Here is a 72,089-nt window from a genome sequence, read left to right on the forward strand (position 1 = left end):
TCTAAAACAACGATGATATGTTTCTCTTTACATTTATGGTGATGAAAAATCTTCTTTTCAGTCATCTTAGAAATGGCCCCTTAAGAGCCTTGTATTTAACTGGTTGGTCGGCATTCTCTCAGATCACCAACAGAAATTACCTACCCATCAAATCAAGTTTGACAATTACGAAATTCTATCAACCAAGAGTCAAGACTTCACAAAAAGGAAACTTTTATTTGATCAACAGAGATCAAGGATACTACATACCATCGGCCAATGAAGAATTAATCAAACTATAGACTCTATCAAAGCACCCTATCAACTTGTTGTTACAACTTAATCCCCCTTGTTTATTGGCTTCATCACCAGTCTCTATCGATGTTCCTAGTCCCCAACTGGCCTCTCCCAATTATGTATCAGTTGTTATTCAATTACATGCTGTTGTTAATGTTAATCTGCTGTTTGTCAAAACATACTATGTATATATACTTCTTATCATTTGGTTGTAGTCATTTTTAGCTTGATAACGGTGTAAGATTCTACATCGAAACGTCGCTCTATGCAATAAACAAGAAGTTATCATCCATAAAGTTGTATGTTTCAACCTTGTATTTGTTTGTAGGTTAACTCCACACTATATATTCCAGCTATATGGCAGCGGTCTGTAAACAATGGTGTCTCGACCAGATAATCCAGTGATCAACCGTATACACATCGATTTTCGCATCGGGATACGATGATATGTATCTCAAAGTCAGCGAGCCTGACCACCCGATCCCGTTAGTCGCCTCTTTCGACAAGCATGGGTTGCTGTAGACCAATTCGTACCCGCATTTTCACCGGTATGAAAACCTTGTAATTTGCGATTACGTTATTGAACGGTCGGTCGGTGACTTGGTTGACAGCATGTCAGCGTAAACTGAAGGTATGAGTCGTTGCTCATGATATCATCCACTGGTTTGTCTGCATTATTTACAGGTTGTCGTCTTTGAGCTGGAATATTGCTCTGTTAAACAACAAATAAACCAAGGTTGACCACGGGAGATGCAAACATCTCATGGTGTTATTGCATGTGTTTGTGAGAGTTGGGCAGGATACGCTTACCTTAATATCTCGTGTAATCATTTGTTGATAGTTTTTATTGGAGTGTTCTTGTTGCTGAGGTAAGGGTTTTGAAAACTCTAATACTTATTTATATTTTTCCACGCAGCACAAATTGTCTAATATTGTGTTTGAATTAGTTTTATCTGTTGCCGTAACAACAAGTTGTTTCTCATCTAAATTTGGGCTCATGTATACACACAGAAAGAAATGTCGCAACACCCCATATTTTTCATAGTTTCAATTTGGTTACCATTAGCCATAGCAAACGACCTCATCCGAACACAAATTTAACTTACTATCTGGATAAACTTACCCACGAGAAATAATTAAATGGCAAAAATGACGTATTTTGAAGTGTTGATAGCTATGGTGGTATGAGGTTAACAAATGCGGTCAGTATCATTTTGGCATACAAACCTTAAGAGATCACATAAGTACTATTAACATCCAAGCACAAGTCAATATCTGGTGTAGCCTCCACCAACTTCAGCAACATCCCTGACCCTCCTCACTGTATCTGACGTTGCTGTATTGCTTGCTCCAACACATCAAGATTTTCTACGAGAGGACCTTTTAGACGCATTCTGTAACCCATAATGTTCCAAACAAGCTCTATGGTATTCAGATCTGAACTCCTGGCGGGCCAAACTATAGCTTTTATCGCCTGTTGACCGAGGAAATCATCAACGGCACATGCATGATGTGGCTTAGTATTGTCGTCCATTGAGCCTATTGTGTTCAGAGGATGGTCATCGAAATGTGGCACAACAACCCCGTCTAGGAATACACCGCTGCCCATTCAGATTTTGTCTGACCATCACAATGTCAACTGAAAGGCACCCACACACCATCAATGAACCCCAGCCAAACGGTACTTCCTCCACGATATTCTGTTCTGCACGTGCAGAATTTCTGCAGCGCCAATCACAAGCTCGGTCACAAGTTACTCGTGCTGCTTTGTGCTCTGGGGATAACAAATGGCGGATGGGCTTGACACCCGGCCTATTTTAGGCGATTTGGACTCCTCTGTTCTGTTCAAACCTTTGACGTCTTGTAATTCTGAGGATTGTATCCTCCTTATGAGGAGGTCCTTCACGTTATTGTTTGCTGATATTATCTGGGCAATTGGCTGATAGTCCATGAATGACAACCAAGATCTCTTGCAATGTTCCTCAATGACATGCCAACATATTCCGCATACTTACAATTCCAGTTGCCAGTTGAGGAAGCCCCATATTTCATCAACAACAAAATCAATTAGTTTTCCAAGTTATCGAGCTGTAAGAGAGTTTACTGAAACTTGATATTTGTGAAATGACGGGTACACATATTGCATGTGCTGTTCGCCTTTGATCGTAGTACGTGCATATCTAAATCAATTTATTGTGCGCCGGAATGGTCAAAATAATCATACAAACATAATTATGATGTGAATATTTATTGCTATATGGCGGATAAGAAGTTGATGCGATGCTTTTTCCATGTGTATATATTAGAAATATTAGAACCTATTATAATTTCTTCAGGAAAAACTCAACAATAATATGGTTAACGACTACGCCAGAGAATAACCATTCCCAATTATCCGACGATTGCATTGCGCGTAAAAAGGGAAACAGTAATGAAAATTATATGGACCAACAAATGACACAATTTAATACTGATTACCATTAACATAAGTACTGTATCAATATACGTTTTGAATTTCCATACAGAACGATGATATTCAGCACAGTTTAAAACGATTACGAACAACTACATTCATATTTCATGAAACTTCAGACAACAATCAACTATAGCGAAAGCTTATGCCACATTGTGATTAAATTATCAATGCATTGATATCTCATTTTTATTCGCTGCTACCGTTTTTCAATAAAGCACTGACCGCCTCTGTGACCTGTGGACAGAGCGTCTGTCAGGAGAGCGGAAGGTCGGTGGTTCGAATCGAATCCCGGCAGCGTGAAACCAAAACGCGTTAAAAGGCTGTACGTGTTATTACCCTGCCTGGTGGTCGGTTTATTGGGTAAAATATGAAGTCATCAGCCCTGATTTAACCTAATTTCGCCTCACCTTCTTTATTGATATGTTCATAAACATTCATGCTGTCACGAGACACTTGTGTCCAGCTCTCTGTCAATAAAACACAAATCACATAGAACACTTTTCATGTTGCAAAAATAAAACACATCCCCGTGTGACAATGAACAAATCACACACTCGTTGCCTTTGTCAGAGAGGCATCTGGGGCTTTACATCCATATTCATCATGCATAGTCAAAAGTCATTTTGTTAAATATCATCTTATGGTTGTCCAACACGTGGATATCCATTTCAAGATGGACATGGCCTTGAGGCAAACTTAATATATGTGGATTGTGTCGATATATGATCAATTATTTTATTGTAATGAAAATATTTCAAGGAAACTCTAGTTTCTGTTTCAACTCTCTGACATTCTGAAAGGTTTTTGGCGTTTAATGAAATTCATTCAGGGTTATTACTCACATATGAAGGCGCACTTTCACGTGTGTATTGTGTGTGTTGGTGTGTGCGTTTGGGTGAGTGGCTGCTTTTACAGTATTAGCCTACCGAGATACCATTCCATAGTTCAACACAGCTGCCATACTCAGGCACATCACACTGAATCAGAAAGTCCTTGTTATATCACATAAGTTTCGAGCACCAGGCAGGGCCACCCTTCCTCCCTTTGCTTAGCCCCTTTATATACACCAAAGCATTACAAATGTCACGAAAGGAAACAGCAATATGAGACTTTATTACCATATGATATGAGAGTTATTTTCTACAGGATCATACAGTGCTTCAGCAAATACAATCTGAAATTTTACCATATGCTATAAGAATTATTTTCAAATGGATCATACAAAGTTTCAAAAATTGGAATCTGAAAGTTTACCATATGCTTTAAAAATATTTTCTGCAGGGTCATACAATGCTTCATTAATTGGAATATAAAATATTACCATATGCTATAAGAAATATTTTCTAGGGGATCATGCAAAGTTTTAGTACTTGGAATCTGAAATGTTACCAGTTGTTATGAGAAATATTTTCTACAGGGTCATACAACGCTTCAACAATTGGTATCTGAAATTTAACCATATGCTATAAGAAATATTTCTACAGGGTCATACAATGCTTCAACAATTGGAATCTGGAATGTTACCATACGCTAAGAGAATTATATTTTACATGATTGTACAATGCTTCAACAATTGGAATCTGAAATTTAACCATATGCTATAAGAAATATTTTCTACAGGGTCATACAACGCTTCAACAATTGGAATCTGAAATTTAACCATATGCTATAAGAAATATTTCTACAGGGTCATACAATGCTTCAACAATTGGAATCTGAAATATTAGAAATGCTATGAGAACTATTTTCAACGGGATCATAGAAGGGTTCAACAGTTGGAATCTGAGATTTTACCATATGTTATGGAAATTATTTCCAAATGGATCATCCGATGCTTCAGCACTTGGAATCTGAAATTTTACTTGAACTAAAACAGTGTGTAGGTGAAGAACAAACCATTCCATATTTGTATTCAAACGATGTCAAAGAATTTGCATTGAGTGATCGCCTGTTATTATCCAGAAAGCCTCTAGATGACAGCATATGGTACCAAGAGGGGATGGGGGATGTAGGTTGGACGGGCCATGCGCTAACGTGTGGGAGCCGTCTATGACACACTAATTTGTTTGGTCATTCCCTTTAACAATCCCTACGTCAAATAGACTCGCCCACTCTGGATTGTTCCCTGTGGGGATGTATAAATGGCCGAGTCCCTTACAACACTGCCAGCAGAACATTAGCATAGGCCAGGCTTGCACCTTTCACAACTTGAGAACTTTGCAAGAATTTCCAAAATGAGAACCGCGGTATTCTTGCTGGTTTTGGTGGCATTTGTGCTGCTTTGTCAGATGGTGTCATGTATGTCAGAGTCGGAAAAAGCAGCACTAAGTGGGGTGAGTACTGCAGAGTAACTTATCGATTCCTTTCATCTCATTCAACATTGTCCATTTGCACGGCGGGTTTCTTGTTTTAAAACATTATTCAGGATCATGCATGGTCATATTTGACTTGGAATCACGGAGAATATGCCTTCTTCGCTCAGCAATGATTGAAGCGAAGCTGTTACATTTATAAAAATCTCATTTAATGATTTTCGTTTTGAGAATTCGGTTTCGATTTTTGTGGTTTGACAAAAGACATAAAATTGTGTCTTAAACGGATCTGAGGACAAAATGTCAAAAGAAATATTTCATAAGTTAAGAGACCATTATGATAGCGGTAACATTAAAACCTATGAAAAATAGAGAAATCGATAAAGTGAAATAAATATTAATTCGTTATTTTATACATTGTAGTGATTGTTTGAACTACCTTTATGTGACGTACTCATAAGAAGAAACTTTATTATGACATGGTAATTTATTTCAAATACTATACATGAAATATCACAAGTGTCCTCATCGTGATAATGGTAAACACATTACCGACATGGAATGTATTTAATTCACGCATCGCCATACTGTAGCTCTGATGTTTGGTAGGAAGATATGTGTACAACTATTATTGTACATTTGATGTAGTGTTTTGACGTACATCTGTTTGGGTCATGTTTATTCAATTTATCGTCGTGTTATCGGGTGTTATATAGTCCGATATGGTATTAACCATTCGCCAAATATAAAAATATTCACATCATCATAATTTTGTCAGTTCCTAGATTAAATATTAATTTCGCGTTTTTATATTCTATTTAATTTCTAATGTGGTGATAATATCTTTGTTTTGAGTGATACTATCTGTAGGACAGAGTTGTTAGTGTGTTCATAGCCGTTTTGTGTCTTATTTGTGCAGTCTGAAGGTAAAATATATGTAATGACTCTAAGTTTTGGGTATTTCTTTAGAACGTAACTGTTTTGTAATAATTTGTAACTATTCTCTTAGATCTGTGACATAAAAGAGAAAATATTAAAAACTAACAATTATATTAGTAACCTTTCCGTGAGTTGTTGAGGTTTCATCCAGAAAGGAAAACGACCGTCATATTGCCATATTGCCACGAGGGTAATGTACTTTACGCACTTTATATCACGTGGTGAATCGACCTTTGACCTTACTTTAGTGGCCGGTCAGGTTTTGTAACTTGGATGACAGCTTGGTGTCGGACATCTACGACCTGGACTGTTGTTCATGTTATCGATCACCGGGTTCATGTCAATACTCGTAGGTATTGCTTAATACGACGTTTGACACAGCAAATAAACCATATTGTTTCATGAAAATTGTGTGAGTGTTGCGCTTCCGGAAGAACAGGTCAAGAACGTATACCCTTTTGGCGAGGACTTGGTGAATGTATTGATTTGCAGTCATCAATTCCTGTTACTTTCAGTACTGCCTTTCATGCCCTTTGGGATCTGTTGCGGCAGATAATCGGAACTGATTTTTCCAATGACGCTGACTTTCTGAATTGCTCCAGACGAAAGAACAGACTGATGATTAAGTCACTACCTCAGATGGTATATACTGTGACATAAATGGAGTTGAACGCTGTTACGATGAGACAGGGTGGTGGGGTGGCCTAGTGGTTAAAGTGTTCGCTCATCACACCGAAGGCCCGGGTTTGATTCCCAGCATGGGTACAATATGTGAAGCCCATTTCTGGTGCCCCCCGACGTGATTTTGCTGGAATATTGCTAAAAGCGGCGTAAAACCCAACTCACTCACACACAAGTCACACGTCTTTCACATGCAACACATTGGTTTTCTACATCATTAGTTTGAAGCCCCGTCGTCATTCTGAAATTGTGTTCAAAGGAATGTTTACCCCTTTCAATTTACGCATCCAATACATGGTGCATGCATATGGGCACAACATCTGTCATTTCGATTTTACTTTATGAACTTTAATAACAGTATTTTACAGTTTTAAGTCATTTTGACCATCTTATAATGTCGACTCTTTGAAAAAAGACATTATTGACGAGGTAATTATTAGTAATTGTATTTGACAGGAACAACCCAAATCCATTTCAACTGTCTCAAGGACGGGACGGCTATGACACAAGAATTACCACTTAAAGGCAGCACCAGACAGAACTGTTTCGATCTGTCAGAGTCTGCAGACAGCGATTTCGTTTGTCTTGCTTAAACACGGGACCGCTCGACAGGCTGTGATGGAAATAACACGTACTTTATGCCAAACCCACTACCTGTTGTTACATTTTAAACATGCATTGCGTGCAATGGTTTATAGGAATACTCCATTTTAGAATATTTAGTGTGGTTTCTGACTGTGGACTCCGGCTCTGTTGACGTTACTCATGAGGTGGGGCCATGGGATAGCCCGTCACGCCAAAGACCAGGTTCGATTCCCCACATGGGTACAATGTGTGAAGCCCATTTCTGGTGTCCCCCGTCGTGATATTACTGGAATATTGCTAAAAGCGGCGTAAAAACCAAACTCACTCACGTATGAGGTAACCAGTGTGTCTAGATAGAGAGGGCGATAAAGATGGTTGTACATGTCAGTGATAATATTTATGGCATCTCAGTTAATATGTCGAACAGTAGTTTCATATTTTTAGTGATAGAGACAATGGTATGTATTGTATTTGACGTGTCAGACGTGACATTAACGGAATCGCAGTATGTGGAAGTCAACTGAAGTTTCAATTATTTCGAGAGAAAGAGACAATGGTATGTATTGTATTTGACGTGTCAGACATGACATTAACGGAATCGCAGTATGTGGAAGTCAACTGAAGTTTCAATTATTTCGAGAGAGAGAGACAATGGTATGTATTGTACCTGACGTGTCAGACATGACATTAACGGAATCGCAGTATGTCGAAGTCAACTGAAGTTTCAATTATTTCGAGAGAGAGAGACAATGGTATGTATTGTATCTGACGTGTCAGACATGACATTAACGGAATCGCAGAGACAATGGTATGTCGAAGTCAACTGAAGTTTCAATTATTTCGAGAGAGAGAGACAATGGTATGTATTGTATCTGACGTGTCAGACATGACATTAACGGAATCGCAGTATGTCGAAGTCAACTGAAGTTTCAATTATTTCGAGAGAGAGAGACAATGGTATGTATTGTATCTGACGTGTCAGACATGACATTAACGGAATCGCAGTATGTGGAAGTCAACTGGAGTTTCAGTTTTTCAAGACAGAGACAGTTTATTAATTGTACTTTTACATACTGTATACTTGTACGAGTCGTTATATTCATGAATTCTCTATAAGTCGAAGATGAAAGAAAGGTTTGAGATAATCAGAGTTCTGTGTACATACAAATGAAACTGACCCTCGTCTGAGGGTGAAGAAAGGGATTATACATTAATATTTCCAAGGTTTAATACCTATACAACTAAATCAAAGCATATCCATTCAACAGATCTCTGTTTGTCAGAATTCAGAGAAGAACTTAGACTGATGCTTAGGTTCTGAATAATGCTGATAGAAATAAACAATTATTTTTAAATTGAGAAGGAGACCCAGTGAGATGGGAACCTGAACCTATGGAAATCTCGACTGTCTTCATTTAGGGCTTTAGCATTGCAGACAGAAGGGGAAATAATGGGCTTCACTGACTGTGAGACAGACCAAGAAGGACTGTTGAAGATGTTTACGCAAGATTATTTTCCAAGTAACTAATTTATGTTAATTGTCATTTCTTTTAAATATCATTAGAGAGTGTCATAATATTAGTATCGTAGTTTTGTATTGCTCTTGGGTAGTTTATGTGTAACGTCAGGCAAATTATACTAGTCTTCCATTTTAGACAAATTTTGTGAACGGCGGGTGCTTCCGGTACGGTAGGACTGGCTTACGTTTTCCGAGACTCATAGCTCATTTCCGACACAAATATCTATTGGACACTATAGATTTAAAATGTGTGTAAGGTTTTACGCAGTTTTTAGCAAAGTTAGACGAAAAATTGGAAAATTAGACGAAAGAATGGTGATACACAACAAAAATGTACAAATACACTATAATGAATTACTGAAGAAAACGGTCACAATTTTTAACGGCATTGTAGTTTAGTACAATGTTCCTGTTAGCTAAAGGTTTAATATGCTGCTACAAGTACACTGCAGGCTTACCTCATACTTCTAGCCTCCGTCTTGTAATTAGATTAAAAACAATTTCAACGAAACCGTCTTGTCACCAAGAAATGACAAGACATTGAGATGTTTACTGTTCGCGTGCCCAGAAACAAAGTCAAATAAAATGTAAGTATGATTGACTCACTGAAACTCGCCATGAAATGTTGAAATGCTTCTCTATCTCCAAGACATTTTTTATCTTTTAACCACACTTTGATATCCGATTGAAATTATTCAATCACAAGGTTCCGTATTTTGTGAAAGTGGTGTGAAAGTGTAACTGAGTTACGTTGTATGACACGAGTTCTATTCCCCACATGGGTACAGTGTGTGAAGCCCAATTCTGGTGTCCCCTGCCGTGATATTGCTGGTATGTTGCTAAAAGCGGCGTAAAACTAAAGCCACTCACTTATCCAATCAAATAACCAACCAATTCTTTGACGATCCAGTTAATTTGTCACTTGTTTCATCAAATTCCTGAATAGGAGAACTGAACTGAAACCTAATTTAAAAGCAGCCCAACAGTGTGCACCGTACCTTAGTATTAAAACAATGTTCTACTTTTTAAAGAAAATATTATTCAATCAAAATGCGAATCTACATAAACAGTTTAAGGAACAAATCCTTCAAATGTAAATGCGCATATAACAAATGAATAATTTTAACATTATTGGGCTCTCCAAACAAATGGTAAAAGTCATTATATTGTGTTTTGCGCAGTAAATCACATTTCCCCCTTGAGATATTCATTTCTATTAACACCACATGAATTCATGGGTAAAGTAATTGTCAAATAATGCTTTGGTCGTGCCATGTGCAATTTTAGTTTGATAAACGCAACAGTGTCGAGACCCCACTTCTTGGATACATGAACACAGCTTTAATTTCATTTTGATTAACATAAAGTTTTTTGTTTGTAACCATGTAATCCGCGTATTTGTTTAATTGTGTTTACATAAATCATGCTATTTTAGTTTAGTCATACCTGTTGAGTTGTGGCTGTAACATTCCCATTGGGCGTCTGGGCTATTCTCGACAGATTTCTCATTTGTAAATCTTGTACATACATGTATCCATGTTGAAACGACGACTTTGAATTACAAAAATATTTTCCAATGTCCTCTCTTTGATACATCGATTTTATGTAACACTACGGTACCAGCACACACGCACGCACGTACAGAAAAGACAAGAGAGATATTCAATAGTGGCTGCAATGAATAAATGAACATGAACCCTAATATTTAACCAAAATGTTTTAACGAATTGTTGAATATGCACCTGAAAATAATCGACAAACCCCTTTCTTATTATAAGAAATCCCTGCTGACAACAATGGCTATTATTTATAAGCAAAACGATATGTCAGCGTTGCTTTAAAATGCCAATGCCTAGTATCTTGGAAGATATTCAATATTAGGCTGGAAATAAATTCGTTATCAGGCATGTTACCTTAAAAAGGTTTAGACGATGACTGATGAATCGTTGTGACGGTTGAATTAGACTTCGTTACTTCACATGCCATGCACAATATGTTAAGATATTTTGCCAGACAAATCTTTGTTTGTAACAAAGTCTTTTGTATGATGGCATGAGGCAGAGAATGTCGTGTATTCGAGGAGAGACGGTAATGTAATGCCGAGGTCAATGAATGAAAATTGTTCAAGTTGATTGTAGAGTATTCTGAGGGTAAAGCTACTGTATCCACTAACTTCTTAAAATGAATCCTTTTTAAAATACGATGGATTTAGACATTCGTTTCCCACTAATCCAACAGGCGCATGATTACGTCAGATTAACGAGCATGTCGGATAAACAAATTAAGCATTATTAAAGTTCGTGACATCTACACGACAGATGAAACGATTAGGTTATTTATTCCTTTCATCCATTCATTTATTCTTACATTGCAAACATACATGTTGTACTCCTTATGGTAACGAAAACAGAGCCACTATTTACAGACCTTTCGTCGCATCAACGTAATCATCACGTGCTCTTACGTACTTTTATCGTAATGACTCATTACATGTTTTGATTTATCGCCACGTCAACTAGTCATTTAACGTGATTTTCTTTGTTTTCACATCTTTTAACCACCAAAAACAGAGCAAGAATAATATAATCTGTATAACTGAAGAGATGATGTTTCATGTTTAAACAAATCTCAGACGACGGCGATAACTTGTACAGTTAGTCGATGAGAAAGTACAACATGTATTTCCAAAGTTTCGATTCCCTCTTTTCGCAGTATAACAGAACTTTTTTTTCTGACTTCATGCTCATGTTTATGGTTCTTTCACTTTTAAATTGGTTTTGTCACATTAATGTTAGCTTGTGATTAATCTTGTTGGGTGCCATTTGATTTTTGTACAATATTTTATGAGCAAATTTCTTTGATTTTCAATCAAATAATGACAATATCAGATGTTTGTGTGCAGATCCTGCTCAAACAGTGATATACATGTATTTCCATCTTCTGGTAAACCTCGGAATGTCTGATGTTTTACGCCGCAGCAATTTTACAGTTCAGTGACGCAAAAACTTAATGTAAATAATGCAACATAATCCGGACAAACCAAGGGTTAATATGATCATCCATTACAAACATATGAAAGGCAAGTCAATTATTTACATGAAAAATCATTGAAGCAACTGGTCCAAGTCAAAATATGGAATTGCCTCAGACATTATCTTTCTCACCGATGGTTCAAATTTGGAAACATATCCCAACATTATTACTATAAAACTCATTTGGTGTCCACGTACAAATAGACATTTCGTAGTTTTAGGCAGCGAATGTCGTGTATTCGAGGAGAGACGGTAATGTAATGCCGAGGTCAATGAATGAAAATTGTTCAAGTTGATTGTAGAGTATTCTGAGGGTAAAGCTACTGTATCCACTAACTTCTTAAAATGAATCCTTTTTAAAAATACGATGGATTTAAGGATTCGTATTACCCGCTATACAGTAAAATACGATAATCTTTTTTATTGTTTTAGTATACACACCGTTTTTAAACATAAAGTTATTGAGTTCTTATTGTCATTCATAAACTTTGATTGTTTGAAATCTCTATGGGACGAAGACACAACCATTGGTTATAGCCCGGGAAAGCCACATTGAAGAAAAACAGAGTTGAAAATGGTGTGTCTCAACCGGCAATGGCCATGGTTGAGTGATCGTGTGAATGCGGCTTTCCCGGCAATGAGCTGTTAACTAATCCATGTTACCATCTGCTACAGCCATATTTTATTATGGATTAGACTGATGATATTATATATATTATGATTAAAACTGATCTATATAAACTAATTAATCATTATATACTTCATGATAAAAATTACTTATCATATCAATAAATAATGGGTGCTCTGAAACATCCGCGGTCATCCAGTACTTACTTTTATAATGAACAACAATTTAAACATTGACAAGATGTGTTAATGTACTCATTACAATATAACAACCTTCCCGTCCGTGATATACAATACAGTATGACGCTCCTCACACAAAATAACCCATAACATAACACGTCATTTTGAAACAAAATACATACTTGTACCACCAATGTACAAGAGATCATTGTTGCCACCACGCCAGCACCGAGTTGTCAATTATTATCGATTACTGTATTGAACCCTATCACATTAATCCGCCGTCTTCATTGGCAGTGCTCTGCGTGACTGCTTCCTTTAACAGGAACCTTCACCCACTGTGGTGCTGCCTTTCTATCACTGTGTTTGCTGTGCACGTGATTTGCACCTGACTACAAGACTGTGTTTAGATACATGGAACAAAGACGCATGGACCACGGTATCGACCTAAAAGCTGTATTTTAAAATCGCTGCGAACGCAGTCACTTGTGATAGTGGTGTGAAAAAAAAATGATAAACCAGTTTTCAAAAGGTCTGAGTCTGTATCGAAATTTTTGCTTCATTTGAATGATTTTGAATAGAAAATAATACGCTTCCTATAAAAAAATAGCATGTGAATAATGTCTTGGACGTGAGGAATGGGAAATTGCTATGAGATATAAGTGGGTGTTTTTCGTGCTGCTTTGAAACAACATATAGAGTGATTATTTTTTTTAAAACAATCAGCAAAGATCGTAGTTCAAAGACGTTTGTGTTCATGCTCCTGTGTACGTTCATTTTGAAACAAGTCGTTTTGTTATTGCTTGGTGCGTGTAGCTATGAATGCCGATGAACCACATTTGTTTAATATGCTCATTCTGGTAAGCGTTTTTCTTCTGTTTTTAAAATTTGTAACCTTTTCGCGAAGACCTGGTAGTATCACTATCAGTTAAAATCTCATAGAAACATGTTTACGCGATATTTAGAATCCTACAATGGACTCCACATCTAGTAATGATTTCTTGTGAATGGGGAAAAGATTTTGTCGCTTTTATCAAACTAATACACACATATCAAATCCTAGGGTCACTGTCATCTTGGTGTTCGAAGGCAGCTTCTGTTTCAGTAGTAACAACATAACCCTTCCACATCCATAAGACATTTCTGCTATAAGCATAGTCGAATGTACAATTGTGATTATATCATTTTCCTTGACCATTATAGTGAGTGAGTTTAGTTTTACGCCGCACTCAGCAATAGTCCAGCTATATGGCGGCGGTCTGTCAATAATCGAGTCTGGACCAGACAATCCAGTGATCAACAGCATGAGCATCGATCTACGCAATTGGGAACCGATGACATGTATCAACCAAGCCAGCGAGTCTGACCACCCGATCCCGTTAGTCGCCTCTTACGACAAGCATGGGTTGCTGAAAGTTCACTCTAGCCCGGACCTTCACGGGTCCCGTGACCATTATAACTTTCATCAGTTCTTGGTGCCTAATTTAAATAATGGAACGTGAATTATAGAGTAGTTAAATAAATGTCACTTAATGTCCACATGTTCCGCAGCTTTAGACCAGTAAATTACGTAACTATACATATTGTGCATGGCAAATGAAGTTAGTTAGTAACAAAGACTAATTTGAAGTTTTCTTCTCTTTTAACAAAATTCTATATATGTATATAATGAAAACACATTTCCCATTGAAAAATGGAGTGTGTTCCTATAAAAACACATATTTCCGGTGAAACTGTGTGTTTAATATCACGCCTATGAGGTTGAATCCACATATTTAGGAAATCAATTCCTTGCTATTTCCAGCCAAATGAAACGGTACTTAAATCTCAGCTCAAGTCCCTTCCTAAATATATCCCTTTGTTTTAATAGGCTTCATTTAAAAACATTCCTATATGCAGTGCGATCACAAGAAAAATTAAATTTAACGTGGTCATCGTTTCATCATTATTTTGCTATTAAATACATCGTCAGAGCTGGAGGTTTTGTCAACTCGTAACCACATCATAATGCTTGCTGATCAATTACTCTTCAATAACTTCCCTATCACTAACGCATGTGGGCTCCGGAGGTGAGAGGTTTGACTCATATTGTGACGGATGCAAGGAAATCTTCAGACACAGTTGTCCACTTAAGCTATAATGAAGCTGTTGATAAACGCTGTTTGAGAATGTCCGGTTACATAAATATCAACACACAATCCAATTATTCTTCTTTGGTGAACATCAGTGAATGTTCCAGCAAATTGTATTGATGCATGGTGGAGTGGGCCAAAAGGTTTTGTTACAATGAGGTCCGGTCGATAGAATATCAGTAGGAGAAATTGAACCAGGTAATAGGTGGATATGTACACACATAAATATTGTTATTAGGCATATTCCTTTTACGGTACTCAAGACCATAACTCATATTACATTTCTGATTATAGGTTGTTGATCGTCTAAAGTATACGCCTACTGATGTGTTTTAAGGGCCGTTTACCTTCCCTGAGTGGAGTGCTGCTGTGATGTTTAATTACACTCTATACTCATTACCAAACTTCCTTCAGTTGTCGGAGCGGTGAGGTAGCCAAGTGGTTAAAGCGTTTGCCTATCACGCCGAAGACCCGGGTTCCATTCCCCACATCAGTACAATGTGTTAAGACCATTTCTGGTGTCCCCCGCCGTGATGTTGCTGGAATATTGCTAAAAGCGGCGTAAATCACTCATTCACTCACTCATTCCTCACAAGTCGGCAAATAACTTAGGTTATTAGTTTCGACGGGAGAAGCATTTCGATGTGAAAAGAAAATGCTTCCAAATCGTCATCAGAAGTAACATTAATTTAAATATTGTCCTATATTCATTTCAATACGTACAAACATGGACAACCTATCTCCATCCATTCCTCTTAACGGGGAATTTGATATATAATTACAGTCACTAATATGGTTTTTCCATCATTTGGATAACAACACATCAAACTATAATATCGCAAATGACTCACTTCATTATCGACCAAAATCTGTTACAAGTGAGTTAAAACGTTTCATAAACGTGCTGTTTGGTGTATTCTTCAATGATATAAGTGCTGTGTGAGGTTGCTCATTCGGATGGTAATTATTATGACAAATAAAATAATTTTACACTGAAAACATCCCTTTTTAATTACTAATACAATGTACGTTACACAGGTGAAAACAAATAGAACAAATATAGCAGATTGTTTAACATGTTTTAAAAACATATTTGTAATATTTTTCAGCCGCTTTGAAATTAAGTGACATGCTTTACAACCTTAACACCTGGTGTTTATCACTGGTTTTCAGTGGCCCTTTCGTACAACTGTCACTTCCATTTTGTCTTTTGTGCCCAGTGGAATCTGTTTCAGCAAATATTCGCCATTATTATCTGGCTGGGACGTTATATTTATATTTAACCAAACCTACTCACTGTAAACATATACTGGCAAATGTAAGCAAAAAGATCACGAAAAAATACACACAAACCTCAGCAAAAAAAAATACCAGAAATCATCTTGCCTATTCCAGTCTCTTGGCAACGCGGAATCCCCGACCACTGCCTCCTCCATACAGCATCAGATTATATTTGATTTGATAATAAGATAAATATGAGTCTGGATGTTGCAAAGAGGCATTGATCCTTGGATTGACATACATGGGGACCACATGGGATGCTCAAATGGTCAGCTGACCATCAACACGATGAGCGTGATGACCATGTCTGTTAACAGAATTGATAAAATTAACACTATTCGTGCCAGGACGTATTGTCAGTGGCTAACAAGTTCCATATTGGTTATGTGTTTACATCAATAAGATAAATGACACGGAATAAAGTAGATTTTGATATAGCATAATTTTAGGGTCTTACCGTTCCAATGTTCCTATCAGGAATATGTCGTGATGCATTGATTAATACATTTATGAAATACCTTAATCTGGCAAATGTGTCAACCTATCATTTTATATAATACCCTGATCCGTCAAATATTCAAACCCATGATCTTAATGATCCGAAACTAATGCAAATAAACCCCATAACGTCATGCTCGATTTCTTGTACTCAAATGCTGTTCGTTCACATGGCGTTCATGCAATGTATGCCAATAGTCGGTCAATAAGAAGATATTTGATACCTGGACCTGAGGCCGCCTCACAAGACATGCCTGGCTGTGTTGACCAACATGGCTTCCGGAGAGTAGATGGGTGGGAGATAGTCTTCGGGAAATGTGACACTGAAACCCATGTCACATGTGACCTCTCGGACAACATACTGTGTTTGAACACCCAGCAGTGAATGGGTACCTGGAGCTTGCCTTGTATACTTCCATGGGAGCTGAGATTGTGATTCGAGCGCACATTGTTCCATTTAAAGTTTGACAGATCAGCATTACAAGGATGACATTCTTCGTCCAGTTGCTTTTAAATTACTATTTCTACAACAACAGCCACATATCAGCATGGCAACTACACCCCCATCAGTCCTTACTGTAAGGAGCTTCCTGGCTCACGACGGCGTGACCGGCACCAACGTGGCCTGCACGCTCCCAAGACCTGTTTCCCCGAAGAACACCTCTAGGATGTCGTAGATCCTCTTCTCCAGCAAACCGACAAGAACTAATCTCGGCCCTTCAAGAAGAATGGCGAGGTATCCCATTTAACGTCATCAGACGACTGACGTTTTCGTTCCGGTAGGGAGAGTAGTGGCCATTATTGTAACGTGTCGTTGAACTTGATGCGATCTTGTTAGACGTGTGCCCATTGTCCACAACACTGAAAGCTTATTTTTGATGCCCCATCTCAATTCGGGACACTGTCGCGTCAGTATCTTCTTTATGACTGTCATTTCAAATTGTGATTTTGTTGATTTTTTTCATGTTTCTAACACATTGTACTTCATCTGTCATTTATTGGTTGAAAACCAGACTGATTAAATGTATGGTCAGGTTTCTTTTTGCCAACAGTATATGTAAAGTACATTGCTTGACACACTCACCTTCAGTGAAATTCCACATGGAAGTAAACAGTGGGTTTTCGTAATGGCCAGAAATGTACACGGTTAATCTTGCTTGAGTGAACAATTCAGCGCATTCAATGTGGCTAGTGATAATACTGCTGTCATCCTATATCATTCACAGCTGATGATTTACTGTGGCCTCCTTAATGGTACTGCCTGTTAATCTCATTACTAGTATTAACAAACCATTATATGCACAGCTGGAACACTGTTCCAGCGGAAATGAGCAGTGGAGTCAAAAGAGGAGCAGATTTCCTGATTATACATCATGCCATGTGCAGATCACAAATCATATGAAGTGCAGATCACGAATATATCGTGTGCAGGTCACAAATTCATATCATATTCGGATCACAAAAGTGTTGTGTGCAGTTTACAAAATATATTTTGTGCAGATCACAAAATATATCATTTGTAGATCATAAAGTACATTATGTGCAAGTCATAAAGTATATCATGTGCTGATTATGAAGTATATAATCCGCAGATCATTAAGTATATCAGTTGCTAAAATGACGTTTAATGACAATGCCCTATTTTGACTTGCTTTATGTGTTGCGTTTTGTTCAAGTCAACACTTGCCTGGCCTTTGCATGTGTTTAACGGGTCCACCACCTGGATAGGATGGACATACTCATCTCTAATGAAACTCTGTCATCATGACTGTGCCATCGTTTGATACATTCTTAGTACAAAAACAGTTGCTTATGATACAGCCGGAAACTCATGATTATGAAAATGTCGTGTATATATAGTACGTCGTTGATGAGGAAAGGATCATAGGAATGTCAGTTTCAAACCGTATTACATGTGTGTTAGTGCGTGTGCACAACGTTGCTTGAATTATTACCCTCGTTTCTTCATTCAAAGCTAATCACCTTCATTACGCCCAAGTAAAGGTCCAATGTTGCCGTCTAAATTGGCAGGCATCTTAGAATATCTAACTGAGGACGTGGAATGACGAACGGGGGCTTTGAACGTTCATTCTGTGGCTTCCATGCTCACAAATTAGCTGGAATCGGAAGTCCCACTGTCCGCAGGCCGTTTTTCTTGTCTGCAAAGTCAAAGACGCACTGACAGAAAATCTCCTGATTTCCCCACATATCCCCAGCAATGAAGATCCTACTTAGAGCCCTATTGTTCAGAAATTCCAAGATTGCAGATATCAGAGAAAGGTCGGAAACAGCCAACGAGTACACAATAGCCTTGTTAGGTATCATTTCCTGAAATATACAACAAACACGTTTGCGATGCCTGACCTGAAGCTCGGGGAACTGTGGGCTATACATTCAGTTGGCATTGTTTTTGGTGATGGATTGTTCAAAGATTTGCATCTTGTCTTATTGGATTTGTTTGCCTGTGAAGTAACATGCATGTATTGATTACGTTCTTTTCAAACAATTATTTAAATGAAGCTTTCATTGTAAAATAAACTGTCAGCAATTAAGTTCAGTGATGTATTAATAAACTTTCCACTGAAAATGGTAAATTATATTAGCAAATTTCTCCATTTTCGTGAACAACTATTGTCATCACAGATTTTCGGTGATTCATGTGTATAACTTTCACTTTTCAAAGTCAACTCGTTCATCATATAATTGTTGCTGGTTATTCTCTGACGCTGACATTTCAACTTCAGATATCGGGTAGTCATACAATGGGCAGTTTTGCATAAACATAAAAGTATTTAAACGGCATTTAGAAGTAATACACTTAAAGACAAGAATTTTATGGATGTCAACTTCTTTATTTTGAAGAACACGACGTTTCGGAGTATATTCTCACTCCTTCATCAGAGGAAGAAGGAAGAATACACTCCAAAACGTCGCGATTATCAGATGAAGGAGTAAAATAAACTGAAACGTGGCATTCATCAGATGAAGGATTATTTAATAATCGACAGATGAAGGAGTAACAATGTACGCCGTGTTCATCAAATCAAAGAAGTTGATATCAAATGAAAGAGTGAGAATTTACTCTGAAACATCGTGTTCCTCAAATCAAAGAAGTTGACATCAGATGAAGGAGTAAATTTTCTTCCGAAACGTCGTGTTCCTCAAAACAAAGAAGTTGACATCAGATGAAGGAGTAAGAACATACCCCGAGACGTCGATTTCTTAAAGAAGCTGATGTCCATAAAATTCTAGCTTTTATTCACTTTTCAATTAATAATATTTATTGTCACAAATTCCGTTGCCTTTGTACATATGTTTCTGTATCGGTATATCGGTGACGTCACACTCGTATACGCATACTTTCAAATGAATGTAAAACGCCAGTGCACATAAATACCAAGTATTGACTATCTTTCACTATTTGGTGTAAAGATCAGAATAGCAGTGAAATTTTGAATTATGAATGACATCAAAGTTACTTATGAACGTGTTGGTACTCTAAGGAGGTGACCGAAGACCCCAGACCTTCAGCCATGCCCGTCAACACATCATTATTGAATATTAATTCAAAATTTGAATCTTAAGTTATCCATATTTTCATCTTCAATAAAAATTATAGCTTTTCATACTATGCAAGAAAACTTGAGCCATAAATCATCTAGTATTGTCATTGACTTTTTTATTGACTAAAAACCCAAATCAGGTAAAAGAAAATCAGTTTACACTAAGCGATACTGGCGTCAAGAATAATTTACATATCAATACTGGCATGTTTGCATCATGTATTTGTAGTACCAAGGTGGGACTCAGTGTAATGATAGCGTCCACGGTGGGTAATCTACGCGTGTCCGGCACTCAGTGTAGAGACTGGTCAGCAAGTACTCTTCAAAGGTCAAGGTAGTTACTCGGTACTATTTAAGATTATATATCATTATACTTTCAGGAGTACGTTAATATGTACACTTGATCATGCCCTTAGGATGGTTTTTGGAACAAATTAATTCTATCCTTGGAGCCTTTCGTCGTTTACATTGCGGTAACTTTAGTACTCTTTAAGTTCGCTTATTTCAAGTCTAGACATTATACAAAAGAATGCATCGTGTCAGTGAATAGTTTGATAATTTAACCTTTAAAAACGTCATGGATATTGACACTAATGAAAGGTCAGAGTATCACTTGTGGACAAAACATCAAGAAGCAGTTTTGATATAACATTCTTCGTTCGTGGGCTGCGAGTTGAAATACAAGCAGTGTAAGTAAAAACATAATCTGAAGACTCCTGTGGTAATGAACTTTCCTATAATGCTTTTGCTGCTGTATGTATTAAGCACCCTACAATATATGGTATCTCCTGCTGGGTACATAATATAGAAGATGAAGAGAATACACTAATAGGCACGGATGAAGCAGTACAAAAAAGAATGAGTGAGTATGGTTTTACGCCGCTTTTAGCAATATTCCAGCAATATCACGGCGGGGGACAACAGAAATGGGCTTCACTCGTTGTACCCATGTGGGGAATCAAACGAGGTCTTCGGCGTGACTCGCGAATGCTTTAACCACCTGGCTAACCCACCGCCCCAACAAAAATAGAAATGTGTTAAAAACATTTACAAAGGGATGCCTTCATTGCAGTGTTAGCTGTCCGAACGTATGCAGTAAAACAATGGCTGTGGATAATGGACATACTAACAGTCACTCGTTGGCATTTATCTTGCCGTCTGAACTTAATTTGAATATATGACGTCATGAAGTGTCAAAAAATATTAAAAGCGACATTGTCACGCAAATCAGTCACGCAAAATGTGAGGCTGTGTGACGGTAGATGACAGATGATTGTCAGCAATGTACAGAACACATGGAAATTTGAAACTTAATCTAGTGGTGGATAAACGTTCATGCCCCAGAGAAACGTGTTTTTCTTTTGATAATAGTGAGAGTTTTAGAGGTAGAGATGTAACCAAATATAACACGTCAACGCCAGAGAATAACCAGTCTCGGAAACAGTCAAAAAAGATTTGTTTTTTCTTTTAATTTTGTAGATTCTGTTCATTTTGGCTGAAGACCAAGAACCCCCATATACTGTAGCCGTAAAACATAATTGAAACAAAACCCAAACTGTCGAGTTATTTTCTTTTACCATAGAAATGAATGCCACTGGTGTTTTAGAGGGAATATGAGTGAGTGTGTGAGTTTTGTTTTACGCCGCTTTAGCAATATTCCAGCAATATCACGGAGGGGACACCATTATATACACCCAGGTTGGGAATCGAACCCGGGTCTTCGGCGTGACGAGCGAACGCATTAACCACTGGGCTACTCCACCGCCCTTTAGAGTGAAAGAACATATGAAGTATATCTTCCTTTTGTCCCCACTAGGCAGAAACGGATGGTCACGGGTCGCTTGCATATTATATGGTAATGGGCTAGCCGGAATCGTGAAGCTGATAGTAAACTTTTAGCAGATATTTTGGAGAGCGTTTTGTGGCTTTGTTGTTAACATAGCGTTTTGTGGCTTTGTTGTTAACATAGCGTTTTGTGGATTTGTTGTTAACATAGCGTTTTGTGGCTTTGTTGTTAACATAGCGTTTTGTGGATTTGTTGTTAACATAGCGTTTTGTGGCTTTGTTGTTAACATAGCGTTTTGTGGCTTTGTTGTTAACATAGCGTTTTGTGGCTTTGTTGTTAACATAGCGTTTTGTGGCTTTGTTGTTAACATAGCGTTTTGTGGATTTGTTGTTAACATAGCGTTTTGTGGCTTTGTTGTTAACATAGCGTTTTGTGGCTTTGTTGTTAACATAGCGTTTTGTGGCTTTGTTGTTAACATAGCGTTTTGTGGCTTTGTTGTTAACATAGCGTTTTGTGGCTTTGTTGTTAACATAGCGTTTTGTGGCCTTGTTGTTAACATAGTTTTGTTAACATAGCGTTTTGTGGCCTTGTTGTTAACATAGCGTTTTGTTTTGTTGTTAACATAGCGTTTTGGGGATGGTTGTTAACATAGCGTTTTGTGGCCTTGTTGTTTAACATGTTTTGTGGCTTTGTTGTTAACATAGCGTTTTGTGGATTTGTTGTTAACATAGCGTTTTGTGGATTTGTTGTTAACATAGCGTTTTGTGGCTTTGTTGTTAACATAGCGTTTTGTGGATTTGTTGTTAACATAGCGTTTTGTGGCTTTGTTGTTAACATAGCGTTTTGTGGATGTGTTGTGGATGTGTTGTTAACATAGCGTTTTGTGGCTTTGTTGTTAACATAGTTATGTTGACAATCTGAATCCTAGGTAGCTTTGCCGTTGTTTTGTTTAGAGTAAAGATTATCAAAAACAGTGTACATCAGATATCTTTTAGCATACTATAGTGGATAATGCGTGAATAGTACACACTAAATACTGGATTATATCTAATATCTGTTTAATATACTAACTACCATATAAATTAGACACTGGATACAACTTGAATCTTGAATCTAAATTAACTACTCACGATATAAACTGTAATTATATTATAGTCTAGTTCTCATTTAAACTAAATTATTTGTACGAAATACCACACAAACTGGATATAATTTGATATTATATTAGATTCTAAACACCGGATACTATATACTAGACGAAGGTGGACACTGGACACTTTATGAGTCAGACACAATACAAACTAGATAGTGAATATTACATTCTGGATATAGGGTGAAACACGAGTAAATGTGACCAGGAGGTTGTTGAAAATTAGAATACTAAGTTAATTTGTAAACAATGTGTTATTTTTATATTTGCAATGTTAACCATGATTACAAGTGAAGTCAGATTGATGTGAATTCATAGCATGAGATTACTTTTACGCCGCCTTTAGCAATATTCCAGCAATATCACCGTGGGGGACACCAGAAATGTGGGGAATCAAACCTGGGACTTAAGCGTGACGAACGAACGCTTTAACCACTAGGCTACCCACCGTCCCAATTTCATAGCAAATTGATGAAGAATTTCCGGGTCGTAAATTTAAAATGGCATTGATCATATGTGTGTATGCAGCTGCTGGAAGATATAGACAATAGGCACTCACGCACTCACTCACGTACTCACTCACTCACTTAATCGTTTAATCGTATACACATCAAACTGTTAGTGCAGAAAGTATTCTCGCATTTTCGGGCACATGCATCACTGTATTTGTTCTCCACTAATAAATGCTCCCGTGAGCAATGAACCATTGGATTCGTGTCCTTTTCTGATCGGATCATTCAACAAAGGTGGACACCATGTTCAAACCTTGAAATGTCGACCAGCACAAAGATGCCACACCGTCAGAGGTTGACCCACGTGGGCGCACTCGATTCTGAGTTGCCTGGAGACTTGAGGACATTCGAGCTGCATCTTGATATGTTTACTGCAGCAATAATGAGACAGAAGGCTGTCAGCTACTGCTGCCGAAGCCATGCTATTCCGTTCCTAAGGCACACGCGCTGGTCTTTTCGTGAAGTTCTAGACACCTTTGTCCACAGCATCAGTCGGATGAAAGCGGGCATGATTACGGAATATAGTCATCAACATGAGAGAGAATCTCTTTTCCTGTATTTTTAAGTACTCAGAGGCACGGGTCATCCATGTGTTCAAAAGAGACGCCATTTGCGAAACGCAGTTGCATCCCTTACCCTTGCAGGATCCGTAGGTGTTGGTTAGAATCTCGACCTTGTTATGATAGTATTACTTAGTTGTCACATAAATTTCCCTGCTCGCTGGTTTCACCAAAGTTGGAAACCTCTACAACATGCGTTTACTTAAGCCTGTCTCACGCACAATTCTGACCAGCTTCTGTTAGCTGTTTGAGGTTTTGTCGCTTTGTGCAATATTCAATATGCGCGGGGATCAATTAAGAAATTGTCTTCACCGATTGTATTATGTGGAGAATTGAACCCGAGTCTTCTGCGTGACGAGCGAACACTTTAACTACTAGGCTACTCATTCGCCCCCTCAAGGCCTGAAATATTGCTAGCAGAGAATTTCCAGAACCTGTCCATGATACTGGTTAGCCCACAGTTTAGATTTTTTATACAAACTGCATTTTCGAAATGTGTGATAGATGCATCCCCAGCGTTATAATGTACCCGTTAACTCAAATTAGTCACAGTTAGTCCGAGTCCGAATCCCAATATGACATCTATTTTCCAGTTTTATCATTTATTGTTTTAAGAGTATAAATGTTGTTTTGTATTATGCAGTGTTCCAAGAATATTGTTATACTCACTCAATAAATATTTAAATACGCTTCTTGAACCGTTTCCAACAATTTAATTTTTCATTGAATTGATATACATATACACCCGTGAATATCCGGGTTAGAATTGGTCTTCAGCAACCCATGCATTACTCGCTGACTTGGTTGACACGTCATCGTATCCCAATTACATATATCCATGCTCATGATGTTGATCACTGAATTCCCCAGTCTCAGTTATCCGACAGATTCGTTTTTATTTGCATAAAAGGCCCATTAACAGGTTTACGTATTGTGATGTGAATAAATCACTGAATGAACAGTGATGGCACAAAGTGTTCCTAAACAGGGTATTCATGTCCTAATGGTACAAAGCCGGACACAATGCGCCTTCAGAGTGGATGGATCAGCTTTTGGGTACCCTGGTAACATGACACCTCTGATTTTGTAGAAACCTATTTGAACATTTCAGGTTAAACGACATGGAGTCAATTTCTGTCTCTACGGCTGACAGTCTGTGTTGGCTACTTGCAATCTGGTTTGTCTCTGTTCACTACATGACTCTAAATCAATTGCGTAACGCACTTTAGTAATGCATGAATCGTAAACCTAAATGTTCAGCACTTGACAGAGATGAAGCTCCTGCAGGCGGCTCGAAAGTCCATATAGTCAAAATGAACAGGCAAATGGCGTGTCTTTAATTGTTCTTGAAGACGACTCAGTGACTTACCCCGACGGTATTCAGTGTCAGTGATGGCATCTCCCAGAGTTGCTGTCTTTGGCTGAATCAGTCTTTTTAACTGTAGGAATGCGCCTGAATCACTCATTCGAAATACATTGAACCCTGTTAAACCGGACGGTGTTGGGTGCAGAATTGTCCGGATTAATAAATGTCCGGATTAGTGAATCATTGGTGAAATGAATCTTGCACATTTCCATGATTCTATTACAGTCATTGGAAGTTTCACTGTTTTTCCAAAGAAGTGAGAAGATACAGCTGTGAGTTTACGTTAACAATCAAACATGTGCGAGGTTGATTGATTTTGTACTACTCACAAATACCATATGTATTGAATCCTATTAGTGACACAAACATACTTGTAGGCATGAGAGTAGTACATTTAAATTCATCGGAAAATCTCTTTGGTAGAATTTACGTCTTTGTTCATTGTGTGCGGAAGGTGAGATCGAGTCTGTCGCATTCAGTGGTTACCGAATGATATGATTTCACAATATACCGTGGTAATACTAGGATGCGATCATGGATTATTATACAATTATAGACTGGTGATGAGGTTAATGCCTGTTTTTACCCATAAAAACAGGTATTGACCGAATTCACCAATCCATAATTGTTTTATTGTGTAATTACCGAAAAAAAACTTCTAAAAACCAAAACATGTCCTTTTAGTCAAGAAATGTAATTTTATTTTCACTAGAAACCAATAACGTTATGTCACCAATACTGTGACATGTAAAGTATATAATGACGTCATAGCTTGACGCCCTTACATAAACAAAATCTATTTTTAGCAACTCAAGTCAGTTTGACTTTTGGCCAGACCTGGGTTGGAGTCAATAATTATGCCTTTCTGTCGATGGTCACGTGACCGCCTCTAGACCAATCAGGTAGCCGGAAAAATATGCTTACATAATAATCTCGTATATCTTTGCACTTGGTATAAAGCCTGCTGTCCTTTATATTTTGTATTAGTAAATTAAACGTAAATATGAAATATATATACAGCACCATTGCCATGAGAGATGTGTAATAGTTTGTACTGGAAGTATAGCGACATTCACACATGCACGCAAACACGCACGCACACACGCACGCTCACACACACACCCACACAAGATTTAACGTTTTGGTTTGATCATCGTAAAAGTGTATTGTTAAGTGTCCAATGTTTCTACATATTGTGTCTGTGTCTTCAATTCGATGGAAACTCATTATTCGGAGTTGTGTCCCTTAGTCTACATGGATCCGTAGATCATGATCTGAATCGAAGGTATTGCCAGATTATTCATATTTACACACTCACAAACACACACGCACGCACGCACGCACGCACGCATGGATGCCTGGTACATCTCTTTATGAATGCAATAATCTGAAACGCGAAATAAGAAGTATTCATTTCACCTCAATCCAATTCAACTAAATCATTAGCCGTCAGCGACAAAACACTTCTTCCCAAACAGTGTAAAAACAGGAAAACTTGGAACAGAAAAACGTGGATTTCACTGGCGTGATTATAACGCCGGGTAACTACTGTAGAGGGTTTAAACCCCTTGAGGAAAAGTAAAGCCCGCAATCATGGCGCTGTATTCAAGTGTCGATTTGTGTTCCCCTTGAGCCATATGTGAACAGGAATCAGGCAAGGCAATTTACCTGAACGATCAATTTGTGTCAGAAGATTTAACTTCTCACTGATAACTGGATTTCCCTCCAGTGTAGCACCCTTGGGTCGCAGCTGTTGTATTGAAGGAGTGGAAGATAGTTATTTGTATTGATAACGGGTAGCCTTTATGATTTGTTGAGGCAAATGCCTGCCCCAGTCGGCGAAGGCTCCGTAGTTTGATTCGTAGAGTTATGTTTTGTTGCTGTTGCAAGGATCTGCTGATCTTGTGTTCAAATTGGGATTTGGTCTGATAAATACGAGTGGTTTTTCAGTGAAAGGTTATCAAAGTCCACAATAGTAAATGTCTCCTAGTGCATAATGTCTTTTACTTTGACATTTAGTGAGTGAGTGGGCATGGTTCGTGCATACGCCTTCAGCAACATTCCAGCGGGTGTCACATTAAGCAATCACGCCTTAAGGACTGAAATAGTGTGGAAGCGGCGTTTAACTCTACCCACTAATATAGTGAGTGCGGAGATTATGTACCCTGAAGATGAAGGTGATCTTGAGGCAGGGACATTGACGACTTTTATAACTACTTTACCGTTGTCGATGACGTCAACACTGGTGAAACAATCACCCATGCCCCGAAAACAATCAGTATTGCCCGGCAAGAGATTCCAGGACATTAAGAGATGAAATAAAAGCCCTGAAGATTAATTTCCATTCATTGATACATGACGTGTGTATTGTCGGGAATGCTCTTTTAACACTTATATATTTCTATCAAGATGTTGTAGCCTTGCAGTAAAGGTTAATTGTCTGGTAATAATGGCAGTGCCAGGCCAATGTACGATTGGACAGTGTTACGGTGCTAACTGGGGCGGACGGTACCGCTATGAGGGATAATGCCTGGAGTAACTGATGTGCAGATTACCGTACTATGGTGAAGGAGAAGTGTTATTTGCGAAAATGTTCGTAAAAGTGGGGATCTTATATTAAATGGAATTATTGATACAATCCTTTCTCTGATATCAAGTACAATATCCCGTCTCCTAATATCATGAACAATATCCCGTCTCCTAATATCATGTACAATATCCCGTCTCCTGATATCATGAACAATTTTGCGTCTCCTGATATCATGAACAATATCCCGTCTCCTAATATCATGAACAATATCCCGTCTCCTAATATCATGTACAATATCCCGTCTCCTGATATCATGAACAATATCCCGTCTCCTGATAGCACGCACAATATCCCGTTTCCTAATATCATGATCAATATTGCGTCTCCTGATATCATGTACAATATCCCGTCTCCTAATATCATGAACAATATCCCGTCTCCTGATATCATGTACAATATCCCGTCTCCTGATATCATGTACAATATCCCGTCTCCTAATATCATGAACAATATCCCGTATCCTAATATGACATACAATATCCCGTCTATTGATATCATGAACAATATTGCGTCTCCTGATATCATAAACAATATCCGTCTCCTAATATCATGTACAATATTGCGTCTCCTGATATCATGAACAATATCCGTCTCACGGTATCATGAACAATATCCCGTCTCCTAATATCATGTACAATATCCCGTCTCCTGATATCATGAACAATATCCCGTCTCCTGATATCATGAACAATATCCCGTCTCCTGATATCATGTACAATATCCCGTCTCCTGATATCAACGTACAATATTCCGTCTCCTGATATCATGTACAATATTGCCTCTCCTGATATCATGTACAGTATCATGTATACTATTCAAGTCTGATGATGGAGCAATCAGAAAGTTTCAATGAAAGGATACTAAAAGTGTCAGAGAGTTGTAGTGTAGGATAAAACGGATGAAGAAAGAGTGTCAACATGGGCCAGTACAGGGATAATGCAATTTAAACCCAACCTGATATTTTTATTTTATAGTAACACACATTGTTGCGTCATTTGGACCGTATTTAATCTGCGTTGCTATTTGTTATCAAACCATTTTCAGCCCAAATTAAAACATCGATGAAAATGAACATCATTGAATAACCATACGCATACTACAGTCGAATTAACGTTGTTAGAACTTGGGTACCTTACATTGGACAGTTCCATTCATCGATGATAATATGATATATGAGACTCCTCACAAAGCTGAAGAAGGTGCAGGACATTGGTGCAAGGATCATCAGCAGAACAAAGAAGCGCACTCACATTACGCCTGCCTTGAAGTCCTTGCATTGGCTGCCAGTACGAGCAAGAATAGAATTTAAGACTCTCACATTTGCTTATCAGTGCTTTCACTCAACTGCGCCAAGTTATCTAACTGACCTACTCTCCAAGCACAGTCCTGTGAGAACATTAAGATCAGGAAATCTTCATCTTTTGGAGATACCGAAAAGTCATTTGGTTACCGCTCTTTCAGCTATGCTGCTCCTTCTCTCTGGAACTCTATTCTCCATGATATCAGACTGTCACCAGCCCTAGACAACTTCAAATCTCATTTAAAGACATTCCTTTACCGACAATTCTATCTCTGCTAGATTTCTGCGTTCCTACTCATTTTAAATACCGTGTATATATTCATCATAGCGCTTAGAGCAGACACTTAGCGCCTGGAGTATTTTAGCGCTTTATAAATTCACTAATTATTTATTATTATTATATATAATATAAATTGGAATTGGTGTCGACATTAAAGGAGCTGCATCTTTATGAGTATACGTTTCTACAGTCGGTATCAGTGGTGGGGCCACCCCGATTCGATATGCGGAGTCACATTAGTCACATCAAGCATCATAATCCCGGTTGGTCTGGACTCTGGGTTGACCAGCACCATACCAACGAGTGGTACAAGTCCTGAGTCAGAGTCAGTTATGGTTTTCCTCCCACCACAAATGGCCCGGAAAAAACTGAAACTTTGTCGTAAAGTTGCGTGAAACCAGAATATCCCCACAACTCACTAAATGTTACATTTCATTTACTACAGAGGTCACATGGATAACACAACGGAGCAATATTTTCTTATTCAAGTATAATAATGTTCTCCATATTTTATTTCTAAAATGAAAAAATAAGGGCACGACAAATCAAGTGCAACAATTTGAAGGCTCAGAGGCTTTTAGTTCTTTAAGTAATATATTGGAGCCGTGAAGGTCCGGGCAAGAATTGGTCTTCAGCAACCCACGCTTGTCGTAAGAGACCACTCGTATCCCAATTGCGTAGATTGATGCTCATCCTATTGATCACTGGATTGTCCGGTCCAGACTCGATTATTTACAGTCCGCCGATATATAGCTGGAATATTGCTGAGTGCGGCGTCAAAACAGCAAACAAACGAAATAAGTGATATATCGTCTTCTCGTGTAGTGATCTGTGGGACATCCTATTTCACAGTGGTGGTATGCCGTGTACAGTCCACAGAAAACCTACATCTGGATACATCTAGATTCTTGACACCTGGTGTCATTTCTGATTTACGGTGATTCTTCATATCTTTTCTTTTAAGGCAAATTTGCCTTTTAAGCCACATTTTACCTTTTAAACACATTTTGCCTTTTAAGCCACATTTTGTTGCGGGAGACACCTGTTGGAACCTGTTGCCGGAGACACTCGATATTGATCATTCTCTGGCCATGTTGTCTTAAATTTACATGCTTCTAAAATTTGGCGATGGCACAGATGATGGGTATTCTTGTAACCATGGTTTAGCTATTATGTAAATTATACTGTCAGTGAGTCGTCTTAATGATCAATATCCCTGCGGAGTATCGTATAAAACTGGTGTTAAAGCGACGGAGCGAGCAGCGACAGCCCAGTGTGAAACGCTGAGAACCATAGAGAATTCTCCGTCCCTTGTACACGCTTGTAGAGTATGGTATAATGCAATTGGCTGATCAAATCAACCAGAAATGATAGACGAGGAATGGGATGCTTGTCTTACTACTTGATGGTCATTGTTGTCAGACACTTCTCTCCCCGAACACATTTGGCTGACATTTACCTAAATGTTTCAATAATGAAACGTTTTACTCTACTTGGACAAAGTGAGTGACCTTTTAATGAATTTTCCTTTTATTATGTTATGACGTGGGTATGTGTAAATGTATGTGAGTGAAAGTTTAAGCTTTACGATACGTACATATGTACATTTTATCCAATATGTATATCCGCGTTTGTACTTTGAAATTTGTACTTGAAAAAAACCTAATTCTTTACATTTTATTGTTTGCAGCAAGGCACTAGTTCGGATACAGTTCTGCTCAAGAGGTCTTTGAGACAAGCTTACGAGGACCAGCTGGCTATGTTACAAGAGGCTGAGGAAAACCTTACCCAACAAATAGCAGCTCTGCAGCACCAGAGACAGGAGATCACGCAAAGAAAGAGGAGTCACTATATGTGTCTGGTCAACCTCATCACATGTTACAGGAAACGGAAGTGAGCATACCGGAAGTGACTTCACGGAAGTGGAAATGATGTCGCTTGTGACATAACCAATTCTGCCCAATTGTTACATGTGTTTGTAGGAGCGAAGTGCCTGGTGTTCCAGATTCTTAGAAAAGCCATATTAGAGATCGAAAGAAATTAAATCACAATTCTGGTCATGGATCATTAAAACAAAGAGGAGTGCTAGATGTTGTTGAACCTTTCTACCATCAAAGTTCTACCAATAATACTGTTCTGGTCTGAACATTCATGAAATTCATTCTCACTGTTCAACGTGTTTTCAGTTTATCAAAGACAATGTAAAGATTGAACAAATAAATTGTATTTATTGTTCACATTTTCCCTTGTATATTATGTGGACCCACTGTTAAAACACATCATCAATCAGATAGTTAAAGTCACAATGCTGTGCCCCAAGCGTCATCGAGGCGGAGGCTATGACGTCAGTAACACGTGACCACTGACCAATAGCATTGCCGCTGTCTCTTTCTTGGTTGAGGGACAAGGCTCGTCTGTGTGTTTCGGATTGGCGTTTCCTCAACGCGTAGTAAAAATCGAAGAAGGTTACTTGGTAGTCGAACCGGGTTTTGTCTGTTCTCGGTCTCTGGAACCTGAAACATTGGAATTGAAACTCATAATGGAATTGAAAAGAATTAAAGGCCAACTTCGGAAATTACGAAGTTGAATACGGCTAAACATCATTTCTCTCGAACTCCTTTAACTGGTCATTTCCTGTAACAGTATGGTCCTGCAAACATTAAACATCATGCTCAAGGTTTGAAACACTGCTTGTTTCGAACTACGAATAAGTCGATATTTTTCAGGACCTTCGGTTGACAAGGTTTCGCTGTATATCATAGGCCGGTGGAGTAGCCTAGTGGAATATTGCTAACGGCGTAAAACCCAACTCACTCACTCGCTGTAGAAAAAAAGGAACAATATCAATCCAAATCACTGATGACTTGTAATCGTTCTTTTGTTTACATGTGTCAGTTTAAATTTAACACACTGCTGTTACGACATCCACGGTTTTCACTTTAACTATAGTCAGGGTAGAAGTTCTTGCACTTTTTTAGCTGTTTTCAAGTTAGAATGAGTGAGCGAGTTGGTTTCATCGCCTCCTTTAACGTTTTATCACGGCGTGTCTGTTTAATATGGGAGGAAACACCGGAGTAATGCAGGTCTGTGATGAAACCAACGAACACTTGTATGCCAAACTGACAAACCTAGAAACAATGGCGGCAAACCGGGATTCGAACCCAGAATCATAGTCTTCTGGCGTGCCAAAACGTCTGGAGCTTTGCGTGAGTGAGTGAGTTAAGTTTTAGGCCGCACTCAGCAATATTCCAGCTATATGGCGGTGGTCTGTAAATAATCGAGTCTGGACCAGACAATCCAGTGATCAACAGCATGAGCATCGATCTGCGCAATTGTGAGCCTGACTACTCGATCCCGTTAGTCGCCTCTCTTACGACAAACATGGGTTACTGAAGGTTAATTTTAACCCGGACCTTTACGGGTCTGGGGCTTTGCACAGCGAATTGAACAGCTTTAGAGACTGGGCCATCCGTCCTTCCGAGGGTATGAAAACAATGGTAAACTAAAATGATAATATAACGGAATATAGTCAAGATAAAAAGACATATTCAGTATCAGACGTTGTATATGTATCTATATGCAATAACATTTTGGTCGTATTTGAGCACTGTCATTGTAAGAAACCAAAGAAGCACAAATGCATAAATTTCTAAACCGGATACTGCATGCAAATTGCCCAATAAAACGACACATTTAATCAACAAAACAGCGTCTCCATTGGCTGTCTTTATTAACGTGGTTTGGACACTACGAGATGTCACTGTAGACGTAGGCGCCACAAAGGAGCCAGCAATTCTATGTACGGGGTATTTTCGGGGTGTTCAGGGAACATGTTACTACATAAGTTTGCCGTCCGGAAGAAAGGCATTACTGAATTAAAGGTGTCCGGTTTAACGAGGTTTAACTCGTTACAAAATTAAGTCGAAGGTGTGTTTTCCGAACTATTGGGAATCGGGTAGTATATTTTACAATTTTCTTGTTGATAAATCACATCTGCTGCTAGACGTATCAAGTGTATGAATGATCCATTTATTAAAGGAAGTGAATGAATGAATTTGGTTTTACGCCGCCTAACAATATTCCAGCAATATCACGGCGGGGGACACCAGAAATGGGTTTCACACATTGTACCCATGTGGGGAATCGAACCCGGGTCTTCGGTGTGACGAGAAAACGCCTTAGCCACTGGGCTACCCCACCTCCCCTGTTTATTCAACGTAAACAAAGCTTCATTAAGTTCAGAGTTATTCAGTTGTAGCAGACCGGACCCCGAGTACCACCACGCACTTTCCTTTTAGATTTGTTTGACAAAGTGTCATCAGCGTTGTACTAGAACTGCCGGCAAACGAAATGTTGTCTTGAAAACTGGATTTGGTAAAACCATTACATTGTCAAGCGTTTCCAGTCACAGTAACACTACAAATATCAGGTCCAAAACACAAGCTTGGTACGCGTAAAACATAATCGACAAGTCATTTGTCAGCAACAAATTCACTTTAACCACCATCAAACATGGGTATGTCACTGCAATGAATATTTGTATATCAAACAATGGTTTCAGACAAGTTGAAGTGTTTAGAAATCACTCCAACTTAACACACCATCACGTGGCAGAATTTCTGTAATGTTGCATACTGACAGACACTTGTCAGACATATTTCGTATATAAAGTCCTGGGGCCAATAGTACAATTACAGTTCATGGGAAAAACGGGGAACACAATTTGTATATTGAATTCAAGTGGATAACGAATTTTTTAAACGTATGTTTTAAAATCGGTGAAGGATTTTTTAGGATTTTACGAAACTTCTAACAATTAGTTTGGTTCGAATAAAGGGGGACAACTCGCATAGCTCTCCTGAAACTTCTGTTGGAAAATGTTCGCCATCCGCGGAAAAATCGAAACCGAGTCGGAAATTCACATGTCCCAACTGATATAAACGGTGTATGGAAGGGCACGATCTGACAGGATAATACATTCACTCAAAATGGCTTTCAAACGTTAATCCAACATTTGGTGGTTCATACATACATTCTTTTCTTCAAGTCAATGTAAAGAACCACAAGCCTGTCATGGTAATGTCATCTTTGTAATGCTGCAAATAATCTAAATATTAAAGCTAAGTTAATGTTAATTTTCGGTTTAATTATTATATCTGAGCTGATTAGATCTGAATATTGCATTGGTCACGTAACGCATGTTATATCTGGGATTACTCTTTCTCACTAAAGTACAGATTCTATAGTCGATTGTTAGGTTGAGTTGTATCCGGATCATCTCAGAAGCTTTCAACCGTGTGAGGAAAAGGAAGATTTTAGTTGAGCTTCCTTTAACATCAGTCTTTGTATGTTGTTTTACGCCGCACTCAGCACTGTTCCAGTAGCAACACGGCTGTTTCTAAATAATCGCATTTAGACCAGGCAATTCAGTGTTTGACATTCTGAGCATTGATCTGAGCAATTGCGATGCGGGGACATCATTCGTCACCTTTCGCCCCTTTCCGTAACCGCTATTCGGCTTGTCCCGGAATAACACGAGTTGGCGCGAATGGTGGTGACATGTGTCAACCAGTTCAGCGAGCCTGACCACCAAATCCCGTTGGTCGCCTCTTACGACAAGCATGGGTTGCTGAAGGCTAGTTCTAACCTGGATCTTCACGGGAACCAGTAATCTTGAGCTCTCACTGTTGCTAGTGAATGATCGATCTGACGTCATCAAAACGTTAGTATACTAAACAACTTGGTTTAAAACACATCTCTGATAACTGCATCAACTACACCACCATCGAATAAACGTAACGTGTTTGTTTCACATTAGCCGCATGCAGTCATGCGCGGATGCTTTCTTTGTCCATGCGGTTCACTTGTGAGTGAGTGAGTGACTGAGTGATCTATGACAAATTATGAATACTCGAACCTGGGCCAGTCAAACCAGTGATTGACATCATGAGCAGCAGTCCGTCAGTGTTGACTCCCCTGTCTACAAAGCTGACCACCCGATCCACAAAGGTCATTCTTACGATCAGCATAGGTTGGTCGGAATGAATTCGAACTTGAAATTCCTACTAAGCAGTCGTCATGCGAATATGCAAGACTTATGCCATAATGTAATTATTTTCATCAGTTGTTTCTGAACCTAGCAGCCTACCTTGTGCCAGTGATATTGTTTACAATATTTACAATACTGTTTTCTGCTTGTTTATTTTGCTTTTATTTTATAGTGCACACGTGTGTCTTCTCACTCGTCAACGTGCGTCAGTTGGCCCTATTAGATTGAAAAGAAGCCTGCTAATGTTGCTGCTCCGACACATGAGGATGTGTGTTAATTAATGAACTCCCCTTTCAGACTTCTCCAGATGTGGCCTAAGCTGTGTTAATATATACTGACGACAAAAATAAATGATCAAATGACAGTAAGATGTTAGAATTAATTTCGGCCGCGTAGATCGATACCTGATGTGGCCATCTTGATGGGCGACACATGCACGGCGCCTTAACAGAATTCTGTTGATTACCGTGCGTGTGGGTTGCCCTCGGTGTTGCCCGTCGTTCCGATTGAACTACCACACGCCGGGTCATGTTAGCAGGTGTTGGATCTCTGACGTGCACTCTCAGCCCCCTCAGCCCCCTGAACATACCGCAGATGCTCTTCTGGGGAGTGAGTGAGTGAGTGAGTATGGTTTTACGCCGCTTTTAGCAATCACTGCAGGGGGACACCAGAAATGGGCTTCACACATTGTACCCATGTGGGGAAGCGAACCCGGGTCTTCGGCGTGACGAGCGAACGCTATAACCACTAGGCTACCCCACTGGAGAATTGTCAGGGGACTTAGTCCAATGTCCGTATGCCTACCCGTCAAATATAACCTATATTCGTCTGTAAACATAGTGGGACGCCACTGGCGCGCAGTCCGTGCCTGGTGTTGCCACACCATTGCCCTAACCCTAACATTATCCCCGACCCCAACCCTCAAACCGCATATGCCAAAACCCCAATCCCAACCTTCAAACTCCAACCTTCAAACCCCAACCTTCAAACCCCAACCTTCAAACCCCAACCTTCAAACCCCAACCCTCAAACCCCAACCTTCAAACCCCAACCCTCAAACCCCAACCCCAAACCTTCAAACCTCAACCCCAACCCTCAAAAACCCCAACCCTCAAACCCCAACCCTCAAACTCTAACCCCAACCCTCAAACCCCAACCCCCTCATTAAATATGAGATGATGAAAGAGGTACTTGGAAGCGTGTCCCTTGCTCAGCTGCACAAGTGATTGCGAGTTTCCTGACAGGTGTACTTCCTTTGTCTCTTGTGGGAACGAGTGTCACGTGCTGCTCATGCATGGTGTGAAATGTCACTGTGATTAGATGTTGTGTTCAGGTGCAACGCAACTGTATTATACATGAACGCCGTCAACGAGAGCTGCATTCAAAGCTTTTCATAAGGGGCGACCTCTCTCTGACATGGTTCGGGTTTGTGGTCTTCCCAATTGCATTGACCGGTGCTGATAGTGTCAGTGTCTGGATTGTCTGGTCGAGACCTGATTATTTACAGACTGTCGTCATATACCTGGACAATCACGAACAAAGATGGTGGCCAAGTCGGCTCTTTCCTGGACAGAGTTGCGTCCCTTGGGCGTGCAGGGATACGCCCAGTATTTTGGGTTTGAATGTACCAGATTCGACCTAATTGTGATTCCTGTTTTGTGTTAGCACCATACCCATGTGCATAGTACTTATCTGATTCCTACATCACCTATGATAATTCATTTCTACGTGTAAACATTCATTGACTTCTCCTTAAACTATATTACCTCAAAACTAAAAGAAGACTGACTGACTGACTGAGTTTGGTTTTACGCCGCTTTTAGCAATATTCCAGCAACATCACGGCGGGGGACACCAGAAATGGGCTTCACACATTGTGCCCATGTGGGGATTCGAACCCGGGTCTTCGGCGTGACGAGCCAAAGCTTTAACCATTAGGCTACCCCACCGCCCCTCTAAAAGAAGAAAAGAAACGTATGCACTCTGTAGCATGTATTTGAAACTGGTCTGTCATGGTCTACCTGAAATACTGTTCAAAGCGGCCCAAACCATAGCAACTCACTCACTCGTTCACTCCAATTAATACATTATTAGATTTTGCGCGATTGCTGCTATTTTGTCAGGAATATGCATACGAGTCAAACCTCATTACGCACTCAATCAAGGCAAGGAAATCCTGAGACTAAGTGTAAGGCGGTCCAACAAGACAGTGTTATAATGCTGACTTATCCAGACCGGTAGCTTGACGTCCTTAGAGATCAAGCATTGACGTACCGAAGACATACTCGTAGCGATCATGACAACAGCTTAACAATGCCTCCACGAGAGGGGTTATTGACCCTCGACGTCCTTCAGGAGAAAAGACCAAATCTGTTATGATCCGGGTTGTTTTGATCCAACGTCCTTGCTGTCAATTCATACACAAATATACGTCAGAATGCATGATGAGTGTTGTTTTACGCTCCAGTCAGTCCAACTTACCAGGCAACAGAGGGCCATTTCGTAGCTTGGGCAAGACGTTTAAAGCCGTGCTACATGTGTGAAGAAGGAGTGAGTGAGTGAGTTTTACGCCGCACTCAGCAATATTCCAGCTATATGGAGGCGGTCTGTAAATAATCGAGTCTGGACCAGACCAGACAATCCAGTGATCACCAGCATGAGCATCGATCTGCGCAATTGGGAACCGATGACATGTGTCAATCAAGTCAGCGAGCCTGACCTCCCGATCCCGTTAGTCGCCTCTTACGACAAGCGTGGGTTACTGAAGGTACATTCTAACCCGAACCTTCACGGGTCGTGTGATGAAGGGACATTGTTATTGTGTAATAAAGGTCATCGGATACACACGTGCATCATCCGGCTAATTTTCGCTGAAAATGACTGAATTCGGAATAACATAAATTAAGTTGCCTGTACAGGTTTGGACTACATGAATTATGTTTCTAACTGGACAATGATACTGTGTTGAAGTAAAATGGAGATGTGTAATGCCGCATTCAGCAATATTTATGCAATATCATAGCGCCCTTACATAATGGTCTGGTCAGACAACAAGGAGTTATCATATCTCTAGTTCAGACGAAGTACCCTAACATAGACATATGTCAAGGTACCAAGGTACTCTATCCTGATCATATCTCCAGTTCAACTTTATCCTTTGTCCAGACCAGACAAACTACCCTGCACATCCACCCTTCACACTAATTCATGTGTTTTGTTCAGGCCAGAAGAAGTATCCCTGTGTGTAATCCTGACGAAGTCCTAGATACAGGCAAGTCAGTACCTTTAATCTGATCAGCCAAGCGCTATACAGACCAGACGCAGTACCTCCAGCCAAGGTCATGCTGCCCAGACCAGACGCAGTACCTCCAGCCTGGTCATGTGCCCAGATCAGACGTAGTACATCCAACCTAAACAGGTGTCCAGTCCAAAGACTGTACTCTCAGCCTAACGCTAGGTAGACCAGACGCAATACCTCCAACCTAATCATATGTCCATGTCAAACGGAGTACATCCAACCTCATCATATGTCCATGTCAGACACAGTACGTCCAACCTAATCATATGTCCACTCCAAACAAACACAGCCTAACGATAGGTAGACCAGGCGGAGTACCTCCAACCTAATCATATGTCCATGTCAGACACAGTACCTCCAACCTAATCATATGTCCAGTCCAAACACTGTACTGTCAGTCTAACGTTAGGTAGACCAGACGGAGTACCTCCAACCTAATCATATGTCCACTCCAAACACTGTACTGTCAGTCTAACGTTAGGTAGACCAGAACGTGAAGTAATCAAGTACCTCAACCTAATCATATGTCCAGTCCAACACTAACCTCAGTCTAACGTATGTCCAGTCCAAACACTGTACTGTAAGTCTAACGTTAGGTAGACCAGACGGAGTACCTCCAACCTATTCATATGTCCATGTCAGACGGAGTACATCCAACCTAACCATATGTCCAGTCCAAACACTGTACTATCAGCCTAACGATAGGTAGACTAGGCGGAGTACCTCCAACCTAATCATATGTCCATGTCATCCACAGTACCTCCAACCTAATCATATGTCCATGTCAGACGGAGTACCTCCAACCTAATCATATGTCCATGTCAGACGGAGTACCTCCAACCTAATCATATGTCCATGTCAGACGGAGTACATCCAACCTAATCATATGTCCATGTCAGACACAGTACCTCCAACCTAATCATATGTCCACTCCAAACACTGTACTGTCAGCCTAACGATAGGTAGACCAGACGTAGTACATCCAACCTAATCATATGTCCACTCCAAACACTGTACTGTCAGCCTAACGATAGGTAGACCAGACGGAGTACCTCCAATCTAATCATATGTCCAGTCCAAACACTGTACTGTCAGCCTAACGATAGGTAGACCAGACGGAGTACCTCCAATCTAATCATATGTCCATGTCAGACGGAGTACATCCAACCTAATCATATGTCCAGTCCAAACACTGTGTACATCAGCCTAACGATAGGTAGACCAGACGGAGTACCTCCAATCTAATCATATGTCCAGTCCAAACACTGTACTGTCAGCCTAACGATAGGTAGACCAGACGGAGTACCTCCAATCTAATCATATGTCCAGTCCAAACACTGTACTGTCAGCCTATCGATAGGTAGACCAGACGGAGTACCTCCAATCTAATCATATGTCCAGTCCAAACACTGTACTGTCAGCCTAACGATAGGTAGACCAGACGGAGTACCTCCAATCTAATCATATGTCCATGTCAGACGGAGTACATCCAACCTAATCATATGTCCAGTCCAAACACTGTACTGTCAGCCTATCGATAGGTAGACCAGACGGAGTACCTCCAATCTAATCATATGTCCAGTCCAAACACTGTAGTGTCAGCCTATCGATAGGTAGACCAGACGGAGTACCTCCAATCTAATCATATGTCCAGTCCAAACACTGTACTGTCAACCCAACGCTATATACAGACCAGATGCAGTACCTCCTGCCTGGCCACATGTCCAGATCAGACGGAGTACATCGTGCCTCCGTAAGGCTGAACACATCAATGCTGATGGAATCTGGTAGCAGCGAAGTGTTGGTGAGTGTCATGCCCGGGGGTACTGGTCAGTCCGTGTTTTGTTACATCGCCAGTTCAATAAGTGCCGTCGTTGGAGTGACCTTCACGAAGCTTGATGACGGTTGATGAAGTTACAGAACAATTCGGGACATGTTAGTGTCGGTGAAGCAAGTGGTGATGATTTTCCCAGGACACCGTTCGTTTACTCAGTTCGGGATTGTGTGGGAGTCTGATAATTGGATGTAGTTGGAGAGGGTGTGTGTGAGTGTGGGATGAGCTTGCGAATGAGCGTGACCGAGCCTTGATGATGTTTATTGTTTGACGCAACATTCACCTGGACCAAACAATCAAGTGATCAACATCGTGAGTATCGATCTACGCAAGCTGGGGTATGATGACATGAATCAACGAAGTCAGCGAGCGTGACCACCCGATCCCGTTAGTCGCCTCTTACGACAAGCGTGGGTTGCTGAAGACCAATTCGAATCCGGATCTTCTCGGGTCCAGCATTATGAAGCGGATGTGTGGATGTGAGTATGTGAGTATGAGTGTGGATGTGAGTATGAGTGTGTATGGATGCGAGTATAAATGTGTGTGTGGAAGAAACATCGGTGATATATTTTGTATAGCAATCTTTATCGTTATCGATATCCTATTTCACAAAATCATGTAAACAAGCTTTCATGCTGTACCACATTTCAAGCTGCGATTCTCAGTTCTTAAACTGAGACTGTTCCAAGCATAAATAGTGTTTTTTACAACTACGTACTTCCGCGTTTAATGAAATATTTGACCAATTTTTACAACAAGTATCCTTTGATTTTCACTTTGTCTGGGCAAAGTAGTTGATAGCGTCAGTAAATTACCGTTTTCCGCGAAGGAATTCCACATGGCTACTCCTTCACAGCATGCATCTTGTACAATATGCAAGTAGTTATCTAGAAATGGACATTGAGAAAACAATTTTAAATTGAAACCTAATGCAAATAGTTCTTAAATGCGCAGGTAATTCATCGTGAATTTCCTTAACAGCTCAGACAACAGAAGTCATTACAAGAATATCCCATTTCAGGTATTTTGGCTATCTTGGTAAATAAAAAAGGCCAAAACCCTGAGAGTATGACAATTGCACACAACGCATAAAATTCTAAACCAAAATGTCAACTGAATGAATGTAAACTGACTTTCCTATCTCGCCAATCAGTGTAACTTGTCACCAGAGTTTTATAGGTCTACTGCCCCGTGGGTAGCAGAGGAAACGCACAAACATGCTGCAAACAAATGCAATTCTTGGAGAAACCGGACGATACTGTTTATTCATTAAAACGCAGATAAAAGTTATAAAATATTGGATTAAGTTACTAAGAATGAATGTTTCACGTCATCCGTTACATTGTTTTGAAATGCTTAAATTACATGACGAACATGGTAAAATTAACTGGGTTTCTCACGTTCGTGAGATGTTATTTACAAGCGGTTTTAGCTATGTATGGATTATGCAAGATGTTGGTGATGCCACTATTTTTATATCTACTTTCAGAAGACGTTTGATTGATATGTACATTCAATCCTGGCAGCAAAGTATTGAATCATCATCATATTTGTCACACTATTCTAGTATAAAGAACTTATTCCAATGCGAAACATATATCCATAAACTTGAAAATAGATCGATGTGTAAATTCTTCATGATTTCAGGGTAAATCAACAACGTGAAAAGAAAGTCAATGATAATTCTGACATAGAATCTATTTGTTTGCACTGTGATATGAATGTTGTAGAAAATGAATACCATGTTTTCTTTATCTGTAATAGATATTTTCTACTCCGTAATGAATACTTCTTGTCCATCAAAAAATATTGTAAAATTAGATTAACTTTGCAACAAATATTAAACACACATGATGTAAATATATTACGTTTAACATCTATATATCGGCTAAAAATATTTAGCTTAAGATCTTCTTAATGTAATTTTGGTCATGTGACAACGATTGTATATCTTGCAACACAATTGTACTATGGGCCATGTGGCCTAAAATACGGAATAAAATTTGAGGAAACGCACAACACGTGCCGTCAATATAGACTACTTAGAATTTACCTCAATATCTGTGTGCGTTTACTGGTAACAGCGTAAAAAAGCGGCGCGTGCATTGGTGTCAATAACTCCATATTTGCAACACCATAAATATTGAAAAGACAGTTCTTGTGAATAAAGAAGTCAACAATACCTTTTCTGAGAGCAAAACAATTATTCACAAAAAAAGACACTAAATGGAGAGAAAAACAATGAGAAATCGGGGACATCGTTGAACGCAATAATACAACACAAGCCTGACTCTTTTTGTAACTAGAAACAGTCGGTAGTTGGTGCCTTGATTGATTTTTGGTTTATAACGAGAAGAAGTATGCTTGGTTGACCAATCAAATGCAACGGCATCACTTGAACTGTATATACAGTAAGTTACATGCTATCACATGACTGACACAATTCTTTACTTGGCATGTATCTAAAGCAGCACTATGCAACCTTGCTTCCAAGTGGAACTTCTCTGCGATTATACACACTAACTCTTACAGACCGACAGCTGATTTATTTGCACAATCCATGCGAAGACATTCGTGAATGCGCGGAGAAAGCGATTTGGCTATGTGATTATTATCTAAGGATTAATGCGTCTGACTATTAAAGAGTTTTTGCAAGAAAATCGGTGAAATCGTACGCTACTCAGCGAGCAGACAATTTGTAGACCATCACGGATAGTGAAACACGTCCCTTGGAAATACTTTCTCTTAACCGCAAAGAAGGTGTCATTATTCTACAATGATCGGGTAACAGACATTTTAAGCCAGTACACGTTTGTAGTCATTGAGCAATCGTTCAACTCGCCATGATGAATGTTTACATTGAACATCAGTCATTTGATATAGAAAACTATCGAATAATGGAGTAAATCATCACCCAAGAAGACATACACTTGACGAAACAATCATAAACGTATATATAATTTAAAAGGGCGAAACGGTCTACAAAATATGGTCCAAAAACACATCTCTGATATCTATATCAAATACAACACCGTCGGACAACCATTTTTTTAAAATGCCGCAATAAAACGTATGTAGATTTGTCTTTTGCCCAGCAGTGTATTTGTCGTAAAATACATGTGATTTATAAAGTTTGTTAGACCTGATATGGTAGTAGTTCATATATTGGAAGGGCAGTGGGGTAGCCTAGTGCTGAAAGCGTTCGCTCGTCACGATGAAGACCTGGGTTCGATTCCCCACATGAGTACAATGTGGGAAGCCCATTTCTGGTACCATCTGTGATATTGCTAAAATATTGCTAAAAGCGACGTAAAACCATACTCACTTACTCAGATATTGGAGTAGTGGTAATTGTTTGACTGTGGCACTGATTTATAGATTGGCTGGAGCTGTATACGTGGTTCATTGTTTGATCGTGGCACTGGCTATATAGATTGGCTGGAGCTGTATACGTGGTTCATTGTTTGATCGTGGCACTGGCTATATAGATTGGCTGGAGCTGTATACGTGGTTCATTGTTTGATCGTGGCACTGGCTAGATAGATTGGCTGGAGCTGTATACGTGGTTCATTGTTTGACTGTGGCACTGATTTATAGATTGGCTGGAGCTGTATACGTGGTTCATTGTTTGATCGTGGCACTGGCTATATAGATTGGCTGGAGCTGTATACGTGGTTCATTGTTTGATCGTGGCACTGGCTATATAGATTGGCTGGAGCTGTATACGTGGTTCATTGTTTGATCGTGGCACTGGCTATATAGATTGGCTGGAGTATATACGTGGTTCATTGTTTTGATCGTGGCACTGGCTTTCATTGTTATAGATTGGCTGATAGATTGGCTGGAGCTGTATACGTGGTTCATTGTTTGATCGTGGCACTGGCTATATAGATTGGCTGGAGCTGTATACGTGGTTCATTGTTTGATCGTGGCACTGGCTATATAGATTGGCTGGATTGGCTGTATACGTGGTTCATTGTTTGATCGTGGCACTGGCTAGATAGATTGGCTGGAGCTGTATACGTGGTTCATTGTTTGATCGTGGCACTGGCTATATAGATTGGCTGGAGCTGTATACGTGGTTCATTGTTTGATCGTGGCACTGGCTATATAGATTGGCTGGAGCTGTATACGTGGTTCATTGTTTGATCGTAGCACTGGCTATATAGATTGGCTGGAACTGTATACGTGGTTCATTGTTTGATCGTGGCACTGGCTATATAGATTGGCTGGAACTGTATACGTGGTTCATTGTTTGATCGTAGCACTGGCTATATAGATTGGCTGGAGCTGTATACGTGGTTCATTGTTTGATCGTAGCACTGGCTATATAGATTGGCTGGAACTGTAAACGTGGTTCATTGTTTGATCGTGGCACTGGCTACATAGATTCGTTGGAACTGTATATGTGGTTCATTGTTTGACTGTGGCACTGGTTTATAGATTGTTGGAGCTATGTACGTGATTTATTGTTTGACAGAGGCACTGGTTTATATATTGTTGGAGCTGTTTGCGTGGTTCATTGTTTGACAGAGGCACTGGTTTATATATTGTTGGAGCTATGTACGTGATTCATTGTTTGACTGTGGCACTGGTTTATATATTATTGGAGCTGTATGCGTGGTTCATTGTTTGACAGAGGCACTGGTTTATAGATTGTTGGAGCTGTATGCGTGGTTCATTGTTTGACAGAGGCACTGGTTTATATATTGTTGGAGCTATGTACGTGATTCATTGTTTGACAGTGGCACTGGTTAATACATTGGTTGGAACAATGGTACGGTAACGTTTCTTATATTGGATATGCCAATAGGGACATGATTTGTTTGATCAGTGAGTGATTGTTTTTATTTGGCGTTGGGTTCGTATATTGTAACGAGCAAAGGGTCCCAGAATGGACGTGAGTATGTATCATAGGGTGGAGGTTCGAAGTGGCTTCTCTATGATTCAGATATTCATGACAGTGACTTTGTGTGGTTGGGTTTCAGAATGGTCATCTAAGTTCCAGCTGAAGATTCCATACTATCAGTAACATTCAAACCAAATAGAAATAAGCAGTTATATATTCTCCCACGCCTTCTCGACAAGCAGCAGGTGAAGGTCTTCCTGTTACACAGGCACTGTCACGCGTGAAGAATATACAAAAAAGTATCTATTTCTATATCCATATAAAAAAGGTATATTCCATTCAAAGCAACTCAATAATTCGAACTGCCGACGCCAAGAAAACAAGGGCGTTATGATGCCTTAGGTCGAGCGAGTTCCTGGCCGGGGAAGCTGTACCTTGACGTTTCCTGAATGGAACATTAACCACAATCCTTTGTCTTTACATTGACTAAATTCGAAGTGTCACTAGACACACAGGAACATGGCGTTGCAAGGTATCCTGAAGTCCTTCAACTGACACCAGTCTGGCGGGAATAAATACTCTCATCCCTTTCTTTTGATTCAAACCAACCAACAGATGACTGTAATAAGATCCCATTGTCTGCCTATCAAGAACAGCCAGTTCAGTCACTTTGCTTTAGTTCACTTGTGTGCGGTTTACCAGGTCACGCTATATCCAGATCTGTATTGCTGATGTTTGTTTATTGACTTGACTATTAACGTCGATGCCGCTGTTGAAACTAATCACCCTGTGACAGTGAGATGTGTGTATCTTTGGTTATGTCTTGTGGGTGATGTATTTAACATTCCTTAGATTGAGATCGATACTTGTTTACAGATTATTGTATTTTCATATACATTGATGTTTGTCTATTGACTTGACCATTAATGCCAGTGGTGTATATCTTTGGATGTGTTTAGTGGGTGGTGTATTTAAATATTCTATAAATTAAGATACAGATCATTGTATTTTCATATACATTGATCCTGATATTTGAAGATGACTCCATGCCTCAAATTTCATATTTCAAATCTGAAATACAGAGAGTGGGCGGTATTGATGCCGTATGTCTTTGATGTCTGCGCACGTATTATGCGCATGCTGGCTTTCAGACAAACCCTCTTAAACTCAAACCAGCATAGTTTAATTATCGACTGATAATTGATAAAAAACACATTCTATTCTATTGATTGTAAATACCATATAGTTCTGACTATTGATAATTAACATAAAAGCCATTTTGTTCCTTTGATAAATATTATTATACCGGTCCACTGATTAGTTATTCTGTAAGGTAACTCTAATATATTATCAATTAGCACCATACAATTTCATTCCGCTGATAATTAACATTCCATTCTATTGATACATGATATGAAGCCATTCCGGTGTAATTTATCAGACGAGTTCGTACTTCTGATAATTAACACAATACAATTCTGTTCCACTGATACTTAATACCATGTCATCCTGTTGTACCATCAAAGGAAAACTTTGATGATTTCTTTTTTACTTTAACATCAAACGGTATCTCATTGTGATACCTGTTTAAGTTGTGTACTATTTTCAAATTTGTTTACTCACAATTCATAGGGGTGATGGGGTAAGTTGTTCATTCGTCACGCCGAAGACCCAGCTTCAATTCTCCACATGGGTACAATGTGTGAAGGCCATTTCTCGTGTTCCCCCACCCCCGTGATATTGCTGGAATATTGCTAAAAGTGGCGTAAAACTAAATTCACTTACTTACAATTCATTCTGCGTTAATGTAAAATGTATAACTGTAAAATATGGATAGAAAATTTATAGATACGTCATGCATAAATCGACATTCAATATGCATGCCACGTCATACTAATATACTGGACAAAAACAGAAAGGGATATATGTAAATGTTGAAATTATGAATAATGATATATTTATTCATTGACACCCTGATAATACCAATATCCCTAATTTATTTTGTCCAGTATAAATGCAAAAATGTTGATTATTGTTGCCCTGCCTGGTGCTCAGCGTTAAGGGCATGAGTGAGTGAGTTTGGTTTCACACTACTTTTAGTAGTATTCCAGCAATATCACTGAAGGTGAGAACTGAAATGAGCTTCACATATTGTACCCATGTGGGGAATCGAAACCGGGTCTTCGGCGTGATGAGCGAAGACTTTAACCACTAGCTACCCCGCCGCCCCATAATGAGAATTGGGTTAGCGTGATAACAAGCTTTATGAAGGCGGCGTGACCCATCCAGTGGTTGATTCGAATAATAGTAACAATAAAAATTCGCATGCTCATTTATAGCCAGTCAAAGCATAAGCTTTCTATCTGAAAGTCACATACAGTCTTCGATGGAGATGGGGTTGGAATAGTGACATCAGCGCCAGGTAAGAGCAGTCAACACACAAGCGCCTTATTCGACCAAGGGAAGCAACTCTTCACATCACAGGATAGCACGTGTTATATGTTAAGCTATTATAGTTAAAGAATACCTTTGCTCATAATTGATAATTAAGGAAAAGGAAATGAAGACGGTATCCTGGTTTAATTAGGAACCATTTGTGGATTCTTTCGTCCCTTTAGTATGGTTTCGCATAATTTCTCACGTTTCGTACATCCACGCCCATCATTCTTAAATGGTTTCTGTTTCATCAATATTAATGATTTAACATTACCGAACCAGATAATTTACACACAGGTGCATATTACAGTCAAACACCCTAGTATCGAAGTTGAAGGGATCTTCGCAAATACTAGTACTTCGAGTTATCCGAGGTTTGACACAACCGCAAAATAATGACTAAACAAGAAACATGCAGGTGCAAAGCTTTTACTTCGAGACAACCTAAGTTCGGCACATCAAAATTCGACACAACGGTGTTTTACTGAATATGTTTATTGATAATTTATCCGTCAATTACAGTATTTCATCAGTCGTTATTTGATGATTCGATCAACAATCATTCTTATGATTTCATATATTGTCATATTTTGTTCAATTGAAAAACAAGACATACACTGCATTGGTTCCCTCCCAGGCATTCAAAGGTAGAATTTCTGGTATATGTCTCGTAAGCGTGGAATAACAAGGTTCTATCTTCAGGATATAATACTTTAGTGATTTCCTGTTCATGTTATTCTGTAACTTGTTACCCTTGCTTTAAACATTTACAGCATTGCTCCGGTTTTATTTTAAACATCCTCATTAAAAATTACATCCTTTACTTATTAATAATATCTAGTAATTCAATTTGCAACATGCCCTTGAGAACAAATGAATTGTGGAGGCGCGAACTATTCCTATCTGTAATTCAAACGCAGGTGTTGTTCTCGGACTTGTCGTTTCCACTGTGGTCTATCCTTGAGATGAAGATGCAACTACATGTATATAACACATCGGCGTTTCATTTTACATGCAGAACACTGACGTTTCAGGATTACGTTTAGGTTGATATATTTTCCCTTCATACGTTCATGATAAATAAATAATTATTTCATCTGGTGTTTTAAAGTGCTAACATTATTACCCCGGTTACTGGATTAGTGAGAACCGAGTTTCATTCTCTCTGAGGAGTATACAACCGCTAGAAGGTTAACCGTCACATAACCATCTCGTCCTACCGGGTACCGATCTCATCCTACCGGGTACCGATCTCATCCTACCCGGCAGCGGTGGGGTAGCCTAGTGGTTAAAGCGTTCGTCGTCACGCCGAAGGTTCGATGGGTACAATGTGTGAAGCCCATTTCTGGTGTCCCCGCCTTGGTATTGCTGGAATATTGCTAAAAGCGGCGTAAAACAAAACTCACTCACTCATCCTGCCGGGTACCCATTTTAATGCTGTGTGAACAGTTTTACATACGTGCGTCATGTTCGGGTCAGGACCGAATCCCTAGAAAGAGATGTCAAGATGCCGAAAGCAATCACTCGTCCGCATCTCAAACCGACATTACAAAACTTCACCTGATTTGTGACCTGTGCGCTGTGTACCGCTCAGTACATACATTCCCCTTATCATTTCGGGATCAACTCCCAGTCTGGAGCGAGCGAGGGAGTATTTCTCTTGAGCAGTAGTGTAACCAGCGTCTTCAAATAATACATGTACATAAAAAGGTAAGTAATTTTTAATCTCCTTTGCTCTCACTTCAATGGTCATTTATTAGATGCATATTCGTGATATAGCACGTATCGTACAATGGACTCCGTTCAGATTCAGTATAATTACTACAATGATTCATGGCGTGTTATTTCATAAGAAAGCCAAAAATTTAAAAGTCAAACAGCGATTCACAGAAGCACACCGAGAAGTTTATATTTCTATACACAGTATTTACATATATGTAATACGTACTTCAGTCGCCATTACGTACCATGATGTCGTTCACGTAACACCGTCTTCCAGTGTTTAAATGTTAACATAAGTCACACTTTGAAATCGCACTGGTGTCCTAATCTACTTATTTCTTTTACTCGTTTGAAATACATGGCTTTTTGTTCAGTGTAAGCTGTAAATGCTTCTATTGCATGCTCGTTCAGTGATAGATCTCTTTTACTCTGATTCTTAAAGTTATATAATTTGTAATTCACTTTTTAAAGCTTAATCTTGAATTAACAAATAAATGCTCCGAAAAAATAACACTTTTCATACTTTTGGGGCAAATATTTTGACAGCATGAAGGGAGAAAAGTTTGACTTGTTAAATATAACACACATTAAAGACGATTGAAAATTAGTCTATATTTTAGAAAATAAGGTTTGTTGCAACTTGGTAATGTATGATAATGTTTGATAATGTATAAATACAGTGCCTAAGGGGAAGCCGCGGTGGCTGAATTGGATAGACGGCTGACTGTATGTGCTGGCGATTAGGTGCCTGACTCTGAGGGTGTGAGTTTACTTTACTGTACTTTACTGAGAAAGTGTAATCCCAAATATAACATGTTACATATGATAATATATATTTAATGAAAATATGTAAACTGCTGAAATATTTAATACACCCCTGTGAATACAAAACTTGTTACAATATTTGCATCGTTTTATGTAAATACGCCATTGAGGAGTTGTACCTTTAAACAAGAAGAAAGTGCAAACTGAAGTTTATATTAATCATACAGCTTTGATCACTAGAAGTACTCAGCCAGTCTTAATGTTAACAATTAGTTCCATTATATTTTTTTTCAAAAGGACCAATTTTATATTTAATCATAATTCGACTGAAATATCTAATTGCATTGGCAATTGATGTATGCACGGGTGGATTAATAGATTGATGGATGTTTGGAGAATGGACATAGGCGGATCCAGAGGGTGTGTGTGTGTGCAAGGGTGCGCACCCCCCACCCCACTCTTTTTTTTGTCCTGAAAGTTTTAAATGACCATTGAAACTCGGGTGAAAATGAAGTGTGCACCCCTCCTTTTCTCAATAGTGTGCACCCACCTTTCTCAAAAAGCTGTATCCGCCCCTGAAGGATATTAATACGAAAACACATATCATTTATAACATGACAAAATGTTATCTTAAAAACGTATTTGAGCAAACAACACTTCTGTCTGTAGTTACGGTCAATGTAAGACTCTAAAAGTCACCTAAACAAATGACCTTGTAGAAACTACATTGACGTCATTGACGTTGGAACCTTTACAAGTATAATCCTACATTATCATGGCAAGTCGAACTTTTTAGCCTCTAACAGACCTCACAGCAAGCTATCACTCCCATCTTCCGTAGCAGCGAAATGAGCAACTCAACCCTTCCTCTAAATACGGCCATCGAGCTGATGGGAATCCCCCGCAAGGGCTGATGGAAACTCGATTGACATTTTGTATGCTTTGATTCCAGGCCTTTGTGATGTCCAATTGACACGGGCTAGGATCTTTAATCGCCATCTTGGCACGTTTCGGAATAATTATGTGGTTTGACAAGTTCATTCAGCAGCGCCTTTAGCTGCCATTAGAGTTGGCCTGCAACGTTGGGGTGTTCAAGTATGGCTCGCGGTGGAGACCTGTCCTACCTTGCTGGTAATGAACGGATTGAGTTAGAGGTTGGGGATACATTGAAAACACAAGATGTTATTCCAAAACATGTGTTAGTTCCGATGCACATGTTTTGAGTGAAGAAGCGTGCCTATTTTCCTTTGGGACGTTATCCTGGACTGCAGAGTTGCGTCCCTTATCTCAAGGTTTCTAAGCACGTTGGTTCACATCCCAGGATGGTAATAAATGATGAAGGATAAGGGACGGGCGATTGAATATTTGTGAGCAGGGACTTGGGATGGATAATTTGTATTCAGGTTTTGCAATACCGGAAATTGTTCATAGCAAATGCTGGATATACTGAGAAAAAAACTGAAGAAAGAAATAAAAGCAACAAAACAGGTAATTAGATGCGCCTTTCACAGAAAACATGTGTTCTCTGAAAGATAGTCCCTTCTTTAACCAAATATCTTTCTCGTTCCCTAACCAACATACTGAATTTACCATAATGGCTTTTACCATGATTATTACACATCTCCGTATAATTCACACAGTGGGCTTTAACGGTTAGTCACCATATCTACGTTGTATGTAACCCCTAAGTACCCTACATTCGTCCTAGACATCACCAGATCTGTCAGTACTCTACCGCCCGTGAAAATCTGGGTTAGAATTGGTCTTCAGTAACCCATGCTTGTCGTAAGAGGCGACTAACGGGAAGAGGTGTCAGGATCGCTGACGTGGTTGACACATGTCGTCGGTTCCCAATTGCGTAGATCGATATCCATGCTGTTGATCACTGGATTGTCTGGTCCAGACTCCATTATTTACAGACCGCTGCCATATAGCTAGAATATTGCTGAGTGCGGCGTTAAACAACAAATAAATAAACAAACACAAAACCTGTGCTTGTGGGCTTCACTAAAGTCAGACATGTCTATTACCTACACCACATCACGATTCTTCCAAAATTAAGATGTGTTTTTTTAATGACAAACCCCTATCTATCATTAGAAACCTCTGGTAAAAGTTGAATCAGTTCTGCAGTTCCTTGTATATCATAAGCTCGTGTTCTCGATTCACAATTAAAAGCGACATGCTCATAGAGGTAAGTCCGACGAAACATACTTGGCATCACGACATTCAACGTTTCTGTTATGAATTTAGTCTGTTCAGTCGTACTCATTAACTTGAAGGCGCGGGGTGGCCTTATGGTTAAAGTGTTCGCTCGTCACGCAGAAGGCTCGGCTTTGATTCCCATGAGGGAAACCAATTCCCGGTGTCACGTGCTGTGACGATGTCGAAATATTGCTCAAAGCGGATTAAACAAACTCTCCACATTCACATAATGTTTGTTATCACAACCACAACACTTTGTCACACTGCACTATTTTATCAGCAACTAAGCATTAAGAGCCCACTTGTTTGGTGTTTGAGTTAATGTTTACGACACATTTAACAATATTCCAGCAATATTACGGCGTTGGACACCAGAAATGGGCTTCACACATTGTACCAATGTGGGGACTCGAACCCAGGTCTTCGGCGTGACAAGCGAACGCTTTAACCACCAAGCTACTCCTACCGCCTCTCCCAACTTGTCTGCCATCGATTACATCCTCAGACAGACTACACGAGAAGGTGTTATTTATGTGATCACATTTGTGTCCAGTTCCTGTACCTTTGTCAATATGATGTTGAATCAGAAGATGAGCAGTGTTTCCTGCAATTACAACAGTCAATGGTGCAAACCAGTGGATGATTTCTTCTGTACAGATCCAGGAAGCACACCTTCATGTTAACCTACGCTATTGAAACAAACATTCCAGTTCGAGTCACAAACGCGTCATGGTGTAATCTAATGGAAAATATAAGGTGACACTTTCTCTGAAAAGCCAGCGCGGCTGTTATACTGGTGTGTTTTTTAAACCACAGTTTTTATAAAACGGTTTCCTTGTAACTTCTTAACAGAAATACCACATGGTTGTGATAAGACCGCACTTTTGAGGATTAGATTAGGTATCTGTGTCTGACGGAAACACGTATAGACTTCCATTATCCTGGCGTTATCTTGTCAACGTTGGTTCAACCTCTTCATTTTGGACGAGGGTACTCGATGTCTCATCAAACACAGCCACAACCGAATAATGAAGCAATTCCCCGTTGTACATCTGCGGCTGCTGTATCTCCTGGGAACTGTATTAAACTCATGCGGCGTTCCTAGCCATGTTCACTGCATGCAGGAAAGGACAGCAAGACGATAAGATGTTGAAGGGAAAACATATGGATTATAAGCCACAACGAGACAGCTTCCTAGTCAAAACTGTATCAGACCGCTATAATCTTTCGTGACAAGGTGCAGCATGAACTGAATTGTGAGTTTACTTGAGAATGTACGTTTTAGTGATTAGATTGTTTGATGTTTTGACAAATATAGTAAAAACATCCCCTCTATTTACCAATAAAATTCGGAATGTTGCTGTGTCTGATGGTACACTCAAGTCTCTGGTCGTGTTTTAATAATATTAGTGAGTGGGTTTAGTTTTACGCCGCTTTTAGCAATATTCCAGCAATATCACGGCGGGGGGACACCAGAAATGGGCATCACACATTGTGCCCATATGGGGAATCGAACCCAGGTGTTCGGCGTGACGAGCAAACGCCTTAACCACTAGACTACCTCACCACCCACAATGGTACTCGGGGTGATGGGGTAGCCTAGTGTTTAAAACGTTTGCTCGTCACCCGGGTTCGATTCCCCACATGAGTAAAATGTGTGAAGCACACTTCTGGTGTCCCTGTCGTGATATTGCTGGAATATTGCGTTAAACTAAACACACTAAGTTCAGTAATATTACTGACAGAGTAGTTTCAGATATAGATTACCACGTGAGTGTCAGTCATAGAGCTGTAACAGCTGTCACAAATAGCATCTAAAGAGAAAGAAAGCTGCAAGATAATGATGCCTTGCTCAGGTGTAGTAACGTTTAACGCACCCGCAAAACCCACTAGTCTAGCACTGAATCGCTGCTTTGTTTTTGTCTATTCTCATGAAGGCAGTGGCACATATATTCATTAAACTTAGGTCTTCAGTCTTACGCCATGCGCATTACTGTTTATTTTCTCATACCAAATGTAACCCCCACAAAAATGTATCAGCAATATCTGTGGATTGTCAAGACGATGATGAGAATATTAATAGAAAAAGAAAAGCTATTAAAAGTTCTAAAGTCCTATATTCCCACACAGTTGGTGGTGAAATCGATAGTAGTACGAGAAACGTATTACAAGTATCCTGGCTTACATAAGAAAGTACACACCTGGTGTTTTGGGACTATTCCCATTAAAACCATAACTAGTGTTTTGGAAACACTTGCACAAGGCAGAATCAAAACACTTTTTAAATATTAATGCTGTTTTCAAGAAAATATTTTACCAGAGAATCGGGTGTGTCCCTTCTTTTGAACGTCAGTTTAGTCTTTGTAATACGACTGTCATTATCCATGGATTATCAAATCACAGACCTGGAATTAGAACTCAAACAGATGCTTGATACAAGATAATTAACCTAAATGGATTTCTCATCGACGGGTGTCTAAGAGAAGAATAATATTTTAGGTTGGCTGGCCATTTTCCCAATCTAACACAAACCCAGCTTGTTTGTGGTGTACAAGTCTGCACATTGGCCCATCTTTCACAACGCTGTAATCACCGAGTGCATATGTTCAGTTATTAATAACCTAAGGGTTACTTCAGATGAGGATGGTCTTCTCCAGCGTCGCATCTGAAAGGATTAACTGTACACTGATATAGATCTTGAGGACGCTTCTCCGCGACATGCGTAACAATAGGCCTTTCTCCAGCATTAAGCTGACAACCCATTTTATTACTGATGTGTGAGTTTAAGTAGCACGAAATTAGGTTAAGCACAAGCCAGGTATACCATCTGTTGGTTGCAACACTAAGCTTTCCATGACCAGACTGTGCAATGTATTGCAGCATCCATTGACAAATGGCGTTTCATCACAAATAGAAATATTCAACAGATCTGAACAATTCGTTTATCATCCAAAACTGTGTTCCACAGGAGATATTGCTTGTGTGAGATCGGCATAACATATCCAGTATTGTGGGGAAACAATGTAGGTGATTTTCTGTACATGGTAGCAAAGACAGCGGTCTCCTGAAGCATATCTATATTGTCTTATGATGGTTTAGATTCTAGAATCCATCCCATTCCTCTGTATGTATGTCAGAGGCAACCAAGAAACATGACCGACTTTTCACAATGTCGCTACAACTCATATGTGACCAGGTCTTCAATGGTTATTGCATATTCAACAAGGGACGTTTCACACCTTTGATCACCCAGTCGTCGCCGTCAGTCCCACATATCCAAGAATATTTGCCTCAAATGTCTATCTCCAGCCTCTAAAAGACATTCTCTGCAGCAAAAGGAATCATTAAAACAACAACAAAGAAATGAATCAATTTCAAAACAAGCAAATGAACTTTTCTCTAAACAACCATGTCTCAGACAACAGATGTCAGTCCGTCAAAAGATAAGTGGTTATGGTTGTAAGCGGTGGTCAGACCGTCAAAGAAAAGATGTATTCAGACCTGGAAATATTCTCATAGTTGACACTTTAAAAGATTCCGATTAAGTGAGAAAGTCGGTCTGGCGGTTGACGTCCCTTGCGAGAATACTCAATCCTAACTAACAATCAAAGGCACGTCATATGGGGATTTCAAAATCGTTTGATGGAAATTTGTTGTCTGCATCTAATATCATATACTCCCCATCAAAAGTTTAGACTCACTAGTGTAAATGTAGCCATTTACTTAAGTCAACTGTTCTAAAATAAATTTTGCAAAACTTTCCATACTGTTTAAAGGTACTGTTTACACACGAACTGTTGTATTGTAAATCACATTTGTAAAGTTGAAAAGATTATTGGCATGAGTTCAATAAATGATGAAACTCAGTGAAAATTGACGAATTCGTAACAAAACTTTACACCAAAACGCAGCTGTTCACATGCATGATATTTGCACATGCTTTACAGCAATTTGATGCATGATCCTCGTGCAATTCATCTGCATAAGGTTTTCAGTTGGTTCCCCCAAGTTAGTGGAGAAATTCATCTTCGATGTAATCATACATATATGCATAACATATAGTGAGTGTTTTAAGTGAATCTAAACTGTTGATGGGTAGTATATGTACGATAGAAACTGCACATGGCAAAGTATCTCCATTTCTCATTGCGTAATGTGTACACTACCTGGCAAAAGGAAGTATACGTCTATGTTTGAAGGTGGCTAAAACGATTGATAAAAATGGTTATCCGATAGTGATATATTTGACACAGGTGTCATGGTTATGTTTTGGGCTTTCGGTGTGCTGTTTCGGCAATTGTTCATACCCTGGTAACGTTTGATAATGTGAGTCTTTTTGTTAAATCCCCTTTTCTAAGAGTAAACTTTCTTTTGTCCGGCACTTGAGTCCTGGTCACAGCGGTTGCCACGGTTAGGGTGATGCTGCTGCTGCTGCTGCTGATGATGATGATGATGATGAATCGTTGCAGTGTTGTTGTAATGGTGCTCGATGTTGCTGATGTAAGATGCAATGCTGCTGCTGATAACAATGCTGTTTTGGATGTGCATGATGTGGTGATGTTGATGGTGATAGTGTTAGGGATGTGGATGAGCGTGGATGTGGCATATTCTAATTCAAGTTTTACAATGCTAGACGTGGCGTTTGACCACATCATTGGGAGATTGCAAGGAAAAAGGAAGTTCATTCTATCGGTTGTGGTGATGTCTCTGATTGTCATGATGATGAAATTGTGGCCAATTCACTGTGAATGACAATTTTGATCCTATATGAGCGTTGATGAAAGAACTGATACAGCAGTTACAGGACAAATGTCTGTGAAGAAGAATTTCACGACGGCGCTGAAGACATTCCTGATATTTCGAACTCAGTATCTACCAGCACCAATATTAATCAAATGATAACATCGACGAACTGCCATGCACTAACAAGTCTATTTCAGACCGACGACGTTACCTAGTTCTATGAAAGCAAGAATGTAGGTTTGTGATTACCTACAAGTATCTCATTAATCTGTTTCGCAACAGACAGACATTCGCAAAGGACCAAAATACATTTCCAATCTTCGGAAGCATTTTGTCTATGGGAATGGAGATCAGTGAGAATCGGGAATTGGCCGATTTGTCCACGTGACCATCTAACGACCTCTTCTGAAAATATGACATTTTGACGTTCTTGAAATGGGTCATCTTTTGGGATTTCTACTTTGTTGTCTGCAATCCCTTTGCCTCACACCAAGCATTACGCCATTGCGCTCTATCTTAACATTAAAGGAAAGCTGATTGACGCTGGCTTGCGTTGTTGGGTGGTAATGGTTAAAGTGCCGTTTTGGTTCACAGGCAGCGTTGACAAGGTAATACGCACAAACACGAAAGTTTAGAACTAGAAAGGTACTCCTCTTTGAAGATTAGGTGTTGTTATGATACAAAAGAGATCATTTAAACCGATATGACTTCCTAAGCCAAGTTGCTCAAGTCAGAACAAGTCATTTTGAATCTTGTACGTCACTAGTTTCTCTGTTACTATAACGAGTAAACAGTGTGCAACTGTATGAAAAATACAACCTCCTTCTGAAAAACAATAATGTGAACAGATTACTGAAAATTACAAAATACTGAAAAGTAATTCCAGAACATAGTTGTTTTGTCATCACGAAATACGTATACGTTCATATCTGGATAATTCGATTTCAAAGTTTATGAATATTCGTTGTCTTAGCCATTGTTCGTGACGAAATGATGTAACGTCATTCCATCATTAGAGTAACTTACTGAGCTGATGTCTGTTCGAGAGAAGGAGAAGCACCTTTAGCTTCATTTACCAAGCAAGAGGAGTATGGGGGTAATATGAAGATTGAATAATCTACTTCCAACTCGGGTAATCCGTCACTCGGCGTTTTGGTAGGTAATTCTCTTAATTACTGTATGCATTTTGAAAAGCAGGACAGTGTCTTTATGTGTTTGTCCTTGCGTGTGTTTGTGACGGTGGAGCAGGATACGCTCACTTTTGGACGAACATCTGGTATAATCAGTATCTGATACTGATTCGCGAACATATGCTAATGATATAGTCCGAATCATACAATGGACAAGAGTTTTATTTTTGTTATATTAAATTTTTATTTTCGTTTATTCTATTTTAGTCTCGCTTATTTTCATGATACAGAAAAGTGAAAACACCTAGTATGGTTTATCGAATGTTTCCAAACAGGGTGGCAAGACTCGAAATAAACATCAGAACGCAGAATAGTCATCTGGTTGTTTATATATTAGTGGTCATTAATAGAGACATTCTTTTTAAAATGTTTATTTGCACATTATTCATAACTAAAAATATGCCCTAAAATATCATTTATCCCTACATCTATGTCACCAACTTGAATATACCTGTGGGACATTATATAGCATGCTTCGTATCGTATTCGAAAAATACATTTGCACAGCTTCCAAGGTGCCATTTCTATTCTTTGATTTGAATCCAGTCAGTGAAATCTACTGTGGTACAGCAATCCTTCGGTTATCCCGATGATAGAGTTCATTGTGAAATCATTTGGATGAATTAATTCGATGGCGCTACAGTTAATTCGATGAATTCATTGTTTGAAAACACGGACTTAACGTCTCTGCCATGGAGGATACTACTGAGAAGGTCCGTAAGAGTAAGCTGGTGTTTTCTTTCATGTCTTTTATTTGTTATTATTAGTTGTAGTATTGTAGTAGTTGATAGGGCTGTTCATTCGAAGTAGAGAATGTTGTATCAAAATCATAAATATTATTTTATCAGTATGAACAAGTATTTCTGTACATGAGCATGTCGTTACCAAGATCAGCAAACATATACAATGCAGGAGAAAAACCCCATCACAATCCCAACCGAATCGATCTGCTTTTAACTAAAGGTGTTTGGTTAGAAGCCTGGAGACTATGCTTGACAGGTTCTCTCACTCTAGCATTGGGTCAACGTGTTCCGGGTACATGGTTCTCTCATTGGCTTAAATACACTTCATCCAGATCCGTGATGGGACGAGTGACACGTTAATTTACATGGCGACACACACCAGGGAGATGAACGATTTGTAAACACGCTGTTACCCGACTAGTCCAATAAATCAATTATCGTAAAAAGAATAGGCATCAGGTTAACCATGTCCGCGGTTCAGAAGAAGAAAGGGAGGCTGTGGCTCTGGCAGTTTTATAGTCCAATGCCATGCGTGACAAAGGACGTGTAATGTTGTCGCCCGATTGAATGATTTGAAATAAATGATCAGATGTTTTTCAAACGATTTCTAGCCATGATAAACGACATACTATCTGTATTATCTTGCTTTAAAAGTTCCAATGGCCTGTCTGTTGTACATTGATAGTTGCCGGGAGTCAACACAGAGGGAATGGGCAGGGTTGGTATGTTTGCCCGTCTTTATTAGAGTTTGTGTTGCAGTCATTGTTACTTTTGTAATCAATAACAGTAGCCCTGGGCAGCGGAACGAATAGAATAAATAATGAACTAATTAATCGTGTTTTTAGTACAAGTCGTGATATATTCGACAATTAGTCGGTAGACATTTCGTAAATCGATAACGGAAGAACAGATATAAGGTACAAATCCGATATCCCACTTGAATTAGTTTTGCGTAAATTATTGTGTCACTGTAGGTATTTGAGGCCCAAGAGAACTTTTAAACCAATAAGGCTACTTTCACGAGACCGTCATATTTTACTTGATTACTGCAATAGACTTTTGTGTCCCAAATGATAAATTTCAGAGACTAGAAAAGCTTTTGAGATCAGTTGCAGTGACTATCTCTAAACCTGGAATAGAGTCCACATCCGGTCTGTTCTGAAATCTCAAAATCAAATCAAATCAAAATCCTATCTTCAGTCAGTACACAAGGTTCCCCATCACAGTTTCTGGATCCTACTTATGTGTAGCAGCCTTTTAGAAGTCTTTGTTCATCTGACAAGTCCAAACTTTCAGTCTTCGATCGTCCCCTATCATTTTGATGTTTTACAGATTTAAAAGAATGCATCAAAGAGGGAGGGTTTGGATGGTCCAGGGTCCCATTTCACAAAGCGATAGTAGCGCCAAGGTGATCGTAACTCCAATACTTTAACATAGACTTACGACTGGCGTAGCGCTGCGATCGCTTTGAGGAACGGGGCCCCTGGTATGGTTAGGCTAGTCTGCATCATCATCAGGTACCCTTGCCCCTAGCGAATGGGACCTTACCCAGGAAGCGCTCTCTTGTCGGACCCACCAAGAACGTTCCGCAGCAAATGAACTCAACTCTGCAGCCCTCTGTGTTCCTGGCAGCACACTGGGATTTCTCCCAGTGACGAGACTGAGAGGTGCCAAACCTGAGGCAGCATCAACAACGTGTAGTGAGCCATCTTGGTACTTAGTATACAAGCGTGACATTTTGTATTTACCATTTACCTGAATCTTGTCAATCACATTTCTGTCAAAAGTAACAAAAACTTCAGTGAAGGTCAGGTTTAACATATGTTCTATTATGGATTTGGGATTGTGTATTCATGGTCAGGTTGGTTGGCCTTGTCTTTGCACAGTCCAAACCAAACCAAACCAAAGGCACAGAGTACATTGGGGCGCCTGGCGACACTGTGGGATTCATGCGACACATTTCAATCCGCATATCTATCATACTTTTTCTGAATCTTGCGAATCACATTAATGTGGAAACGGACAGAAAATAAATAATGTCATTGGTTTTATCAAAAAGGTCAAGTTTGTATATGGGCCTATTCCAAAATAGGTTACAACCTGGCCTGGAAGTATGTTATTAGAAGTACATGAAATAGAAGTAGAAGTAGAAGTTGTGGTAGTAGTAGAAGTAGAAGTAGTCATTGTCGCTGTAGTATCATTCCATTTTTTCTCTTTTATCTCTGCTACTCAGATTAATGAAAGTCATCGATTCATTAAAACAGGCCTGAAACCTGCTGTAAATACGTCACAATGATATTTGCTTTGTGATCAAGCCGCCAGCACATTGTCTTCATTAAACGCATAAGGCAAAAATCCATTTATTGAGTAAACAAAGTTCAGTGTCCAGTGCATTATGACAAAGAACGGACACCTTTTTACACAGAAATTGACGCTTGAAGGCTGCCTTTAATGTGCTCGTGTGCTTGGGGGTGGCAGTGGACGTGGGAGTGGGGTTTATATTAGACCGGGTAGGGAGACACGGGTGACATTAGTTTTACTTTCGTGAGTTTAGTTTTACGCCGCTTTTAGCAATATTCCAGCAATATCACTGCTGGGAACACCACACATGATACCCATGTGGGGAATCGAACCCGGGTCTTCGGCGTGTCGACGTACGCATTAACCACTGGGCTACCTCACCAACTGATTGGTGCAAACATGCCAAGGGTCACAATAACGGTAAGTATAGGACTCGAACTGCAGGACCATCGGATCCACGCATGTCAATATAACACATTACTTGCGCAGTAATATCCTGGTCAGTCACTACAAATTGTTTTAGTACAGTGCACACTGGTCTTGGAAGATATTCCCTTTGATTAATGAAAATGTTTTATCGCGTTTATTCCAATAGCACCAACTCATCATGGCATAATATAGCTCTGCTCAAGAGGATTTCGTCAGGTGACAACATGACTTACTGCCAAAGAGATTATTTTACAAATGATCTATAAGGAATCGAAACTGCCCAGGTGATATATGCCATAAGACTTTTGTCTGTTCGTGGAATCACTTGGGAGTTCCTCGGGTGATTGATAAGACAATGGTTGGGCAAAAACACGACATTTGATGAGAACCAACCACACTAAAAAAGTTACAACATTAACGTTTCTTTCCCTGTATGGCGTATATTGTATTAAGCTTTGATTTTTTTCAGACAATAATCTTGAAGTAGTTCCGTGGAAAATAGGTTGTTTCAGATTTGACTGAGATGAATTGTTCGCTGGACATGTTTGATCATGATGTCTAGAAATATGGGTTCATAAGTTTTTGCTAAGCTGACTTATATCTTAGGGACAGTTGGGCGGTTTCATGCGTTTATTCGTCACTCTGCCTGCTGTGAGTGAGCGACTTTAGTTTTACGTTGCATTTAGCAATATTCCAGCAACATCGCGGCGGGGCACACCAGAAATGGGCTTCACACTTTGTACCCACGTGCGGAATCGAACCCGGGTCTTCGGCGTGACGAGCGAACCCTTTAACCACTAAGCTATCCCACCGCCCCCTGCAAGCTGTGGTATGATAATAAAAGGTTATAGTGTGTGGAGTCCATTACTGGAGACTCTGCCCTGATAGTAAGGGTGTGCCAAACATCAGTCACTCGCCCACTCGCCCACCCCCTCACTCACTCACGGACTCACGCATCCACCCACTCACTCACTCAACCACCCACTCACTCACTCACTCACCCATCCACTCACTCACTCACTCACCCACCCACTCACTCACTCTCACTCACTCACTCACCCACCCACTCACTAATCCACTCACCCACACGACAATTCAGCAAACTTTAAGCAATAATGACTGAAAGTGTACTTTACTAAATTTAAGTAATATAGTTCTAAAGGCACCTCATACACAAATCATAACATACTTTGACACAACCTATCGCTCCCGGTCAGGACATAATCCAATAACTTACTAGTAACCCGAATACCTTACTTGTACTGATAAGCCGTAATATGCTCTCACAAAGAAATTCTGAAGTGCATACATGAATTACTACGAGGCCACAGGCAGGCAGCAATTTAAACATACACCAGATGCTCCCCGTATATGTTATTAGCTAATCTGCTCTAATGAAGCCTGAAGCAGTTATCCACGTGTGAAATTAACACTGACATGAATATGCACTTTTGTGTCAATCAGGGCCTCTAGAAATGTTTATGAACCTTTTAACTGTCACCGTCGTCGTGGTGAGAAGACACCGCTGATGACGTTGACCATAACGTGAAGTGTCAGCTAAAACGATCAAACCACTCAGGTACGGAAGCTTGCTGGGTGCATGCATTAAGCTATTACACGAGTTTCTATCAAGGGCAGTGTTAGGTTTACTGTACATGTTAGCCAGTGTTAACAGTAACGTAAGAAGGAATAATTGATAAATTGAAATATTTTAGGCCGATGGTTTAGACAAATATCTATGTTTCTGGCGAAGTCAATGTAAAATTTTGTTCATAAACCATGTCTGGTATCGTCACGGTCGACATATTCCAAGACTTGACAATTCTTTGATGCTGCAGAATATGGTCCATTATTATGCTAATCATTCTTCTTCCACATAAACATATGCTCGGTCAAGTAAATGTTTGAAATCCACAATGAGTCCGGGTCGTGGTAATCTGGAAACCCAACTGAAACCCGTAAACATTTATCAAGTATGCATGAGTGAGGGATTCGGTGAGTGAGTGAGGTTTTACGCCGCTTTTAGCAATATTCCAGCAATATCAAGGCTGGGGACACCAGCAATATGTTTTACACACTCTACCCATAAGGGGAATCGAATCGAAATCGGCGTGACCAGCGGACGCTTTATAGGCTACCCCACCGTCCCTGAACTTGCATGAATGAAAGAATGAATGGATATTGTGCATGATAGAACACAAAAGTTCATCTTCTGTCTCAACAGAATAACATCGTACCATAATAACATAAAAATAACAAAAAAGCGACAAAACTCTTTCCATTAAAATCATAAATATATTCTACAATTAAAAAGCGACCAACATATTTCAATAAAAATACCATATGTACGAGTCCTTTGTTACGTGTATGTGTTATACGGTCGTGTTCGGCAGTGAGGTGATGACAAAAACCTAATAATTAATTTGTTAAGGCCTGAATTCATTTTACTCGACCAAGCCCGACCGATTTCCCTGTGTACATCCAGGAAGTGTGCGAGGAGCCACACGTCCTCAAGGTCAATGCCCCGCTGGTGTCCACTAACGTCAGTCAATCTGTTTAGGACAATTTTCAGATATGAACCCATCAGGCTGTTGAACAGCACGTCCTAATTGATGGATGGAGTGATCAGCAGGCACTGACAATTAGGACTCTTAAATGGGATTTTCGTGAAACATGGATACTTGCCTTCGGGTGTGACACCTTAATTGCCATTTACTGAAAGCTTTGTTGGCACAACGATTAATAGAAGAAACATATTGGCTGAGGAAAACAATGGTTTCTGACTCTTAAATACTTTGTAATTCAAGACGTGGAAGCGACTATCGCACTACATTATTGTGGGCAGGTGAACGTTTTCAAGACATCAGCCATGGCCAGGAATTGATTTTCTATCACTGTATTTATATCACTGGCTTACTGTCTACAAGTGTTCAGTTAAATATGTTTTAACGTAGTCACTACACTGTCATGTCAAATTAATTTTTAACAGGTATATTGCACATTTGCATGAATTCAATACTTTTTGAAGTTATGCCGAGGATGTCGGCGTATATATCATTTCAGGGTATTGTACATTTGCATGAATTAATACTCTTATGATTATAATATTTCAGGGTAGTAAATCTGATTATAATACAAAAAGATTTATCATTTCATCGATCTTATTCCAATTTGGAGTTCATTCAAGAGCTGCAATCCTGTTCAAATGCCTCATATATTAACAGTAGTCTGTTTATTGGGGATCATTTACGAATGTGAAGCACTGGATATTATTTTGACATTGCTGTAATGAGTTTAATCTGTCAGTGCCATGCTGTTCTCGTGGGAAATCGTTTTATACGAATACATTATGTACAAATATCAGCACGCCTCGTATTAGGCCAGCCAGGTGGTATGTTCGAATCCCGGTTCGGGCTGATTATATTCATATATTCAAACATCTGGCTGCGCTATTCTTGTATTCGTAGCCTTCACCATAATGGTAAACTTCTGAGTCCTGCAAACGTTCGAAATTCCATCCATATTTAGCTAACAAGCCGCAAGCTAAATGAAATACGACGTCACGGCAGCTCTGACATCCGCCTCGCCCACTCACCTTTCATGCACAAATGAAAAAAGGCGGCTGTTATAGCATTTCTGAATGATGTTAGATACTACTTTACATGCCCAACGCTGAAACGTAACTGGCACTGACCATTTAGATGGCTGACTGTGGGAGTGAGGGTTGGAATCCCGGATGGGACTCAGCCTACCAAAAGTTCTAAAATCAGTACTTTACCGGAAACAGTAAACCAAAATATAACATATGTTACATTTAACTACTTTCTAAATGACATTGTGTATTCACAGGTGTCGGCCGTCGTTCCAATTTACACTTGTCAGGGAGCATAAACTACGTGGTCTAGACTACCGGTTGTCAGCGGTGGCTGAGTCGGTTAGACTGACTTTGTGTGCTGGCGATTATGTGCCTGACGCTGAGAGTGAGCGTTCAAATGCCGGATGAGACTCAACCAAGCAAAATGCTAGACTAGACTTTCAGTCTATACTTTACTGAGAAAATAAAATCCCAAATATAACATGTGTTAAAATAGAACGTGTTCTGGCATGTTTACCCTTTCCTAAAACCAATGTTATTGAACGTGTAAGTAGCGATTTTCCAATGAGTGTCATACACGTAAAATCCGTCATCAGTTAACAACCAAGGTGTTGTCAAGACAAGCAGTGGCGTCATCATTGTTAGCCCTATGTATAGCTGATAATCGTGACATTGTGAAGTTGGTCAGCGGATAATTAATAACGTGTTAATTGTGTACATATAGTTACAAGTTTCATCATAATAACAGGAAGTACCGATGTCGGGTGTATAATATTTCATTTGTGACTGAACTTAATGGGAAGAAGTTACATATTTTCTTTTGGTATTTTTAGCTGTATGCAGTCAAACATGATGTTTACCTTTAAATATACCCGCTATACACACACACATGCACACATACACACGCACGCCCGCACGCACCGGGAGAGTATTAGTGCTACAGTGTAAAACATTTTTAAAATGTATATAGAAACTACTCTCATCTGGAAGATACCTTCATCTACGTAGGATAAAGTTGATAAAGTCGAAACGGAGGGAAATTCGTGTTGTGTCATTATTTTGTGGATTTCTTTATAATCCAGCAGTTTCGTTTATGCTGATATATAATTTGTCTTCATATTTGATATCTGATGAAATTATGCCTCACAATGTAGTACATGTGCACCCGATGTCGTTTTATATCAGATAATACTCAAGTTATGGCATTCCAAAAAACATTCTTTGTCTCATATCTAATATTTACAAATAAGGAAAGGTTCAAGGAAAAGTAACCTGCTCCCAACCGTTGATGCAGATGTCAGTTGATATTCTGTAATCATGACCTTCTGTTGGGGGTTTAACTTCACAAAGCCACACATCCTCTAAACACAACTGCCATGGGAATGTGTGTGCACCAAACAAAATAAGATTTAAATCCTGTAAGGTAAGCTCAGCGAGGGTTCATGAAAACCCAATGCTCTCTTTAAACCATGTTAACGTCAGCAGAGCCTTTAACCACATGGGCATGACGAGGTCATCAGTTCTGCATGTCTCCTGTGTTTCCGACAGATAATGGACTGGTGGACGATTGTGAATGAGAGTGGATCAAAGGTAAATCTCTCAATCGCCTGCTTATCAACGCTCTGATTAGGTCCCAGATGAGACGGTAACAAGTCATGATGGTTCTTCTCGCACGTACAACGCCTCTTGATGGCATACCTTATTGGCCTCAGTATTCAGCTTGAAGAATGCACAGAGGAATAATAGTTCCTTTGATACGATAGCACACATTATGAGTAAGGATTGGATTGACAAGTGTCGTGTGTAATGGACAATGAGAAGCTTATGGTGCCACATATGGTAAAAATGCACTTATGTAGTCTATGTTTTTGAGTGGGTTGGTTGGGGTAAATGGAGCGTTTCACGGCACTTCAGTATATATCGTTATTAACTTAACACAGAGCGAGCAAGTTGTATGCATGTACACATATCAATTTGGTGAAAAGGTGAATTGAGGCAAGGTTATATGTTGCATCGTCATCATTTCAGCCATATTTCGTCGAGACAAAATTTACACTGGTTAAAAGGGGATGGACCAGCAATCGTAATCGGGTCGAATCCCGATTCAAATCATAGAGCTGAGGATCATGGCAACATGTCATATTTTTGTTTGTTTGTTGTTTAAATGTGCAACGGTAATATTTCAGCTACTTGGTGGTGGTCTGTAAATAATCAAGTCTTGACCAGACCTTCCAGCAATTGACACCATAAACATCGATCCACTGGCAGGCGATCACGTCAGACACCGATACCGACCGTCCGATCTATTTATTTCCTAGTCACCTCATACACTAATCAAGGTGAGGTGAGGTGAAATTGGGTTTAACGTCGTGCTTGAGAATATTTCGCTCATATGACGAACACTAATCAAGAGTTGCCGTGGACATGTAATAGGGCTTTCTGGTTTTGGACAAACGTTTCCTCACACTTGTTTGACAATGTTTATTTGAACATGTTCAATGTTCACAGAGTATACATAACATGGCCATATAATTATATATTATTCCTTGTATTGACATAGTATGTTAAATGGTAGGTATAAACATTATAATAATTACGTAAAGAACATCATCATTACTTCCATCTTCTCAAATTATTCGTTTCAGGGATTTTTGTCCGACGTTGAATGCGTTGGTTACGTTGGAAACCATAATGCGATTTGTTTGTTTGTTGTTTAAGGGCGCAATATTCCAGCTATTTGGCGGCGGTCTGTAAATAATCGAGTTTGGAACAGACAATCCAGTGATCAACAGCATGAACACCGATCTATGCAGTGAGGATACGATGACATGTGTCAACCAACCCAGCGAACCTGACCACTTGGTCCAGTTAGTTGCCTCTTACGACAAGCATGGCTTGCTGAAGACCACTTCTAACCCGGATCTTCATACTCACTCCCTTCGTTAATCCTAACGTGAATTTAGTGATTGGTTGATTTCCACTAGTTCTTACTCCAATAACATCTTCTGTAATGTCCGTAGTATCGACAACGGAATCGGACTCGAGGATAAGTAAGTGTGTTTGTTTAATGCCACTTTATCCCTTATTTCAGTCAACTCAATGTACGAGGTCAGGTGACATTGGGTTTAATGTTGTGCTTGAGAATATTTCGCTCATATGACGACGTGCATGCGTGTGTATGTGTATGTGCGGCTGCTTGTACTAGCGCAGACTGAAGCTGTTTTTTTAGTGCTAGCCCACTGAGATACCATGCCGCAGTGAAGCATGAATACCACACTCAGACACATTATACTGACTCCGAGTCGACCAGTCCTTGATGTACCCGTTAATGCCGAGCGCCAGGCAGGGACCAACAAGTACCTTATTTCAACGTCTTTTGGTATGACGCGGTCGGGGATCAAACCCGCGACCTTCCGCTCTCCGGGCGGACGCTTTAACCACTACACCACGTAGGCGGATGTACGAATATAATCCAAATTGATGTAGGTTGTACTCGTTTCTGATGACATCGACGAGAACGCTGAAACTAAAAACTTTTATCTCCCGTTATATTAACTAAATTTTCTAATTGGTCAATAAAATTCTTATCTCAAATTTATGATTTTGTATGACCTTTATGTCCATATACGTTGTTCAGGATTCTTTATGTTCAATACGTTTCAATATGGTGACTGCCTTCAATGTCATCAAAATGAATTATCACAATTCTGAATAACATGTCTATTTATCACCTTGCCCACACATATCGATATAGAAAGGTTTCCCAGGCAACGCAAATATAAGACCAATGGTGTTAAGAGCCCCTGCCCTCCGACAGAATGAAATTGTTATATGATTAATATATGACGTTTAAGTCATCATTCGCAGAACAATAGCAATGACGAAGTATTGGTAATTCATAACAGTGTTAACGATGCATTACAAGCGAATAATACTGTTCGTAAAGCTTCATGAAGCTTTGATGTGAATGACGCAAATAGGATCAACCGTTGTTGATGCTCTCAGAGGTATTGCAGGACATAACACAAACATTGAGAACTATTGTTGAAGCTTTCAGAGGCATTGGTAGAAATGAAACTAACATGGCCAAGCACTATTCAAACTTTCAGAGGCATTGGTTGACATGACACAATAAATGGCCAACCACTATTGAATTTTCAAAAATGTAACAGAAAATATAACAGAAAATGGCCAACCCCTGCTTTAGCCATCATGGGCATAGCCTATAGGTTGAAATAACACAGAGACATGGCCAATTGCTGTTTATGATGTATGTATGTATGTATGTATGTATGTATGTATGTATGTATGTATGTATGTATGTATGTATGTATGTATGTATGTATGTATGTATGTATGTATGTATGTATGTATGTATGTATGTATGTATGTATGTATGTATGTATGTATGTGTGTGTGTGTGTGTGTGTGTGTGCGTGTGCGTTGCGTGCGTGCGTGCGCGCGCGTATGTATAAGCATGTAGGTATGTATGTGTGTATGTGTGTATGTATGTATGTATGTATGTATGTGCGTATGTATGTATGTATGTATGTGTGTAGGTATGTATGTATGTATGTATGTATGTATGTATGTATGTATGTATGTGTATGTATGTATGTATGTATGTATGTATGTATGTATGTATGTATGTATGTATGTATGTGTGTGGTATGTGTATGTGTGTGTATGTATGTGTGTAGGTATGTATATGTGTGTGCGTATGTATGTATGTATGTGTGTAGGTATGTATATGTGTGTGCGTATGTATGTATGTATGTGTGTAGGTATGTGTATGTATGTATGTATGTATGTATGTATGTATGTATGTGTGAGCCGTGCGTACGTATGTACATGTGTGTACATGTGTGTGTGTGTGTATGTGTGTGTAATATATATATATACGCTAACACGATTTAATCATTTGAAAGGAAAAGGTCGAAGGCAACTAGATAGACATCATGACATTTGCTTAACGATGCTCAGGAAGCACTGATGTGGAGCTCTGATAAAGTTTAATCAAAACTTCTATTTGAAATTTTGACCGTCGGATCGCCCGAGTCAAATCCGTAAACCATTTATTCAAAATCATTCTAAATCTGTCCATTATCATTATAAGTATACAAAATATTGGTAAGTATATGTAAATATTGGACACAAAAATCGAACGCCAAAGGTTATCACTATGGAACTGATTATTTTCAGTGTTTAAATTTGAACAATTTCCTGACAGTTTATCTATGATAAACAACAATCACCGATGTAATATTAAACGATAATGACGATGACAACTACGAACAAAGTAAATACCTATTTTCAGACATTTTGCCCATCTTTGCGTCAGTTAAGGATAACAATTACCCACGTGTATGCAAATGTCTGCGGTGTGATCTCCTTTGGGTGAACCTTGAATCCCGACTAAGAGGTAAGAAATGATGTTTACTTAACATGATGGACCAGCAGACAGAGCTTCCCACTAAGCTGTCTGACTGGTAAGCCTTGAATAGTAGGAAGGCGTCTTTGTGGAGTATTAACAAAGTTACCGGTTTTGATGGACACTACTTTGTTGAAACAATCAAATGTTATTTTATCAGTTTACTGTTTAAAGTCATGATAGAAGTTTTAATCTAATTAATTAAACTTCGAAATAATCATTGTATTCGTACATAAGACAGGTTCCAGTTTTAGAAGTGGGAGAGTATAAGCGAGTTGCATCAGTCAGACGTTTCAGAAGCTTGTGAGTGAGTGAGTGAGTGGATGTGATCTTACACCACTTTTAGCAATATTCCAGCAATATCACTGCGCGGAACACCAGAAATGGGCTTCACACATCGTACCCATGTGGGGAATCGAACTCGGGTCTTCGGCGTGACGAGCAAACCCTTTAACCACTAGGCTACCCCACCGCCCCTAGAAGCTTGTGATCCTTGCTTCAAATTTTGAAACAACCCTCTTTATGTTTCGAGGTTTGTTATCAGATTTGTCCAAAAGTGGCACACTCCTTGGTACTGTTATGTCTTCGAGGTTTCTCTTCACCTCCAACTGACACGAAGTGATATATATCGACAGGAAGACGCAAAGTTCCTTTTGACTTAAATAAAAATATATTTATTTTAAAATTTAATAATTTATATCTCAACAAATATTCGTGAAAAGGCCATGATTCACAATTTGCACGTGCATGTTTGGATGTCTGCTTATTTCTGGGCGGCAAGACACTCGCGCACTTTTGTTTTTTCATGTTAACATCACACACTGATAGTTTATTTTTCAAGTGCTCATAAAACA

General features: G+C 39.4%; 1 protein-coding gene and 1 long non-coding RNA gene across 2 annotated transcripts; one reads left to right on the forward strand and one right to left on the reverse strand.

Moving 5' to 3' along the window:
- The first annotated feature begins 4,907 nt into the window (after positions 1 to 4,907).
- Positions 4,908 to 31,880, forward strand: LOC124265877. The gene is made up of 2 exons (XM_046700729.1): positions 4,908 to 5,085; positions 31,336 to 31,880. Exons 1-2 carry the CDS (start codon positions 4,987 to 4,989, stop codon positions 31,540 to 31,542), a joined length of 306 nt encoding a protein of 101 aa, XP_046556685.1. The 5' UTR covers positions 4,908 to 4,986; the 3' UTR covers positions 31,543 to 31,880.
- An 11-nt stretch (positions 31,881 to 31,891) lies between these two features.
- On the reverse strand, positions 31,892 to 37,000 carry LOC124265878. Its single transcript, XR_006895571.1, has 2 exons — positions 36,886 to 37,000; positions 31,892 to 32,158 (listed from the first exon to the last, which is right to left on the reverse strand). It is a non-coding gene; the product is annotated as an uncharacterized LOC124265878 (long non-coding RNA).
- Positions 37,001 to 72,089: the final 35,089 nt, after the last annotated feature.

The sequence above is a fragment of the Haliotis rubra genome, unplaced genomic scaffold, assembly GCF_003918875.1.
Source record: "Haliotis rubra isolate DU_JTF1 unplaced genomic scaffold, ASM391887v1 Scf122, whole genome shotgun sequence".
Lineage (NCBI taxonomy): Eukaryota > Metazoa > Mollusca > Gastropoda > Lepetellida > Haliotidae > Haliotis > Haliotis rubra.

Bases quoted from the DNA above. Each gene is read 5' to 3' on its own strand.
- LOC124265877 (XM_046700729.1), top strand. From the start codon at position 4,987: ATGAGAACCGCGGTATTCTTGCTGGTTTTGGTGGCATTTGTGCTGCTT. The intron at 5,086-31,335 runs GTGAGTACTGCA...TATTGTTTGCAG, and splicing joins AAAAAGCAGCACTAAGTGGG to CAAGGCACTAGTTCGGATAC.